Source organism: Giraffa tippelskirchi, chromosome Y, assembly GCF_054371585.1.
Source record: "Giraffa tippelskirchi isolate mGirTip1 chromosome Y, T2T-mGirTip1v1.2.pri, whole genome shotgun sequence".
Taxonomy (NCBI): Eukaryota; Metazoa; Chordata; class Mammalia; order Artiodactyla; family Giraffidae; genus Giraffa; species Giraffa tippelskirchi.
Window position 1 is genome coordinate 21036189 of NC_137290.1, and position 62126 is coordinate 21098314.

The 62126-nt window shown below is 43.9% G+C and overlaps 1 pseudogene; it reads right to left on the minus strand.

Moving 5' to 3' along the window:
• Positions 1-40927: 40927 nt before the first annotated feature.
• On the minus strand, positions 40928-57706 carry LOC145537725 (MYND-type zinc finger-containing chromatin reader ZMYND8-like; annotated as a pseudogene).
• Positions 57707-62126: the final 4420 nt, after the last annotated feature.

Sequence of the window (62126 nt, forward strand, 5' to 3'; positions counted from 1 at the left end):
CAGCCCCACGTCTTGTTTGTGCTGACCTATACAGCTTCTCCCTCTCTGGCTGCAAAGCACATAATCAATCTGATTTCAGTATTGACCCTCTGGTGATGCCCATGTGTAGAGTCTTCTCTTGTGTTCCTGGAAGAGGGTGTCTGCTGAGACTGGTGCAATCTTTTGCCAAAACTCACTTAGCCTTTGTCCTGCTTCATTCTGTGCTATAAGGCCAACGTTGCCTGTTACTCCGGGTCCTTCCTGGCTTCCTACTTTTGCATTCCAGGCCCCTATAATGAAAAAGACATCTTCTGGGGGTGTTAACTCTAGAAGGCCGGGTAGATCTTCATAGAACCGTTCAACTTCAGCTTCTTCAGCATTACGTGTTGGGGCGTAGACTTGGATTATCATGATATTGAATAATTTGCCTTGGAAACGAACAGAGATCGTTCTGCCCTTTTGGAGATTGCATCCTAGTACTGCATTTCAGGCTCTGTTGTTGACCATCAAGGCTACTCCATTTCTTCTAAGGGATTCCTACCCACAGTAATAGATATAATGGTCACTTGAGTTAAATTCACCCATTCAGGTCCATTTTACTTTGCCGATTCCGGAAATGTCGATGGTCACTCTTGCCGTCTCCTGTTTGACCACTTCCTTTTTGCCTTGATTCAGGGACCTAACATTCCAGGTTCCTTTGCAATATTGCTGTTTACAACACCGGACTTTACTTCCATCACCAGTCTCATCCCCCACTGGGTGTTGTTTTTGCTTTGGCATCTTCCCTTCATTCTTTCTGAAGATATTTCTCCACTGATCTCTAGTAGCATTTTGGACACCTACTGACCTGGGGAGCTCATTGTTCAGTGTCCTGTTTTTATTTCTGTTCATGGGGTTCTGACAAGACGTGGTCCACTGGAGAAGGGAATGACAAACTACTTCAGTATTCTTGCCTTGAGAACCCCATGGACAGTATGGAAAAGTTCCGAGGTAGAATTGACCAGAAGAGTAACTTGAGAGAGGGTTTGAAAGTGGAAAGGGAGCAGCAGTCTCTCATCTTGCAAGGGTGCTGTGCTTTGATGTGGTGACAAGTAGGCGCAGACATGCCTGCAGGCTCTGGCGTGTCCTTGCTGTCGTCTGGGATGCATCCACAACTCCCTCCTGACTCCTGGGCATCAGCACCCGCCCTGTCACTGGACACTTGGCTGCAGAGGTAATGGTTTCCTCTCCATTTCTCTACTGTTGGCCCTCAGCAGCCTCACTTTGGTGACTAGACTCTATGGCCTCTCCGTTTGCCTGGTTGGTGGCTCCGGAAGTCCCTTTTCAGACCTCACTTCTCAACCTGCTCCCACAGCTGACATAGAAGGCTCATTAATAATTCTCAGAATAATTTGTGCATGCACATGTGTGTCCTAAATCGCTTCAGTCATGTCCGACTCTATGTGGCCCTGTGCACTGTAGCCCACCTCTGGCTTCCTCTGTCCATAGAATTCTCCAGGCAAAAATACTGCAATGGGTTACCATGTCCTCCTCCAGGGAATCTTCTCCACACAGAGAGAAGATTAACTCACATCTTTTGCATCTCCTGCACGTGGCTTCTTCATCACTAGTATTATACCCCAAACACATGGGCTGGATCTAGCTTCCCTTCTTGGGTGTGACTGATTGTTGTTCAGTCAGTAAGTCTTTGCAATTCTTTGCAATCCAGTGGACTGCAGCATCTCAGGCTCCTCTCTCCTCCACTTTCTCCGTGACTTTGTTCAAATTTCCTAGGGCATGAATGATAACGTTATGAGTATTTACAGACTCACAGGAAGGCTCAGGAAGACACACTGCAGGACTGGGCCCCAAGGGACCACTGCCACAGGATCACGAGGCCCTACTCCTCTCTCCAGCAATTTTCCCTTTCTTAACTTTGCATAAGTGCAGTTGTCTCATGGACACAGCTGATGAGTGGACCCTTAAAGGCTTCAGATCCCTGGCTGCAAGGGAGTCTGGGAAATGGAATTTTCATCGCTCCAGCCTCTTCAATTCAGGAGGGTGAGCAGCAAGAGGAATGCATGTTGAAAAGCCATTTCTCACACAGAGATATGCCTGGGGATCGAATCTTTGACGTTACCATCTGGCCCAGGGTTTCCTTGTCAGGCCATGATGGTAGTGGGAGATCTTTGCCTCCCCAGCCCTGCAGATAATCCAAGGCCAGGCTAACTGGTCACCAGACTCGTTAATATGAACCAGTACTCACCTTGGTTCACCTTGATGAAATGAAGGAGGAGAAGCGAACTTTATTTACCCAGCGTTATTCACATTCCTGGTCACTTATGTACATAGCGCCTCATCCCATGCATTTTGCAGCTGAGGACGCATCAGACCCAAAGAGACTGAGGAAACTACCTCAGGTCACACAGCTAGTTATGGCAGAAGCTGGACCTGAGCCATCCTGTGGACCAAAGAATGCCTGCTCCTCACCATTACTGTATGCCTGCTGATATTGGGAGAAGCTTTTGTATAAAAGCCGTTCATTCTAATTAGGCACTTTTTCTTGGCTGAGCAGTTTCAGGTGCTGGGGACATGATGGTGGGCAAAACAGGTGGCGGTAGATAAAGGGTATTGGTTGAGATGGGGTTTGTAAACGCTCAACAAGTCAGGGACTAGAAACAGATTTGGGGTTAAGTTGATATTGATGTGGTTTCTTTGTATTTAAATATGTGAGACAAGATTTGTGCATCTACTTTTTTTGTTTTGAAATGGAGGTCCCTTGGTTTAGCTTTTGCTTTTCCTCTTTTGGAAAATATATTTATTTCGGACTGTGCCAGATCTTCGTTGCCAAGAGAGAGCTTTCTCTAGTTGCGGAGCATGGGCCTCTCCTTGTGGTGGCTTCTCTTGTTCCAGGGTATGGGCTCTAGAATGCAAGTTCAGTAGTTTTCATGGGCTTAGTTGTCCCACAGCATGTGAAGTCTTCCAGATCAATGGTCGAACCTGTGTCCTCTATACTGGCAGGCAGATTCTTAACCACTCGACCACCAGGAAAGTCCTGTCTTTCCTTCTTGAAAAATATTTCTCCCGTCTGAAAAAAACACAGACTATGGCAATTGATGGTTTGTCTCAGTGTCTGGGACACAAAATGGCATAGTGATTGTTGTTTTTTAGTTGCTAAGTTGTGTCCGACTCTTTGAGATGCCATGGACTGAAACTTGCCAGGACCCTCTGTCCATGCACGGTGGGGACTGTGGCAAAGTAATGAACCTGGAGAGCAGCTGGAAGTGGCAGTTTGGGTGTGGCTCCTGCTGGTCACGTGCATACATAGGTCCACGTGTTGCCAGATTGCCCACTTTCAATGATAAGTTGAAAATTCATATTTTGAGTTATGTCTTCCAATGATACATTTTATATAGTTGTAACAAAACTTGCAAACCTATTGTGAAAATTAGGCCAACGTCTCTGTGGGTCAGATCTGGCCTGTGAGCTGTCAGTTTGCATCTTGTGTGGAAGAGCCTTAATTTAGGCATCAGAGATGCTGGGTTGCAGTCTGGGCTCTGCTGCCTTCCAGTAGCTGGTGTCAGAGGCAAGCCACAACACTTTCTGGACCTCAGTTTCCCATTCTGTAAAATGGGACTTCTGAGAACCACATGGTCTGCCGAACCCTTTACTAAACCAATATTTTCTAAACGGTGGGTCCTAGAGTCAATTTAGTAGATTGTTACTTGCATCTTTTAAATAGAAAACAGGACAGGATGGAAACTAAGTGGATATATCATGGTATTATAGCTTAGCATTGCCTTGTGGAACATATTTTAGCTTACACACATAATATGCACACACATGTATCTATATCATACTGGGTCTTGATGTAATATTCATTTCTTATGCAGAGGGACTGAAAGGGAAGCTTTCAAACAAAGTGTTGTTCATGTCTTAATGCGCTCAATGCTGGCAACATTTCTGTGAGGTGGGTTTTCACCTCAACCCCATTTTACAGGTGAGAACGCTGAAGTGCAGAGAGTGAAGTTCCCACAAACAGGAAAAGGAATAGCTGGGACTTGACCCCAGGCCACATCTGAACCATGTGCTATCTGACCTCTCCAGACAGCAACTGTGTGATCACGATGAAGGAGTTAACGCAAGTCAAGGGCTTAGCTGGGTGCCTGGGACAGAGCAGGTGTTGAATAAATGTAGAAGCCAGACTTGTGTGTGCAGCTCCTTATTCAGCCACACCATGTGGTGTATAGGAACCCATGGGCTATGAGAGAGAGGGGGGCTGGGCTTCTGCGGTCCTGATACCCGTCGGGCGGTGAAGAGGGTATAAGGGCAAAGAGACACCCCCACCCTGTAGTCCGAGTTCCCCCAATACACATTGTTGCCCAAATACTTGATGGTTACGTTCTAAAATCACTATTTGGTTGCAGCTGGCTTATCCGTCATCCTTGAATGAACTGCTACATAGTTTGCTATCTTGAATTTATGGATTAACCCCCCCACACACACACACCATTTTGTCAAACAATTTAAACTATCACGGCGACGGTGTTATTAAACATTAGAGCAGTTATCTTTTATAGTCGAGCTGAGTGTGGCAAGAAGTGCTTCCGGGGTCGTGGCTGCTGATGGCTCTTGAGGCACCACAGCAGGTCACTTAATCCTTAACTTTGGGGCCTGAACAGATCCTCGAAGGTGCTGCAATATCAGGGAAGCACTCCCGCAAAGCAGGGGCACAGCCCAAGAAGATACTTCTGGAATCCTTGCAGTGCTATTTCCATGCCTAACTTTGGGTGGCCCCTGCGGGCAGTTCGGGCCGATGGCGGGGTCGCACTGCCCTCTGGTGGTCACTGGCGAGCACAGCTTCACGGGTGCTGAGCCGGCCCCATCGTCGCTGCTGTGGGCGCTGCAGCAGAATGGCGGAGCGCTCTGAACTCAGATTTCCCTTTACCCAGAAAGAATTGTCTGTCTATCCCCATCCTAGGAGTTTCCCCAAATCCCTGTGAGTAAAAATGGCAGGCTGTATTGTCTATGGGTCCGTTTATAAGGGCTTGGAGATCTGGGGTGACAGAAATCAAAAGCAAGGTGGAAGGCACGGGAGAAGCTAGGAAGGACCACGAGGGGCCCTTTACGGGACCTGGGGACGTCGTCCGTCCTCATCTGCGTTGGGAGAGAATGGTTTCCAGCGGGAAGGATGGAAGCACGGTGTCTGGTCAAAAACAGCTGGTTATGGGCTGTCTCAGGAACGTGAAGGCATTTTCTCATTTGATACCCTACACACAGTGTACTGAACCAAGCTCAAGTGGTTATCATCATGATATTTTCTTACAGATGATTAAACTTGGGTACCCATCCCCCAGATCAGGATGATTCTTCAAAATAGAAGTCGGATTCTGCCCGTCTCCTCCTTTAAACTCTCTGGCGTCTTCTCACTGGATTTGGAAGAAGATCCAAACTCCAACCCAATAAAAAGTCCCACAGCCAATAAATATCAGTCCACTGCTGGTGGATATTCGGCTTGTTTTCATTCTTTGCTATTACAGACGGTGTTGTAGAAAAGAACTCTATACAGAATATGCATGCTCACTTAAATATATCTGTCGATAGATACTCAGAAGTGGAATTACTGAGTCGAACTTACAAATTGCATAGATATTGCCAACTTTTCTCCTTAGGAGTTGTACCAGTTTCAGCTTCCACAAGCAATGCACGAAGCCCCACAGCTCAACCAGCACTGTGAGTCATTAAACAGTCAAACGTTTGTCAATCCGATGCGAAAAGTTGTATCTCAGTATATTTGCATTTCTCTTACGATGAGCGAACTTGAACATCTGTATAAGTTTAAGGAACAGTTGCACTTTTAACAAATATATTAAAATGTGTGTACATGCCCTAGGATCATTTTTTTTTTTATTTGGGTTGCTGGTTTACTCTTTATTTGTAAGAGATTTTTATATATCAAGGGGGATTAACACTTGCTGTTGTCTGTGATTTGAATTTCAATTTGACTTTTGTCTCTTATTTTTATTTTTATAATAGTATCTATTTATGGCTGTGCTGGGTCTCATTGCTGCCAAGGCTTATCTCTAGTTGGGGAATGCGGGCCTCCTCTCTAGTTGTGGTGCACAGGCTTCTCATTGCAGTGGCTTCTCTTGTTGTGGAGCACAGGCTGTAGGGCAAGTGGGCTTCAGTAGCTGGGGCTCCTGGGCTCTGAGCACAGGATCAGTAAGTTGTAGTGCATGGGTCTAGTTGCCCCTGGACATGTAGTAACTTCCCAAACCTGATATCGAACTGGCATTTCCTGCATTGGCAGGTGGATTCTTTACCACTGAGGCACCAGGGAAGCCTTACTTATGTATTTTAGTAACTTTTTTAAGGTGGTCAAATGTCTCAACTTTGTTTTGTTTTGTTTGAAAGCACCATGTCTTATTCAAATATGCGTCTATTGTTCTTGGGACACTGCCAGTGCATTGTAGATGTTCAATTATTATCTGATGGAGTAAAAATATCCGCTCCACTTGAATGATTGGTGTTGTAAGTAGACATCTGAGTCCATGAGATATAATACTACTATTTATTATGTGTTATATATATTGGGATGCTTTTGGCTGCAAATAACTAAGGAAGAAGAAACTCAAAATATTTCAACCATAAGGACATTTTAATCTCACAGCATACATTTAACCTATCTTTCCTAAGCACTTGTCCTTCTAAGAATTAACCAATGTTCAATTAATAGAAATCTTTGTTTAATCATTTCTGCCACATCTTTTACCTCATGTAGATTATTGTCTACAAATGAAGCCAAGTTAGAGGAAACAGTGTCCAGGGATAGAGACAAAGAGACTGAATTTAAAAGAATTTAAAGATACTCCTTGAATTCTGCATTTGGGGTGTTGGTGGTCATGGGGTCTGAGATCACACATTCCTCAACCTTTCAGCCAAGTAGGCCAATTTCTTTTAAAGCCACTTTGATGGTACTTATGCTATTTGCCATTGAAAGCTGTGGTACATATACACAATGGAATATTACTCAGCCATTAAAAAAATACATTTGAAGCGGTTCTACTGAGATGGATGAAACTGGAGCCCATTATAGAGAGTGAAGTAAGCCAGAAAGAAAAACAACAATACAGTATACTAATGCATATATATGGAATCTGAAAGATGGTAACGATAACCCTATATGCGAGAAAGAATAAGAGACACAGATGCATGGACTCTGAGGGAGAAGGTGAGGGTGGGACGTTCTGGGAGAATGGCATTGAGACATGTGTATTTTCATATGTGAAACAGAGCACCATTCCATGTTCGATGCATGTGACAAGGGCTCAGGGCCGGGGCAATGGGATGATCCAGAAGGATGAGAGGGGGAGGGAGGTGGGTGGGGGGTCCGGGAAGGGGAACACATGTAAACCCATGGCTGATTCTTGTCAATATATGGCAAAAACTATTACAATATTGTAAAGTAATTAGCCCCCAACTAAAATAAATAAATTTATAAAAAATAAAAAATAAAAAATAAAATAAAATCTTTAAAAAAAAAAAAAAGAAAAAAAAAAAAGAAAAATTCCCATGTTAGCTCTCTGACTTCTAACTCCCTTGTGAAACAAACACCTTCATCCCTGGAGTTTGACCTGAAAACTTCTTTGATTTTCTGTCCTTCTGCTGAGCTAGCCAGGAAGTTCTGGTGTCGTGCTCACACTTCTAGAAAGCCAAGGGTTTTTGTTTGGGAGTTTTGCATAGTGCAGCTACTCTACTTCTAAGAGGATTCCAGAGGCCTGCAAGATACTGTTGGATAAAGAGTGAAGGCAAGAAGCCTGGGACCACTGAATCTTAGCTACCCATCCATCCATCCATCCATCCATCCATCCATCCATCCTTCCATCCATCCATCCATCTACCCAACACCCTCCAATCCATCCATCATCCATTCATCAATCCATCTATCATCCAACATTCATTAATTGCTATCTCTCTTATACATTGAGAAAGATAGTGTCTTTGTCCACTGAGAGCTCTGAGTCATCCCAGAATTCAGAATGAAACATTTACAGACTGTGGACTCTCAGCACCAGCCTTTAACATTCAATCATCACAATAGAAAAGTAGGTGACCACATAGGCAGTTAATTTCAGAAATAAAGAACAGGTCTGTTTCACCCCAAACCTCTCTCTGTGTGGACAGCTTCAAGAGTCTACTATTCGTGACACTAATGGAAGCCTTTTAAAATACAATTTCTTTTTTTATTAAGTGATTTAATCTTTGTTAATTCTCAACAGAATTTTTCTTGAAAGCATTTGTTTCTTTTTTTTGTTTCTCTTTTATCAGTAGGGCTGAAAAAAGGTAGGAGAACTTTATTCTTGGTTTGTTTTTTTTTTTCAATTTGCTAAAATATACTTGATTTACAGTGCCATGTCAGTCTGCAAATCAGCAAAGTGTCTCAGTTATACACATGCACACATTCCTTTTTTACATTCTTTTCCATTATGGTTTATCACAGGATACTGAATATTGTCCCCTGTGCTATCCATTAGGACCTTGTTGTGTATCCACTGTAAACGTAGTAGTTTGCATCTACCAACCCCAGATTCCCAGCCCATCCCTATCCCCTCCATCCTTGGCAACTACAACTCTGTTCTCTATCTGACAGCAGGTGTGATGGTGGCTGGAAGGGACGAGTGGATAGCACGTGGTTAAAAGTGGGTACCGAGGTGCCTAGGTTATCAAACAATGAGAAAACAGGGAGGATCCAGGAGCACATGACTGATTCCCTGGATGGTTCTGCTGCAGTCTCTTTCTTCTTGAGCCAGAAGTCAATTCATTCAGTACAACATTTACACTCATTAGAAGAAACTAATTCAGCAGATTACAGTGAGGTTGATCCGTGTTTTTGCCAGCTAACTCGAGGGATTCTTTACCTTCATTTAACTATCTGTCTATCTAACCATTATACCATTCTTGCAACTACATATCCAACCATCACAGTATTATTATCAATCACCCATCAACCATTAGTCATTCTATCCACCTACCCATTCCATTACTCATCCATCCATTTAGCCACTCATTCATCCACTTAAGCATCTATCCAACTTTCCAACTCACCATACAACCACTCACACATCCAGACAAGCATCCATCCGTCCACCTCACCATATCACCATTTAGTCATCAATACACTTCAGTCACTCTGTGTTATATGACGAATTAAGACACTGTGAACCACAGCACACCAGGTCTCCCTGTCCATCACCAACTCCCGGAGTCCACCCAAGCCAATGTCCATAGAGTCAGTAATGCCATCCAACCAGGTCATCCTCTGTCGACCCCTTCTCCTCCCGCCCTCAATCTTTCTCAGCATCAGGGTCTTTTCTAGTGAATCAGCTCTTCGCCTGAGGTGGCCAAAGTATTGGAGTTTCAGCTTCAACATCCGTCCTTCCAGTGAACACCCAGGACTGATCTCCTTTAGGATGGACTGGTTGGATTTCCTTGCAGACCAAGGGACTCTCAAGAGGCTTCTCCAACACCACAGTTCAAAAGCATCAATTCTTCTGCGCTCGGCCCTCTTTATACTCCAACTCTCACTTGTTCACACGACCCCTGGAAAAGCCATAGCCTTGACTGAACAGAACTTTGTTGGCAAAATAACTTCACTGCTTTTTAATATGCTGTCTAGGTTGGTCATAACTTTCCTTCCAAGGAGGAAGCGTTTTTAATCTCATGGCTGCGGTCACCATCTTCAGTGATTTTGGAGTCCAGAAAAAGAAAGTCAGCCAATGTTTCTACTGTTTCCACATCTGTTTACCATAAAGTGATAGGACCAGATGCCATGATCTAAGGCTTCTGAATGTTGAGCTTTAAGCCAACTGTTTCACTCTCCTCTTTCACTTTCATCAAGAAGCCCTTAGGTTCTTCTTCAGGTTCTGCCATATAGGGGGTGTCATCTGCGTATCTGAGGCTATTGATATTTCTCCCGGTAATTTTGATTCCATCTTGTGCTTCCTTCAGCCCAGCGTTTCTCTTGATGTACTCTGCATACAAGTTAAATAAGTAGGGGGACAAATTAAAGCCTTGACATACTCCTTTTCCTATTTGGAACCAGGCTGATATTCCATGTCCATTTCTAACTGTTGCTTCCTGACCTGTATACAGATTTCTCAAGAGGCAGGACAGGAGGTCTGGCGGATAGGGATGCTTGATGAATTTTTGGACCAACTGAAACAACACTGCAGATGGTGATGGCAGCCATGAAATTAAAAAACACTTAGTCCTGGGAAGGAGTGTTATGAGCAGCCTAGGCAGCATATTAAAAGACAGAGATGTTACTTTGTCAAGAAACGTCCGTCTGGTCTGCTGCTGCTGCTGCTCAGTCGCATCGGGCATGCCCGACTCTGTGCGACCCCATAGACGGCAGCCGACCAGGCTCTGCCGTCCCTGGGATTCTGCAGGCAAGCACACTGTAGTGGATTGCCATTACTTTCTCCAGTGCATGGGAGTGAAAAGTAAGAGTTCGCTCATCCGTGTCTAACTCTTTGCAACCCTGTGGACCGAAGCCTACCAGGCTCCTCCATCTGTGGGATTTTCCAGGCAGGAGTACTGGAGTAGGGTGCCACCTCCTTCTCCACCATCTAGTCAAGGCTATGGTTTTTCCAGTGGTCATGCATGGATGTGGATGGCATCACTGACTCTTTGTACCTGGGTTTGGGTGGACTCTGGGAGCTGGTGATGGGCAGGGAGGCCTGGTGTGCTGTGCTTCATTGGGTTGCAAAGAATCGGATATGACTGAGCGACTGAATGGAACTGAACTCAACTGAATCAACCGAAGGTACACCTAGGTCTAATCTTGTTAGGTGAGCAAGTGTTTACGTCTTCATTACAGCTAAAAGATACTCGAGGCCAGCTCAAGATAGTCACTGGCCTTCAATTTTTTACTGAGTGAATAGAGGGTGCTTGATGAATATACATGAATGCCCCCAGTTCCGTGCACTGTGAGGTTGTATGCCCAGGGTAGAAACTATACAAGTGTCCTTTTGGTTCCAGGAGCACCATACACCCTTTCCTGCCTCTGGGGGCTCTACACTTTTGATAGCTGGGTCAGGACAGCCTCTCTGGAGGGGTGACATTTAAGTAAGTGCCAGAGAAGGGGAAGGCTGGGGCCATGCAAATAGAAGGGTAGGTAGTCAAAGCTGGAAGAAGCACAAGCTGGAGTCAAGATTGCCGGGAGAAATATCAATAACCTCAGATATGCATACGACACAACCCTCATGGCAGGAAGTGAAGAAGAACTAAAGAGCCTCTTGACGAAAGTGAAAGAAGAGAGTGAAAAAGTTGGCTTAAAGCTCTCCAAGTTTAGAAAACTAAGATCATGGCATCTGGTCCCATCACTTCATGGGGAAAAATGGGGAAACAGCGGAAATTGTGTCATACTTTGGGGGTGGGGGAGCTTCAAAATCACTGCTGATGGTGATGACAGCCATGCAATTAAAAGAAGCTTACTCCTTGGAAGGAAGGTGATGACCAAACTAGTTAAAACATAGTTAAAAGCAGAGACATTACTTTGCCAACAAAGGTGCATCTAGTCAAGGCTATGGTTTCTCCAGTGGTCATGTAAGGACGTGAGAGTTGGATGGGGAAGAAAGGTGAGCTCCGAAGACTTGATGCTTTTAAACTGTGGTGCTGGACAAGTCTCTTGAGAGTCCCTTGGACTGCAAGGTGATCCAACCAGTCCATCCTAAAGGAGATCAGTCCTGAGTGTTCATTGGAAGGACTGATGTTGAAGCTGAAACTCCAATACTTTGGCCACCTAATGTGAAGGGTTGACTCATTGGAAAAGACAATCGTGCTGGAAATGAAGCAAAAAGTGATCCATCATGGGCAACAGATGCCCTCTCTTTAATGCCTTTCAGCTCCCCCACTCTCCTCCCCTCAGCCTGGCTGAGCCTTTCATTCTCTGCAAAGATGGATGTTGGTGGCTGCATGGCCAATCCAGTCCCTGTTTAAACTATGTAATTTATTTTTCCTGGAGGAAATGAGCAAAGGGGAAGAGACTATCTCAGCAGCCTCCCTGCCAGGCCTGGTGGCTGCAGAACCCAGGTGGATTTGCAACTGGTGGAGAGGTGGAGACAAATAACCTGCTAAAATGGAGATATTAACAATACCGTCAGCCGGAACAGCCAAAGCCCCCTGTCCTGTCACCGTGTTTCACACTGCTCAGGTGCCCATGGCCTGGGCTAATGAGGCCCATCCATCAGGCTGGGAGAGCTGCTGGCACACAGACTTTCTCATCAGCGGGCAGAAGCTGCTGCTTGAGACACTGGTGGGAATTTTCAGGGGAGCTTGTCATATGGGGGTGCTGTATCCTAGTTTTCTTTGGTGGACTCCACTCTCTTCTAACCAGCTCAGGGGTGCAGAACAACAGTGTTTGATATTCCTAAGTCCACCTCCTTCCTACCAGGTGTATGGAGCAAAACACATGGCAGTTTACCTGTACCAGCTGTGTCACTTTAAAGAAATTAATTAATCTTTCTGAATCTCAAACATGTCCTTTATAAAATGAAGTGGGATGGTGCCCACTTTGTCAGGGGAGGGATTGGAGGATTAAATAAATGAATATTTATTCGTAAATAAAGAGTAATGGGTAAGGCCTGGGATTAGGTAGGGTGGCAATTACAGCCCCCCCCCCACCTGCTGGCTGTGATGGAGCCTACAGGCTGGCTCCCTACATTCGTTCTCCCCTTCTCTCTCAGAAAATGCTCCCGTATTTGTTTGTTTCCTCGCTAGGCAGGAGTGGCTGAGAATAAAGGCTACATCTTCCAGCTCCTTTTGTGGTAAGGTGTGATTTTCTGATGCACAAATCTGGCCATTGGGATTTGAGCAACAGCGATGTTGAACTGTGTCAGCTGTGCTCTTAAAGGGAAGAAGAGTCCGTCCCTCTCCCCTCCCCCTTTACTTTCCTGGTGCAGGGGGAGTGCAGAACTTGAGGGCTGAGAAGCCACCTTGGACTGTGTGGTAAGAACAGTACTTGGATTGGCAGAGCATCAAGACAGAGGGTGCCTGTTTCCCTGGTGCTGTTCCAGCTCTATAGGCAGCTAATGAGACAAAGAGACAGCTCTCGATTTTTTCAGCTGCTGGCTTGCATCTCTGGCAACACAAAGTCAATTTGACAGAAACTGGCCCTGTTGGGGACTACCTCATCCACTCCCTCAGCCTGCATTCAGTGACACACTGCTCCTGTGGACTTTGCACAAACAAGACGTTGAGGTGAGTTTTCGTTATGAGGGCAGAATTTTTTTTCGTCTTATTTAATTATTCAGTTCAGTTCAGTCGCTCAGTCGTGTCCAACTCTTTGCAACCCCATGAATTGCAGCACGCCAGGCCTCCCTGTTCATCACCAACTCCTGGAGTCCACCCAAACCCATGTTCATTGAGTCAGTGATGCCATCCAACCATGTCATCCTCTGTGGTCCCCTTCTCCTCCCCCCCCCAACCCTACCCAGCATTAGGGTCTTTTCCAATGAGTCAACCCTTCGCATGAGGTGCCAAAAGTATTGGAGTTTCAGCTTCAACATCAGACCTTCAAATGAACACCCAGGGTTGATCTCTTTTAGGATGGATTGATTGGATCTCCTTGCAGTCCAAGGGACTCTCAAGAGTCTTCTCCAACACCACAGTTCAAAAGCATCAATTCTGTGGTGCTCAGCTTTCTTCACCGTGCAACTCTCACATTCATACATGACCAGTGGAAAAACTATAGCCTTGACTAGATGGATTTTTGTTGGCCAAGTAATGTCTCTGCTTTTAAATATGCTTTCTAGGTTGGCCATAACCTTCCTTCCAAGGAGTAAGCATCTTTTAACTTCAGTCACCATCAGCAGTGATTCTGGAGCCCAAAAAATAAAGTCTGACACTGTTTCTTTCCACTGTTTCCCCATCTATTTCCCATGAAGTGATGGGACCAGATGCCATGATCTTAGTTTTCTGAACGTTGAGCCTTAAGCCAACTTTTTCACTCTCCTCCTTCACCTTCATCAAGAGGCTCTTTAGTTCTTCTTCACTCTCTGCCATAGGGTGGTGTCATCCGCATATCTGAGGTTATTAATATTTCTCCTGGAAATCTTGATTCCAGCTTGCGTTTCTTGCAGCCCATCATTTCTCATGATCTACTCTGCATATAAGTTAAATAAGCAGGGGGACAATATACAGCCTTGATGTACTCCTTTTCCTATTTGGAATCAGTCTGTTGTTCCATGTCCAGTTCTAACTGTTGCTTCCTGACCTGCATACAGGTTTCTCAAGAGACACGTCAGATGGTCTGGTACTCCCATCTCTTTCAGAATTTTCCACAGTTTATTGTAATCCACACAGTCAAAGGCTTTGGCATAGTCAATAAAGCAGCAATATATGTTTTTCTGGAACTCTCTTGCTTTTTCGATGATCCAGCGGATATTGGCAATTTGATCTCTGGTTCATCTGCCTTTTCTAAAACCAGCTTGAACATCTGGAATTTCACGGTTCACGTATTGCTGAAGCCTGGCTTGGAGAATTTTGAGCATTTCTTTACTAGCATGTGAGATAAGTGCAATTGTGCTGTAGTTTGAGCATTCTTTGACATTGCCTTTCTTTGGGATTGGAACGAAAACTGACCTTTTCCAGTCCTATGGCCACTGCTGAGTTTTCCAAATGTGCTGGCATATCGAGTGCAGCACTTTCACAGCATCACCTTTGAGGATTTGAAATAGCTCAACTGGAATTCCATCACCTCCACTAGCTTTGTTCATAGTGATGCTTTCTAAGGCCCACTTGATTTCACATTCCAGGATGTCTGGCTCTAGGTGAGTGATCACACCATCGTGATTATCTGGGTCGTGAAGATCTTTTTTGTACAGTTTTTCTGTGTATTCTTGCCACCTCTTCTAAATATCTTATTCCTCTGTTAGGTCCATACCATTGCTGTCCTTTATCGAACCTATCTTTGCATGAAATGTTCCTTTGGTATCTCTAATTTTCTTGAAGATATCTCTAGTCTTTCCCAATCTGTTGTTTTCCTCTATTTCTTTGCACTGATCGCTTTCTTATCTCTCCTTGCTATTCTTTGGAACTCTGCATTGAGATGGGAATATCCTTCCTTTTCTCCTTTGCTTTTTGCTTCTCTTCTCTTCCCAGCTACCTGTAAGGCCTCCTCAAGCAGACATTTTGCTTTTTTGTATTTCTTTTCCATGGGGATTTTCTTGATCCCTGTCTCCTGTACAATGTCATGAACCTGTGTCCGTAGTTCATCAGGCACTCTGTCTATCAGGCCTAGTCCCTTAAATCTATTTGTCACTTCCACTGTATACTCATAAGGGATTTGATCTAGGTCATACCTGAATGGTCTAGTGGTTTTCCCTACTTTCTTTAATTTAAGTCTGAATTTGGCAATAAGCAGTTCATGATCTGAGCCACAGTCTGCTCCCGGTCTTGTTTTTGCTAACTGTATAGGTACTTGCAAATTTAGCTCAAATGAATCCTTTTATACTTCTAAATTTTAATAATGCTTTTTCACCTTAAAATCCATTTGCTTGACAGTAATAAACTGGGGGAAATTCTGAAAGAGATGGGAATACCAGACCATCTGGCCTGTCTCTTGAGAAACCTGTATGCATGTCAGGAAGCAACAGTTAGAACTGGACATGGAACAACAGACTGGTTCCAAATAGCAAAAGGTGTACGTCAAGGCTGCCTATTGTCACCCTGTATATTTAAGTTATATGCAGAGTAGATCATGAGAAACGCTGGGCTGGAAGAAACACAAGCTGGAATCAAGATTGCCAGGAGAAATATCAATGACCTCAGATATGCAGATGTCACCACCCTTATGGCAGAAAGTGAAGAAGAGCTAAAGAGGCTCTTGATGAAAGTGAAAGAGGAGAGTGAAAAAGTTGGCTTAAAACTCAACATTCAGAAAATCAAGATCATGGCATCTGGTCCCATCACTTCATGGGAAATAGATGGGGAAACAGTGGAAACAGTGTCAGACTTTATTTGGGGGGGGGGGCTCAAATATTACTGCTGATGGTGATGGCCCCCATGAAATTAAAAGACGCTTCCTCCTTGGAAGGAAGCTTATGTCCAATTTAGATAGCATATTTAAAAGCAGAAACATTTCTTTGCCAACAAAGTTCCGTCTAGTCAAGGCTATGGTTTTCCCAGTGGTCATGTATGGATTGAGAGTTGGACGGTGAAGAAAGCTGAGAGCGGAAGAATTGATGCCTTTGTACAGTGGTGCTGGAGAAGACTCTTGAGAGTCCCTTGGACTGCAAGGAGATCCAACCAGTCCATCCTAAAAGAAATCAGTCCTAAGTGTTCATTGAAAGATCTGATGTTGAAGGTGAAACTCCAATACTTTGGCCTCCTCATGTGAGAGTTGACTCATTGGAAAAGACCCTAATGCTGCATAGGATTTGGGACAGGATGAGAAGACGAAGACAGATGATGAGATGTTTGGATGGCATCACCGACTCGATGGAGATGTGTTTCGGTAAACTCCGAGAGTTGGTGATGGACAGGGAGGCCTGGCGTGCTGCGATTCATGGGGTCACAAAGAGTCGGACATGATTGAGCAACTAAACGATACTGAGTACAGCTGCATTGGCTTTCATTGTCAGTATATATATATATATATATTATATATATATATTCTTATTCTGTATTTTTCAACTGTTGCATATATTAGGAATCTTTCATATTTAGCCAGCTTTAAACAAACGAAAAAAGAAACTGTCAGAAAATCTCTTGAGTTGAAACTTTGCCTTATTCCCATTTATTGTGATGAAATTTGGCTTTTTTGGATATCATTTTACTTTGTGTCTTCTATTTGTCAGACTTCCCTTGTTTTCTTGTATCACTTCTTTGCCATATTTTAAAAATGTGTTTATCTTTGCATGTGTTGGTTTTCATTTCCATGAGGGCTTTCTCTAGCTTAAGGTGGCAGGGGCTACTCTTTAGTTGTGGCGTTGAGGCTTCTCATTGCAGTGGCTTCTGTTGTTGTCCAGCATTGGCTCAGGTCAAGTGGACTCAGTAATTAAGCCTCCCGTGCTCTAGAACACAGACTCAGTAGTTGGAATGCATGAGCTCAGCTGCTCCATGGCATATGGGATTCTCCTGGATCAGGGATGGAACCAGTGATTCCTGCATTGGCAGGTGGATTTTTTACCACTGAGCCCCCAAGGAATTCCCCTCTTCTTTGCTTTATTTTTAATTACATTCTTTGCTCATTCAGTCTTTCTCCTTTGTTATGTGCAAAGTCAGGTTCCTGTTTTCTTTCTCTGCTGACTCCCCTGGAGAGAGACCCTCCTCTGAGTTTCTACAGATGGATTTAGCTTTCTCCCCCACCCCCACAGGCCCAGGGAGTATTAATGACACCCTCTTTGGGTTCCTGAGGGCTAACTCTGCACAGGTCCTCTGCTGGCCCCCTTGGCATCTCTTCTCTGTAGGTGTGACAGAGAAAAAGGCAGTTCAGAGAGGGTTGCCACTGGCTGAAGGCCACACAGCTAACAATGGCAGAGCAGGGATTCAGGGCAAAATGTGCTCTCCTTGTCACCTGTTTCTGTGAGAGGCAGGTGGCTGTAGGGTGAAGCGAGGGAGAGACCTGGGACACAGAATTGAAAGAGGCACCTCCAGGACTTCCCTGGGTGTCCAGTGGTTCATACTCTGTGCTTTCACTGCAGGGGGCATGGGTTCAAGCTCTGCTTGCAGAACTAAGATCTCAAAAAAAAAAGGAACTATTTTATTCAGCTTTCCTCATAACTCTGTTGGTAAAGAATCTGCCTGCAATGCAGGAGACCCCAGTTCCTGGGTTGGGAAGATCCCCCGGAGAAAGGGATAGGCTACCTTATCCAGGATTCTTGGGCTTCCCTGGTGGCTCAGCTCGTAAGGAAACTGCCTGCCATGCAGAAGACCTGGGTTTGGTCCCTGGGTCAGGAAATCCCCTGGAGAAGAGAAAGGACACCCCCTCTAGTATTCCGGCCTGGAGAATTCCATGAACAATATAGCCTAAGGGGTCACAAAGAGTTCGATATGACTGAGCGAATCCACTTCACTTCACTTCAGTTTATAAAGCGGCATCTCTGTCAGCTCTACCTCTTCGTGGCTCACTAAGGGAGGGCGGCCTTAGACCAGCAGTTCTTGAAGAAGAAGGAGTGACTGTGACAAATTCTAGGGGTGTGGTTTTTGACTGTTGTCATGATATGGGGGGCCACTACACATGGGGGCAGGTGCCTGCTTCATGGCATACACGTTAGATGTGAATGATTCTCAAATGTCCTGCCAGATATTTAGGTAAGTCCAAACCCATTCATAATACCCCGAGTGGAGGCCCTTATCTGCACTTTGTCCCATAAGTTTAATAAAAGATTTCCAGGGCTGCAATTATGGTGCAAACTGGAGAAGTCAATATTTTGTTTTATTCAGAGCCTAACCATGGGTTGCTTTGCAGTTTGTGGCAATCACATGATGGCCACAGTACCTCGATGGCTTTGTGAATGGCCGAGACTGCACACTTGTGTCCTCCTGCATTTGCCAGGCTGAATCCTCAGTGAGGGCACATTTGGGTGCAAGTGTGAGTGCTCAAACATTTACCTACGGGAGCATGCATTGTTGTGAGTATAAATACATGTGTGTGCTCAGTTGTGTTCAACTCTTCGTGATGCTATAGACCCCAGGCTCTTTTGTCCTGGGATTCTCCAGGCAAGAATACTGGAGTGGGTTGCCATGGCCTCCTTCAGGGGACCTTCCTAACCCAGGGATCAAACCTGTGTCTCTTATGTCTGCTACATAAGTTCTGCCTAAGTAGACCTTATGTCTACTGCATATGGGGGAATCTTTACCACTACCGCCACCTGAGGAACTGAATCCTTGAGTATAAATGACCTACTCTTAGTTCTTTAAAAAAAAAATTATGTGGACCATTTTTAAGCTCTGTATTTAATTTGTTATCATCACTTCCTTTATGTTTATGATAACATAAACACTTGTTTTATGTTTTGGTCTTGAGACACGTGGGATCTTAGCTCCATGTGGATAGAAGCTGCACCCGCTGCGTTGGAAGGTCAAGTCTTATGCACTGGACCACCAGGCAGTTCACTCCCTATTTCACTTTGTGTTACTGGATGTTGATCTCCAGGACAGTTTGTTTTTTTTTTTAATTTCCTGGGACAGAACATTTTGGTTTTAAGATGGTTTTATTATCCATCAGTATTTCATTTCAGGATAGTAAATGATCATTTCAAAACATCTGCTACACCACCCTAGGAAACCCCCTTTAATGTGAGAAGGCAAGTGAATAGCAGTGACAGCTCTATGGACTTCTCTGTCATTCTCCAGCTAAGAATGAGAGGGCAGGTAGTGGGGTGTCCACCACCAGGAGCCTAAGCAGGTCCTCAATCTAACTGATAGAAGCAAAGTTTCTTTTGATCACTCTCACATGCTCAGGGTAGAGTTTCTTCTCAATTAGATCTGTACTTGGAAAACGGGCTCTAGACTCCCCCTCCTACCCCAGCAGAGGGCTTCACATAGGCTCACCTGAGACCAGCTCTCGACCCGGTACACCCGTTCTGGAACCATGTGGTGATTCATTAGGTTCGCACCACTGATTTGTTCAGACCCTGGTATATCACCCTTATCAGTCAGTTCACTCTCTTAGTCATCTCTGATTCTCTGCGACCCCATGGAATGCATTACGCCCTTCCATACACTTCCCTGTCCATCACCAACTCCCAGAGGTTGCTGAAACGCCTGTCCATTGAGTCAGTGACGCCATCCCACCAGCTCATCCTCTGTCGTCCCCTTCTCCTCCTGCCTTCAATCTTTCCCAGCATCAGAGTCCTTTCCAATCAGTCACTACTTCCCATCACGTGGCCTAGGTATTGGAGCTTCAGCATCAGTCCTTCCAATGAATATTCCAAATGGATTACCTTTAAAATGGACTGGTTGGATCACATTGCAGTCCAAGGGGGTCTCAACAGTCTTCTCCAGCAACACAGTTCAAAAGCATCAATTGTTCGGTGCTCAGCTTTTCTCATGGTCATCCTTATAGCTATTATTAATATTGTCTCCTCCAAACTGAATATATGCCATGCCATATCAAGTGGCATGCAGAATCTCAGTTCCCCAAGCAGGCGTCAAACCTGTGCCCCTGCATTGGGGTCCCTGAACCACCAGTGTTAAGGACAGACAGGTAACAAAATTCCTCTATATCAATTCACTGTTAAAGTTAAAGAAATCTTCTTTAAAAAGAAGTGCTTGGACAAAAAGTTGAAGTGCCTCTGAAGGCCCCAGGCACCTCCATGACCCCACCATCCCCACCCCACCCCTTGCCTTTTGCTTGGTGCATCCTTGAGGGCACTCTGGCTCTCCACAGGAAGCTCCAGCCTTTGAACCTTTGAACTCCTTGCTTCCTCTCGGGAAATTCCGTCCTGCTTATGCTCACTGGGCTTACTTCCTCTCCTCCCACCTGTGTCCTGCTGTCACCTCGAAACCAGGCCGGCCTTGATCACCACCTACCCTCCCATCCTGACCACCCCTAGACACTCCTCTGTTCTCCATTCTTCACTTTATTTTTCTCCAAAGATCTGGTGGTCAATTGACACACTTGTTACACTTAGGTGTTACACTTAGGTGCTGACTGCTTGTAGCCAGGCTGTGAGCTTAGTGAAGAATGAGACGGCCTGTGTGTTCTGCTCACTGCCCATGCACAGTGACTGTGCATGAAAGGTCAGCACACAGTAGGTGCTCAGCTAATGGAACTTACATTCCACATGGAGGGTCGTTGATGAAACCATGTGTCACAAAGGTAAATGTTTCTTGACAAGAGAGGAGGAGAAATATTGGGAGCTGGTGGAGGGAATTGCAGGCAGGCCTGGCTGAGCTGGAGGGTGGGAGTGCGAGCTGGGAGGGAATGCTTCCTCTAGAGTGAGCCGGAGCTGGAAAAGGATGAGTCCAAAGAGCTGGGCAAGGGGAGGAGCCTTCCAGGAGGCTGGAACGGTATATGTATTTTTATCCCCATTTCACCGACTTAGAAACTAAGGCTTGGGGAGTAAGAAAGTGGCAGCATTGGGACTAGAAATGGGTTTTATCCAGTCAGAGGCCCGAAGTTCTTCCTGGGACTTCACTCTTTCTGAGAACGGGGTCAAGGTGTAGATGGCACATTTTATTATCCGCCTACTCAAATTGTATTCCCTTTACCAGCCAGTAGCTGCTTAGAGTCATCATGATAATCAAAAACATCCCCATGTGCCTCCTGGGGGAGAAGCAGCCTCACCTGTAAAGAGTCAAAGACTTAGAGAACTGCAGAAATAGTGATCAATTGTGAGCATCTCCGTATCTTTCTATAGGCATTCCTCATGTTAATTTTATCTTTTCAATTAGGCGGAGTCAGACTTCTCTGCTGGCCCAGTGGTTGGGAATCCAGTTGGCAATGCAGGGGGACACAGGTTCAATCCCTGGCCCCAGGAGATTTCACATGCTATAGAGTAGTTAAGCCCCCAGGCCACAACTACTGACAACATATTCTAGAGCCTTTGCTCCGCAACAGGAGAAGCTACCTCAATGAGAAGACTGCACTCTGCAATGAGGAGTAGCTCCTGCTTGCCCTAACTATAGAAAGCCTGTTCACAGTGTTGAGGCAAAAAAGAAAAAAAAGTAAGAATAATAATAACAATAATAATAATCAGGCAGAGTCAATTGCATACGTACAGAGTACTTTGCATAGAGTACCCTCCTTCAGCATGAAGCATGCCCTGGGAACACATCCGAGTGTCATGGGAAGTTAATGACAGGAGTGGCAGCTGAGAGCCAGAAAGGGAGTTGTGGGAAATTTGTCACCGATAGCAGCTAGAGTATGAAAATGAAAATCCCAGCTCTCATGGAACACCGGTGATTTTCTTTCCCTCCACCAGAAGCCTGGTATAGGTCTGCAAAATCACTAGACATCCCAAGGCAATGTGTAGACCAAAAACTTCAAAAAAACTTTTCAGAGAGTAAAAGCCTGAGTGGGGAGCAGTCAGCATGGTACACCAGGGCCTCTTAATGGGTGGATTTGGCTGACACTTTTCTTTTTCTCTTATTTTGCTGTTTCTGGATTTTCTGTGATGAGTTTAAGGGTAGAGATATGATGTACTAGGAATGAAAAAAATGCTTGGGAATTGTACCTAAGGTATTCCCAGATTAATGCCAGTGCTGCCACAGAGAAAACGAATTTGGAAATGGGAAGCACAGGATCATTCTCTCCTGTGCTTTAGGCTCAGCTTGAATATCAAACCGGAGACAACAAAATCCCTGCAGGATCCACAGAGATGCCTTGAGTGATACCTCAACTTTGAAAGCAAATTTCACCACTGGGGCAGGCAGACCAGAATAACGCTGACTTAATCTGAAAGGGCTCAGTGGCAGACTCTAGCGTTCTCTCCAGGAGAGGCTGGAAAGACAATCACAGAGATATCAACGGGCTGACAGAAGCTGTTCTTCAGATATCTTCAAATTCTTGCCAATATGCCCAGTAAACATACACTCAAGCACATACACTTTCACTTTAGTCATTTTTCACAGACATTTGTGAATGTGTACAAGATTAGAAGCAAGTAAGTGATAATGTCAGGAAGTGGTGTTTTGGAGATGGTGGGAATAGGGGTGATCACAGTCTCTGCTCTGCTCTTTACCGAATTACTCAGATTTAAAAAGATGAGGAATTCCCTGGTAATCCAGTGGTTAGGATTCCGTGCGTTCCCTGCTGAGGGTGTGGGTTCATTCTCTGGTCAGGGTACAGGGAGCCCATAAGCTCTGTAGAATGACAAAAAAAAAAAAAGAATAATCAAACAAAAATCGTGTGCAATTAACTTGATAGACCACTAGCTTGATATCATGGTATTGAACATCCTAACTTCTGAGATCTTGAGAAGATCACCAAAAAATGTTTTCTGCATGAAGATAAGTTGTGGCTGTTCTAATAACTTGCCGGTATGACTCTGTTCCCAGAGCTGACCGCCTGTGTCTCCCAGAGACACTTGGGTTAACACGCCCACTGCTGTTCTGTGTGCAGACTCTCCTCCCCACCATCCATGCACCACAAGGGAGCCTCCACAGTGGATCTGATGTAGTGGATGCTAGCCAGGAAGCCCTGCCTATGCTGGGACCATCTTCCTTGAGTACTAGAAAGTGAAATTATGAAATCCTTCTTCTTCTCCACGAAAGATACCAGTGGGTTTATTACACAGAGGTGTTGCTGTCACTTTTTTCTCATCCCCTCCCTTGGGTGGCAGTAATCTGGGGCTAAAGAGAAAGAAAATACCCCCAACTACTGAAAGGGAGCAGACAACATCTAATCAGAAAGACAGAGAGCCATTTAGTGAGGATTACTCACTGTGCTTGTCACTTTTTGAGCACATTCTTAACTTTATGAGGAAGGGGTTATGTGACTTTATCCCATCAGGGCTTCTCTTTTCCAGAACCTATGAGTTTTCTTTTCACCTGAGAATTTTGATTTATTGGATGTTTTGAAAAATATAAGGTTACTTCTCATTAGAGTGACCACCACTATGACTAACGTAAAATGGAAATCATCACCTAGCTTCTTGTATATAGACAACTACAAGGCCTCTTACTCTTTTTTTTTTCACTTTTAACTCATTATTTTATCAAGTAAAGGGAATTTTATGTTTTTGTATCCGTTGATACAGTAAGGGAAAGTTTTTGGATATTTCATGATGCTTTATAAAAATATTAAAACCCTTTTTCCTGAAATTTAATAGCTTCCGTTTTGAAATAGTATTTAAAACTATGGATATGACTAACCTAATGAGTGAGATTTGACTAGAATTTTTTGCATATGTTGTAAAAATTCATACTTTTTATGAAAGTCAGTGGATTTTGATAAATTACAATACAAGGACCATGTCCCTAGGAAGATACATTATAAGACGCCATGTTCCTAAGTTTTGAAATGCAAATGTCGTTACTAAGGACAATCCTATTCCCCAAAACCTATGCTTTTTGCCACATGCTCCTCCTTCTCTACTGTCAAGGTTCTCATCTTGCTACATGACTTTGTTTTTTTTTTTTTATAATTTCTTTCAACCTCTTTTCTGTGGATTTTTTTTTTTAAGAGGCTGTGGAAGAGTAGCTTCAGATCATTTCCCATCCAGTGGTCTGAGCACTGAAGTCTCTGGTAGGGAGCCACTGGGCAGGCATAGACGATATCTGTGTGCCTCTAGACCACAAGATATTAAGAAGAGGTGGCAAGAATACACAGAAAAACTGTACAAAAAGATGTTCACGATGCAGATAATCACAATGGTGTGATCACTCTCCTAGAACCAGACATTCTGGAATATGAATTCAAGTGGGCCTTACAAAGCATTACTAGGAACAAAGCTAGTGGAGGTGCTGGAATTCTAGTAGAGCTATTTTGAAATCCTGAAAGATGATGCTATGAACGTGCTGAACTCAATATGCCAACAAATCAGGAGAACTCCGCAGTGGCCACAGGATTGGAAAAGTTCAGTTTTCATTCCAATCCCAAAGAAAGGCAGTTGCAAAGAATGCTCAAACTACCGCACAATTGCACTCATCTCCCACACGAGTAAATTAATGCTCAAAATTATCCAAGCCATGCTCCAGCAATATGTGAGCCATGAACTTCCAGATGTTCAAGCTGGTTTTACAAAACCATAGTCGAAGCTATGGTTTTTCCAGTAGTCATGTATGGATGTCAGAGCTGGAGTAGTAAGAAAGTTGAGAACCAAAAGAATTCATGCTGTGAAACTGTGGTATTGGAGAAGACTCTCGAGAATCCCTTGGACTGCAAGGAGATTCAACCAGTTCACCCTAAAAGACATCAGTCCTGAATATTCATTGGAAGGACTGATGCTGAGCTGAAACTCCAATAGTTTGGCCATCTGACATGAAGGACTGACTGATTCGAAAGACCCTGATGCTGGGAAAGATCGAAGGTGGGAGGAGAAGGGGACAACAGAAGACGAGTTGGTTGGATGGCATCACCAACTCAATGGACACGAGTTTGAGTAAACTGCGGGGTGTTGATGATGGACAGGGAGGCCTGACTTGAAGCAGTCCATTGGCTCGCAAAGAAATGGACACAACTACGCCACTGAACAGACTGACTGAACTCAAAATCAAAGAAAGGGATTCTAGGAAATGTAGAACTAGCCTAGACAAATTAACACAGCAGAGCACAGACCACTTGACTTACTAAACCCTTCTGCTTTACTTAGTAGGATGAATTGAGCTTTGAAAAGCTGACCTGACTGATAAAGAGACTGTGGACAAGTCTGCAGGGAGGAGACTTTTTAGTCAATGCTTTAATTGTCCATCTTACAAATCTGCACTAGAAACAGTCAGAATCTCATTTTTGCCACCTCCTTTGCAGTCAGAATGTAACCATGTGATATAGGCTCAATCAATTAGATGCACCTAGATGGTACCCAGGCTCAGCCAATCAAATACATCCAGATGGCACCTAAGACTCAATTACTACAGCCACATGGAATGCAGGCTTAACCAATGGATACACCTACAGGTGAAAGCAATGCAAGTGGATTCTGACGCATAGAATTCAATCTAGCAGAGGTGCAAGAGACATAAGCCATCTCACTAGTGACAGCCGCTGTGTCTGAAGCCAGTGGTAGTGACAGTTCAGTTCAGTTCAGTCACTCAGTCGAGTCTGACTCTCTGCGACCCCATGAACTGCAGCATGCCAGGCCTCCCTGTCCATCACCAACTCCCAAAGTCCACCCAAACCCATGTCCATTGAGTTGACGATGCCAACCCACCTTCTTATCGTCTGCCATGCCCTTCTTCTCCTGCCCTCAATCTTTCCCAACGTCAGGGTCTTTTCCAATGAGTGACAGAAGATCCTGCAATTAATTTCTATATTGACATGGCTGCCTCTCCAGCCTTCCCTCCCAGAAATCTGTGTCACTTAATATTCTTAATAAGTTTCTTTCCTGCTCAAAGTTACCTGTAATGGATTTTATTATTTTCAAGTAGAAAGCTGACACCCCTCTAACTTCATTTAACCATCAAGCCTCTTTGCAAAACTAGACTAAGTAAGGAACAATGTCCAACCCCATGGGCAGTGGAGTCAGGGAGAGGCATTTTGTCAAATTATTATAGTGCCACAGACTCTGGGCCAGTGTCCCTCTGAGGGGGTCACTGACCTGGGTTGTGAGTCGGGTAGACCCATTTGAATCCAGGCTGTGGTGCTGACTGACCTGTTGTGTGACATGGAGCATATCACTTTCCTCATCTTGACAGTGGACTATGATTAGTACTTGCCTCCTCGGGTTGTCATGGAGACCAAAAGATTCCTGTAGGGAGCAATCTCTCAACCACACAGCTCAGCACGTGGGATACACCCACACCAGTGATGCTAGAAGGAATGAGAGTCACCTTTCTTTTGCTGGATTAAAAAAAAATCAGTAATAATAGAGGTGGTGTCCTCATGTAGTCCAAGATGAAGATGGTCTGTGAACACTGCAGTTTAGAAAACAGTTACATGTTTTTCGTTTTGAATTTTTTAGTTTTCTTTCTTTTTTTAATTTATTTATTTTAATTGGAGGCTAATTAGTCTACAATATTGTAGTGGTTTTGCCACACATTGACATGAATCAGCCACGGTTGTGCATGTGTTTCCCATCCTGAACCCCTCACCCGTCCAATCCTATCCCTCTGGGTCACCCCAGTGCCACAGCCCTGAACACTCTATCTCATGCATCGGACTTGGACTGGAGGTCTGTTTCATATATGGAAATATACATGTTTCAACACTATTCTCCGAATCCACCCCACACTTGCCTTCTCTCACAGAGTCCAAAAGACTGTTCTATACATCTGTGTCTCTTTTCCTGTCTTGCATATAGGGTTATCATTACCATCTTTCTGAAGCCCATATATATATATATATACATATGGCATAGGTATGTGTGTGTGTGTGTGTGTGTGTGTGTGTGTGTTATTGGTGCTTTTCTTTCTGGCTTACTTCACTCTGTATAATAGGGTCCAGTTTCATCCACCTCGTTAACACTGATTCAAATGCATTCTTTTGGATATATGAGTAATATTCCATTGTGTATATGTACCACAGCTTTCTTATCCATTCTTCTGCTGATGGACATCTGGGTTGCTTCCGTGTCCTGGCTATTATAAACAGTGCTGCGATGAACATTGGGGCACATGTGTCTCTTTCAGTTCTGGTTCCCTTGGGGCTTACGTCCAGGAGTAGGACTGCTGTTACATATGGCTGTTCCATTTCCAGTTTTTTTTTTAAGGAATCTCCACACTGTTCTCCATAGTAGCTCTACTAGTTTGTATTCCCAACAACAGTGTAAGAGGTTTCCCTTTTCTCCACACCCTCTCCGGGATTTATTGTTTGTAGACGTTTGGATAGCAGCCTTTCTGCCTGGTGTGAGATGGTACCTCATTATGGTTTTGATTTGCATTTCCCTGATAATGAGTGATTTGAGCATCTTTTCATGTGTTTGTTAGCCATCTGTATGTCTTCTTTGGAGAAATGTCTGTTTAGTTCTTTAGCCCATTTTTTGAATGGCTCGCTTATTTTTCTGGAATTGAGCTGCAGGCGTTGCTTGTATAGTTTTGAGATTTATTCATTGTCAGTTGCTTCGTTTGCTATTATTTTCGCCCATTGTGAAAGCCATCTTTTTCCCTTGCTTAGAGTTTCCTTCTTTGTGCAAAAGCTTTTAAGTTTAATGAGGTCCCATTTGTGTATTTTTGCTTCTATTTCCATTACTCTGGGATATGGGTCATAGAGGATCCTGCTGTGATTTCTGTCAGAAAGTATTTTGCCTGTGTTTTCCTCTAGGAGTTTTATAGTTTGTGGTCTTACGTTTAGATCTTTAATCTATTTTGAATTTATTTTTGAGTACGGTGTTAGAAAGTGTTCTAGTTTCATTCTTTTACAAGTGGTTGACCAGTTTTCCCGGCATGCTTGTTAAAGAGATTGTCTTGTCTTCATTGTACATTCTTGCCTCCTCTGTCAAGGATAAAGTATTCATAGGTGCGTGGATTTATCTCTGGGCTTGCTATTTTGATTCATTTATCTATATATCTTTTTTGTGTGTGTGCCAGGACCACACTGTCTCGATGACTGTAGCTTTGTAGTATAGCCTGAAATCAGGCAGGGCATTTCCTCCAGGTCCATTCTTCTTTCTCAAGATTGCTTTGACTATTAGAGGTTTTTTGTAATTCCATACAAATTGTGAAATTATTTCTTCTAGTTCCCTGAAAAATACCGTCGGTAGCTTGATAGGGATTGCATTGAATCTATAGTTTGCTTTGGGTAGTATACCTATTTTCAGTATATTGATTCTTTCAATGCATGTACATGGTCTATTTCTCCATCTCTTTGTGTCCAGTTTGATTTCTTTCACCAGTGTTTTCTAGTTTTCTATATGCAGGACTTTTGTTTCTCTAGGTAAATATAGTCCTCACTATTTTATTCTTTTCGGTGCAATGGTGAATGGAATTGTTTCTTTAATATTTCTTTCAGTTTTCTCCTTGTTAGTGTACAGGAATGCAAGGGATTTCTGCGTGTTCATTTTGTATCCTGCAACTTTACTATATTCGTTGATTAGCTCTAGTAATTTTCTGGTGGAGTGTTTCGGGTTTTCTATGTAGAGGATCATGGCATCTGCAAACGGTGAGAGTTTTACTTTTTCTTTTCCAATCCAGATTCCTTGTATTTGTTTTTCTGCTCTGATCCCTCTTGGCCAAAACTTCCAAAACTATGTTGAATAGTAGTGGTGAGAGTGCACATCCTTATCTTGATCCTGACTTTCGGGGCAATGCTTTCAATTTTTCATCATTGAGGATAATGTTTGCTGTGCGTTTGCCATATATAGCTTTAATTATGTTTAGGTATGTTCTTTCTATGCCTGCTTTCTGGAGTGTTTTGATGATAAATGGATGTTGAATTTCGTTCAAGACTTTCTCTGCAGCTATTGTGATAACCATATGTTTTTTTTATCTTTCAATTTGCTAATGTGGTGTATTATGTTGATTGATTTGTAGATATGGAAGAACCCTTGTATCCCTGGGATAAAGCCCACTTGGTCATGATATATGATCGTTTTAATATGCTGTTGGATTCTGCTTGCTAGAATTTTGTTAAGGATTTTGCATCTATGTTCATCAGTGATATTGGCCTGTAGTTATCTTTTTGTGTGTGGCACCTTTGTCTGGTGTCGGTAGTAGGGTAATGGTGGCTTCATAGAATGAGTTTGGAAGTCTGCATTCCTCTGCAACTGGAAGAGTTTGAGTACTATAGATATTAGCTCTTCTCTCAATTTTTGGTATAATCCAGCTGTGAAGCCGTCTGGTCCTGGGCTTCTGTTTGCTGGAAGATTACTGATTACACTTTCCATTTCCGTGCTTGTGGTGGGTCTGTAAAGATTTTCTGTTTCTTCCTGACTCCGTTTTCGAAAGTTGTACTTTTCTAAGAATTTGTCCACTTCTTCCAAGTTGTCCATTTTATTGGCATATAGTTACTGATAGTAGTCTCTTATAATCATTTGTATTTCTGTGTTGTCTGTTGTGATCTCTCCATTTTCATTTTTAATTTGTTGATTAGATTCTTCTCCCTTTGCCTCTTGATGAGTCCGGCTAATGGTTTGTCAATTTTATTTATCTTCTCAAAGAATCAGCTTTTAGCTTTGTTGATTTTTGCTCTAGTCTTTTTTGTTTCTTTTACATTTATTTGTGCCCTATTTTATGATTTCTTTGCTTCTATTAACCCTGGGGTTCTTCATTTCTTACTTTTCTAGTTGCTTTAGGCAGAGGGTTAGGTTATTTGTTTAACTTTTTTCTTGTTTCTTGAGGTAAGGCTGTTTTTCTCTGAACCTTCGCCTTAGCAGTGATTTTACAATGCCCCATAGGTTTTGGCTTGTTGTGTTTTCATTTTCAATTGCTTCTATGCGTATTTTGATGTCTTTTTAATTTCCTCTGTGATTTGTTGGTTATTTACCAGCGTGACATTCAGCCTCCATATGTTTGAATTTTTAACAGTTTTTCTCCTGCAGTTGACATCTAGTCTTACTGCATTGTGATCAGAAAATATGCCTGGAATGATTTCAAGGTTTTTTGAATTTATCAAGGCTGGACTTATGGCCAAGGATGTGATCTCTTCTGGAGAAGTTTCCATGTGTACTTGAGAAAAAATGTGAAATTCATTATTCGGTGTAAAATTAGTATAGATATCAATTGGGTTTCTCTGTTCTAATGTATCATTTAAAGTTTTTGTTTCCTTGTTGATTTTCTGTTTACTTGATCCATCCATAGGTGTGAGTGTGGTATTAAAATCTTCCACTATTATTGTGTGATTGTTAATCTTCCCTTTCATGCTTGTTAGCATTTTCCTTACATATTGCTGTTCTCTTATGTTGGGTGTTTATGTATTTTTAATCATTACATTTTCTTCTCGGTTTGATGTTTTGATCATTATATAGTGTACTTCTTTGTCTCTTCCACAGGCTTTATTTTAAAGTGTATTTTATATGATATGAGTATTGCTACCCCTGCTTTCTTCTGTTTTTTTTTCCCCCCAACCCTTCTCTTTCAGTCTGTATGTGTCCCTTGTTTTGAGGTGGGCCTTTTGTAGACAACATAAGTAGCGGTCTTGTTTTTGTATCCATTCAGCTAGTCTCTGTCTTTTGATTGCGGCATTCAACCCATTTACATGTAAGGTAATTATTGACAGGTATGATCCTGTTGCCATTTGCTTTACTATTTTCGGTTCAGGTTTATGCAACCTTTCTGTTTTTCCTGCCTAGAGAAGATCTTTAGTATTTGTTGAAGAGCTAGTTTGGTGGTGCTGAATTCTCTCCGCTTTTACTTGTCTGTAAAGCTTTTGATTTCTCCTTCATATTTGACTATGATCCTTGCAGGGTACAGTAATCTGGGTTGAAAGTTTTTCTCTTTCATCACTGGAAGCATGTCCTGCAATTCCCTTCTGGCCTGAAGTGTTTCTGTTGAAAGATCAGCTGTTATTCTTATGAGAATCCTTTTGTGTGTAATGTGTTGTTTTTCCCTGGCTGCTTTTAATATTTGTTCTTTGTGTTTGATCTTTGTTAATTTGATTAATATGTGTCTTGGGGTGTTTCACTTTATGTTTATCCAGCCTGGGACTTTCTAGGTTTCTTGCATGTGGGTGACTATTTCCTCTCCCTTTTTAGGGAATTTTTCAACTATTATCTTCTCAAGTATTTTCTCATGGCATTTCTTTTTCTCTTCTCCTTCTGGGACTCCTCTGATTCAAATGTTGGGGCCTTTAACATTGTCCCAGAGGTTTCTGAGGTTGTTCTCTATTCTTTTAATTCTTTTTTTTTCTATTTTCCTCTCTGCTTCATTTATTTCTACCATTCAATTCTACCTCAGTTATCCTATCTTCTGCCTCTGTTATTCTACTTTTCTTTCCCTCCAGAGAGTTTTTGATCTCATATATTCCATTATCCATTATTGATTGGCTCTTTTTTTTTTCCATCTAGGTCCCTGTTCAATGATTCACCATCATCTCAATCCTTGTCTGCAGGCTATTTATCTGTAACTCCATTTTGTCTTCCAGATTTTGGATCTTTTTTAACCTCCTTATTCTGAATTCTTTTTCTGGAAGACTCTCTATCTCCTCCTCTTTTGCTTGGTTTGGTGCACATTTATCATGTTCCTTTCCTGCTGATTTAGATGTTTAAACCCCAACCTTGACTAACACACTTAAAAAATGATGAAAAGGACAAATTTTGTTACATCTCATTTACCATATTAAAAAAAAAAATGTGAAATACCCAAAGCAATTATACACTTTAAATGCTATCTCAATAAATCCTTTTTAAAATGTCAACCAACCTGGCTTCCGAGTTCCTTCTGATCATAATTCAGCCCCCATACCCCTTGATTTCTTTTCATTCTCTGATCTCATCAGCTCCATCTCCAATGCTGAATCCCTCATTCTGGCCCCCTCATCTTTCTCCTATTCTGAGAAGATCCAGAAGCCCCCTCAGGTTTTTTTAGTTGCTCTCCCTTCTACCTTGGGTGTTCTTCCAATAAAGGTACAGGCTCTGAGATCTAGCTGCCCAGCAGAATCACCTGAAGAACTTATGAATACCCCAACCCCACCTGAGAGAGTCAGATATCGTTACTTGGGGGAAAGAGGGTGGCACCTGAACATTTATTGTTGTTTTAATACTTGCCAGGCACTTCTAACATTCAGCCGGCACTACTAAATCACTGCTGAAGACATCATGCTCAGTTCCCACATAAAGGTTTCAGTTCAAAGGCCAGTTCTACAAGAGGCCGTCCCCAATCACACCAACTACTTCCCTTCCATATGCTACATATTTGATACTGTCCCACCTAAGATTCTATCATATACAGATCTGCTTCCCAGTGAGAATGTCAGATGGATGAAGGCAGAGCCTGTGTCCTCAGTGCTTGGTTCCCCACAGATGCTCAGCACACAGCTGTTTCATGAATGACCCTCCACCGGTGCCCTCCTGGGTCTAGCTTCCGCTCTAAGGGCTGCAGTTCTCCATGACGACCATTAGGTGGCGATAGTGCCTGGCTGCATTAAAGGTCATCTCTAGACCCACCAATGGAGAAGGCAATGGCAACCCAATCCAGTGCTCTTGTCTGGAAGATCCCATGGATGGAGGAGCCTGGTAGGCTGCAGTCCATGGTGTCGTGAAGAGTCAGACACGACTGGGAAACTTCATGTTCACTTTTCGCTTTCATGCATTGGAGAAGGAAATGGCAACCCACTTCAGTGTTCTTGTCTGGAGATTTCCAGGGACAGGGGAGCCTGGTGGGCTGCCATGGATGGGGTCCCACAGACTCGGGCACAACTGAAGGGACTTAGCAGCAGCAGGAGACCTACCAGGCCAACTGTGCAGGTCGGGGCAGTGGTAGAAAGGGGTAGGTGGTGGGGCCCATCCTGCCCTGTGCTTAGCCATTGCTCAGAGAAAGGAGAAAGGACCACTGCAGACAGTTGGTGGCCTCCCTCTCCTCCTCATTTCTAGACTCTGAGCCACTGAGCCCTGAAAACAGCCCACTCAGACTAAAGTCAGAGGCAGAAGGTCCTGCTTCCCTGTCTGGAACCTCCAAGTCCTGGCCAGTCCCTGAGCCCTGGATGTAACCTCCTGAGATGAATTCCATAGGTCCCTCACCTAGCTGATGACTGGCACACAAGGCTGGTCTGCTGGCCATGGCTGGTATCAGCAGACAACCTGAATATCCATCAACTGGGAGTTGTGACACACACTGCCACCTTCCACGTGGCAGGCTCCCATACCCCGAGAGAAGAATAAGGAAGCTCTTGTAAGGTCTTCTCTAAACCAGTTCCATTCCATTCCTTTCACAACACCAGCCAGGGATGGCTTGAGGGGCCAAACATGCCCTGCTTTTGTCTAGCCATGGAGCTGAGGAGTGTTCCCATGTTTAATGATGGAAAAAAAAAATACTTATGTGACCCATGAAGATGAAATGACCAGGATGTGCCTGGGCAGAGTCAAGGTCACACGTTGCCCACAGAGCTCCTTGTAGCTCAGGTTGCCATCTTGGCTACTGAAAGACAAATTCATTCCCTGCCAGTGTTCCTCTGAGACTGACCCCAGATTTCCCTTCTGTCTCCATCTCTGTCAGTAAATTCTCTAGAACTGAACTTCCCAGGAAAGCTGCAAGTGGGGACATTTATTTATAATGTGGAGAGAAACCTTCCTGACCTCATGTGACCCCGTCTCCGTCTTTGGCCCAAACCTGATACATCCATCCTGACCAAATGGAAAACTGTCAGTTCGAGGAAGAGCAAGGCATATTTTTTCCAAAACAGCTTCATTTAAAAAAGGTGAAGATTCTGAAAAAATTAGGGGGTGGGGAGAACCCATAAGAACATACCTCGTGAATCTACTGGTTCAGTCACAAAGAAACACCCTCATCAGAGAAGATATTTAAGTTTCATACAAATGTTATACAAAGAAATTGTGAAAAAAATACTTCCGTATGCGAAAAGCAATTATGCTTCACAAATAAGGCTAGGTTTTTGTTTCTTTTGACAACTGCAATTGACAAATGTTCTTTCTTGTTTTCCTCTAGTACCCTCTTTTTTATTTCTTTTTATTATGAGTAACTAGCTGGAAACTATACAGTTCACATCCTCTTATCAATAATGAAGAGAAAGGAAACAAGATTAAAGTGTACAACAAAATGTACTGAAATGGTATCGTACAATTAATTTTTATCCTATACATACATCACCTTTTTGCTTTGTTCAATGCTTCTTGAACATACATACAAAATGGTACTATAGCATACAGAGTGTAACGGCAGAGTGGTGTCCTGCTTCCCCTCAAACTGCTTTTGTTTCATATTGACATATAAACCTAAAATTCCATCGTATAAATATTACATACATGCTTCATCTCAGGCTCAAATGTCCTCCGAGTGTGTCTCGCCTTTGACTTTTCACTTCTATGAAGCATGGCCATCTCTTACCAAGAAGGTGTGAGTGTCTTTAAAGGAACCACAAAGCAAAGAAAATCTCTGTTTTGGAGCTTCGGACTTGAATGCTTTCTACGGTCTTCTCTTCTGCAAACTGCGGTGAGCGGGGTTGTTTCTAGTTAATCATCTGTAAACAAAGATATGGGTTTTTCCTTTTTTTCTTTTGTCCCTTTTATTGGAGTAGAGTCATCATGGAAATCACATCAGATTAATGAGCACATCTATGTGCTCTTCTGGTCCAGAGAGCTTCCCTTTTAAAACATGGTAACATAGCACTTGAAATGGGCCAGTGGGTGCATGTGATGTGTCCATAGCAGCACTAAACTCCGTGCTGGAAATTCCTGATCCCAATGTGTTGTGTACAGACATAAAATGGAAACAGCTCACAGGGTGTCACAGAGAAGGAGCTGTGCACCGTAAAGCAACCCCTGTCCCCTCTCTGTACCCCTGTGTCAGACTGGCTGGGTGACCATCCTTTCTCCAGCATCCAAACATTCTTTTTGTTGTTGTGTGTGTCTTTTGTTTTGTTTTGTTTTGCTTTTGCTTTTCTCTCTCTCTCTCTCTCTCTCTCTCTCTCTCTCTCTCTCTTTTAAAGAAGTTAAAGTTAGTACAAGTGTGAAAAGGGGAAGCTACTCTAGGCTTGATGACAGTCACAAATTGTATATTATTTACATCTAAAGCAAAGATTTCATGTGGGTGGAACATTCCACAGTGAAGGGTAATGCCAGACATGATATAATGTGCCCTGCCCTCCATGCCAGTTGCAGAGGCCAAGTCAGAAGGTGGCAGTCCTCCTGTCTCATGTTTCTTTGCCATTTCTGGTTTCCCTGGTGTCTGGATTTTTTCCCTCTATGGAGTGGGTGGTGTGTGTCCTAGCATGTCCCTAGGCACAGAAGGTGTCCAGGTGGGACTCTTTCAGGATGAGGCTCCTTGAACTGGTACCAGTGTTCTGCTCAGAGCGGGCTGAGCCTCGCTTCTCCTCACTGCCGCTCCAGTAAGTGGATTTACTGCTCTGGGAATGGTCTGGGAGGGGGAAAGCCAAGGGGAAAGGGAGATTTAGCTTTCCTGCTCATCCCTGGCCATTCCTGCCCACCCCCTTCTACTTGATCTGCACCTGCTTCCCCAGGAAGCCACCTTCCCCTCCCAACTCTCCAACACACAGGGGGGAAATCCTGCCACTGTTTACTGATCTGGATTTTTGGGTCTTTAAGGATTTAACAAGAGCTGGTTGGAAAAACAGAAGGGCTTTGTGCTCAGAAAAAATAAAGATGAGGGGGGAAACGTACTAACGTATCGAGAAAGGGGTTTCTTATGCAGTAATTGGGACCAGGCACTCTTACTGCATGTGTAGACACAAAGAACCCCAAGCTCTTGTTATATTTAACCTTGGGCACCAAGAAAGGCACTGAGATTTGGTGTTCAGTCTACTTAATCCTGTTAACGGAGTTTCTTTCATCACTGTATAGACAACTTGAAAGCAGACTTATACCTCAACCAGCCAAAGGAAAAAGAGTGAAGACCAGAATGGTTAAGCCCACCTGGGCTTAACGGTTAACCCCAACTGGCTCCGAGTATGGACAAGCTAATGGGTCAACAGAGGATGAAAGAACCACAGTAAGGGCTAAGGGAGTTTCAAGGACACGTGCACCATAAGGAGCTACATCGTGGATGAGTAAGACGTGAGGACACTGAAGGAAGAGCCAAATGAGGTGTCTGTCCAGCGGGGAGACACCCAGCCTGCAGGCTCAGTGGGATGGCCGACTCTGAGAGACCCACCAGCACATCACTGAGATCTCATCATATATTAGATCGTTTACCAAGTTCAGACAGATTGGGACAAAACTTTTTTTTTTTTTAACTTCTTGAGGTGGGATGATAATATATGAACACAAGAGGTCGACTCTCAAGCTTAGAGACAGAATCAGAGTGGGGGAGCAAGGGACCAGATCATCACCTAGAAGGGTAAGTACTCTTATCATCGCCTAGTGATAGGCAGAATGTGTGTGGTTCTGAGCTCTGGTTCGAGAAGAGAAGCAGCAAAGACAGTGATAAGGATCTCCCAAGTCACATATTCACTCAGGAGAGAACACATCTCGTCACTTGTATCTATGACCCAAAGGGAGCGCTATTGTGGTGGGCAGAGCTGGGTTCCAGGGTGGAGCTATTTTAGGGTTCTTGAGTCCAAATCCACCCCTTCTTAGACATTCTTCCCTACTCGTGACACCTACATTGTTAGTCCTCTGGAAAGTCGGTGATTGAGCTGGTCATCACGACACGGAAACTCTGACAACAATGTACTCAAGTCACATCGAATCTCCCCAGCTCTGACAAAGATGTACTCAAGTCACATCGAATCTCCCCAGCTCTGCTGAAGGCAGAGAACAGCTAGGCAGTGGGGCTTAGCTTACTTAGCACAGGAGCCACATCCCAGAGCCAGGCCACCTGAGTAAGTGCAGAGCCTGACCTCTCCCATGGACAGGACAGGGCACGCTGGCTGATTCAGCCAATCACTGCAGAGGAAATGGGTGTTACTTCAGCACTCACCATGAAAATAGCAAGGATGAAGCCCCTTCAAGAAGCCAGATCGGGAATTCCCTGGCAGTTCAGTGGTTAGGACCTCGTGCTTTCACTGCCAAGGGTACAGGTTCAATCTCTGCTTGGGGAACTAAGATCTCATGAGCTGGTTAGCATGGTCAAAAAATAAATAAATAAATAAAATAAAATAAAAGCAGGAGAGAGAGAGAAGCCAGACCATCCATCCTCTCTCTCTCTCATATCCTCCTGCTGTTTCCAATGGCCATCAGGAGCACAGTGAGGAAGAAACCAGGCAAAGCCAAGACCCATCACTCAGAAACATACATGCTCACAAAGAAAACACACACACACACACATTCACTCAGGAGACGAGCACACTGCCTGCTGGGAAAAGATCTGAAAAAGTCTTTTCTGAAAAGTCTGAAAATGACAGTGGAGGAGAGGTGAGGGAATAAATGTGCACCAAGAGAGGGGTCCAGAGAGAGTTTCCTCCAGCTGGGAGAACAAGGACTAAGGAATAAGTGTTGTACTGGAGCAAGGAAGCCTATAGAGCACGTCAAACAGTGACAGAGTGGTCTTGGAGAGAGGGGAGAAGAGAGGTGATAAGTGACCCCAATTCTCATCTTCAAAAGTCACAAGTCAACACACAACGTCTAGATAAAGTCAAGAAACAGCAATATGAGGAAATAAGTTATCTATAAATAAGTACAGGATGCAAAAAATAGCCATGAAGACTGGGGCAAGGAATTGTTTTTCCCTGTGTGATTTTACTTTCTCTGACTACACACATCCCGTCGTATCAGGGATGGTACAGGGGATTCATCCCACGACCCACCATGGACACCAGATTGCATGGAAACTTAATCTCATGGCCAGCCCTCCATATCCACATCCACAGATTCAACCAGCTACAGATTGTGTAGAAATTCATTCATTACAGGAACATAATTCCGCTCAGATTTGGACTGCATAATCCAAACCCATGTTGTTCAAGGGTCAACTCGATATGCATGCATCACTTTAAAATCTTAAGATGAAGAGACAAGTGAACAGGAGAGTGATATGGACACCCAAAGGAAGTTCCTAACTCCTGTTTAACCTTTCTTTCTCTCAACTAGACCCTCATCTTAACCAGCCTGGTTCCAGAGGTTGATAAAGAGCACAGGAACCTCCATGTGTGTAACGCTCAGCTTTCCTCCAGCTTCCACCCACACTGTCAGCAAGCAGTGAGCACATACAGAAGTCGTCAGGCATATGAGGAATGAGAAAATGAGCTGGTCTGCCTGCTTTGACACAAGCCTTCAGCCAGAAGGCTGTGGAGTGCAAACAGGGGGAAATGAACAGGCGTGAGCTCACAGTCCTGATCAGGCATCCAGGAACCTCCAGCTCAGCTCACACTCTAGAATAATCCTGAAACACTCCCTAATAAATGCTGACAATTGAGGCTCCTTCCCTCTGTCCCCTCTAGTCATCAGGCTCCCTGAGATGTTCTTCTCCTACTCCAGCCTCTGCACCAACTCACCAGCATCTCTAGACCCTTACCTCTTCTCTCCACCCTCCCTTTTCATCCCCTCACACACTAGGGTGCTTCAGGTCGGGTGGTCAACCAATGATGGTCCACAGGCAAAATCCAGCCCAATGCCTGCTTTCCCAAGTGCAAGTTCACTGCAGCACAGGAACGTCTCTTTATGTGCCATCTCTGGCTGCTTTCATCTGACAACAGCAGTTCTGATAAAAACTGGTGGTCCACCAACCCCTAGGCCAGGAAACACCTCATTCACCTCACAACTGCCAGATGCTGTATCTCCCAACCACGTTTGTACATGCAAGCCTCCTTGTCACACCAGATTCTGTACCCCACAGCATCACCAATCCTCCTTTTCCCATGTGGATGACACCACTGTGCTGCTCCAAATCCCCAACAGGGCTCCCTGCCTGCAGCAGTGTTTTCCCAACTTGAACCCTTCCACCGACCAACCACCTCCACGGCTTTGACACATCCAAAGTCCCCCTACTTATGGCTCAGCTAATGTTTCTAAACTCACTTTCCACTTAAGTCAAACAAAAACTCTTCCATCAACACCAAAAGCAGGAAATCAGAATACCTGCCCTACACAGATGGCAACTCTACAAATCAACATAATGAAAACCCAACTGTAGCAGAAAACTCGAGGTGGGTGCTGTGCTGCTGTTGAAGTCTCAAGTCTCCTCTGCCATTGTTAAAAAGAGAAGCTAGAAGAAGGGATAAGGAAGACACCTCAGCTCCAAACTCAACGTGTCCTCCAGATGCAGTCACAAGACCCGAGTGAGAGTGAGAAGGGAATTGACAGGCGGTTCAGTCATACTTCCATGCCTATTCATCTCCATATTCCCCCTAAAATCAGCTCATGCCACTCTCTCATCATGTCTCCTGGATCTAAACCCCGCTTCCAGTGCCACTGGGAAACCTCCAGCCACTCTAACAAGATACATCATTTCTGCTCTAAGTACTCAATATGCAGAAACTAACTAACAAACAAAAGTTTGGTTTTCAGCTGAAGAAAATAATCTGGGAGAGAGAAAGACCCTGGAGCTGAAGGACCCTGAAAGAAGCAGAACTGTTCTCAATGAGGATGAACCATTTTAGAATGCCCTAAAACTTACTTGAGGGGTTGCAGGGGAAAGCCTAAAGAACACAGCTCAAACTCCACAGAAGAGAACTAGAAAAGTTAGTGCCAGATAATCTACCCAAAACAGCCTGCCAGGTTATTCCTCGATAAGAGATATTTCTACAGAAAGATCACTTCCGTAGAAATGCTTTTCTCCTCTGAAGGACTCCACGGAATGTGGATGCTGGGACCTCAGGGACAAGTTCACACAGTTTAATTTACTATGGTCATTTCTGAGGGCAGAAGAACTGTCCAAACCAAATGTATCTTCTGCCCCACCTCAGTTCAGCAATAGAAACTCTCTCTGTCTTTGATTCAGAACTGAAAAAAACAAAACAAAACACAGCAAAAAAAAAAAAAAAAACTAACACAAATAAGGTAAATTCTCAACTTGGAGAAATGCCTCAAAGCTGCTTGCTAAGCCATCCTTCACCTCTACTGACCAGCCCAGGGTTCCCTCAAAGATCCCTAAGGAACCACAGTTTGCAAACCACTTCCCTGAACCCTTCAGACTCCTCTGGAGGAGATGGCTTCCCTGCCCCTGCGAACATGAGAGTACATACAACCATCACGGGGCCATGTACCAGAGTCTAGCTTGGAGCATAAGAGAAAGGAGAGGTTATTTCCTTGGACCCAGAGAGGTCAAGGATCTAGAAACACAGAAAAAGACAGATGGAGCCAAGGCACTGTTTTAAACAGGGCCTCCCCATTACCCCGCCCCAGGGAAGCCCGGGGATCCATAGGGGTGCTCATCATGGCCCCGACAACACCTTAAGGCCCTCTGCCTGGCATGCTCAGGGAGGGAAGGCCAAGCCAGTCAGTGTGGCCTAAGCCCTGTGCCCTTTTCTGCTCCATCTCCCTGGACACAGAACTATCGAGGCCCCTTACTCAATGCTAGAGCCTCAGCTTCAAGAACACTGTTTGTCAACTCCCCCCTCTCTGACCTATTCTACTCTCTGGATTTCTATCCTATCCCCAAAGGATGTACAGCCATCCCCTAGTACCCAAGGTGGAATGGTTCCAGGACCCCCCAAGGATACTAAAATCCAAGGACGTGCAAGTTCCTTATATAAAATGGCCTAGAAGGATGAATACAACTGTGCCTTTGTATCCAACGGTTCCACATTCATGTATTCAACCAAACAGAGATGGAATTTTGGTTGTTTGCATGTACACATGAGAAATCCATGGATAGAGAAGGCTACCTATATACTAAATCATATTATATCAATTCACTTTTATTCCACAGTAACCTCTTCCTAGGCCATGATATCAATAAAGTCAAAGAGGTTTGACTTCTGGGATGAATTGATGTTTTTCCCTGATACACACGAATTAAAATCATAATGACTACAAATGTAAAAAATGACCAATGTGTCCTGTAAAATAACATCTGCATGCAATCAATATGGCACCCCCTGGGAAAATCAGAAATTTGATGTCTGTGTCCAATATGGCAATCACCAGCCACCCATGGCTATTGTATCTACATTCATTATCATTAAATTAACCTGAAATCCAGGTTTTGGTCACACTAGCCCCAGTTCAAGTGCTCATTGTTCAAGTGCCATATGAGGCTGGTCGCAGGTTTTCACAATGGGCAGAGGGGATGTAGAACATTCCCATCATCACAGGAGGTTCTACTAGACAACACTTGCCCTCTACATGCAGCCTGAAGACAGACAACTTCCCACATCACGGGAATCACCATGGTATTGGGAGGGGGCTGCTCTGAGATTCTGTTTGGCCCTAGGTGTGTGCGATGGATACTCACCAAGCCACTGTCCTTGCATTTCTCAGCTGGCGTCCCCTTCGCTTTCAAGGCGCTGGTTTACAGGGGGGCTGCCTGAGTTTCGGAGGAAGCGCCCTGGGATAACTTATTTAGTGTTTCCGTGTTCACATCGGGGTCTACTTCCTGCTGAGGGGTGGTAGTTGAGTGCAGAGGGGGACAGAAGTCACATATACGCTGAGCATAGTAGTTCCCAGGACTGCGGGGAACCCTGCTCTGTGCAAACCACCATGTGTTAAGACATGCCAACCAGCTCCACCCAGGTTACACTGTGGTCCCTGAATAGCTGGATCGAAGCCTTCCCAGACACAGGAATTCCAGACTGTGTTTGAAGATATGTTCATTTTTAAGAGTGAGAGAGAAGAGTGAAATGGTTGACTGAAAGCTCAACGTTCAGAAAATTAAGATCACGGCAACTGGTCCCATCACTTCATAGGAAATGGATGGGGAAACAGTGTCAGACTTTTTTTTTTTTTTTTGTGGAGCTCCAAAATTACTGAAGATGGTGATTGCAGCCATGAAATTAAAAGACACTTATTCCTTGGAAGGAAATTTAGGACCAACCTAGATAACATATTAAAAAGCAGAGACATTACTTTGCCAACCAAAGTCCATCTAGTCAAGGCTATGGTTTTTCCAGTAGTCATGAATGAATGGGAGAGTTGGACTGTGAAGAAACCTGAGCCCCGAAGAATTGATGCTTTAGAACTGTAGTGCTGGAGAAGACTCTTGAGAGTCCCTTGGACTGCAAGGAGATCCAACCAGTCCATCCTAAAAATCAGCCCTGGGTGTTCAACGAAATTATTGATGTTGTAGCTGAAACTCCAATTCTTTGGCCACCTGATACTAACGGTTGACTCACCAGAAAAGACCCTAACGCGGGAATAACTGGGAGCAGGAGGAGAAGGGGACAACAGGAGATGAGGATGGCATCACCGCTATCCAGCAGAGTTTGGGTAAACTCTGGGAGTTGCTGAACGACAGGGAGGCCTGGTGTGGTGCCATTCTAGGGGTGGCAAAGAGTGGGACATGACAGATTGACTGAACTGAAAGTCGCTCATTCGTGTCTGACTCTCTGCGACCCCGTGAATTGCAGCACGCCAGGCCTCCCCGTCCATCACCAACTCCCGGAGTCCACCCAAACCCATGTTTATCGAGTAGGTGATAACATCCAACCATCTCATCGTCTGTCGTCCCCTTCTCCTCCCGCCCGCAATCCTACACAGCATTAGAGTCTTTTCCAATGAGTCAACCCTTCGCATGAGGTGGCCAAAGTATTGGAGTTTCAGCTACAACATCAGACCTTCCAATGAACACCCAGGATTGATCTCTTTTAGGATGGATTGATTGGATCTCCTTGCAGTCCAAGGGACTCTCAAGAGTCTTCTCCAACACCACAGTTCAAAAGCATCAATTCTGTGGCACTCAGCTTTCTTCACCGTCCAACTCTCACATCCATACATGACCACTGCAAAAACCATAGCCTTGATTAGACGGACTTTTGTTGGCAAAGTAATGTCTCTGCTTTTAAATATGCTATCTAGGTTGACCATAACCTTCCTTCCAAAGAGTACGTGTCTTTTAATTTCATGGCTGCAGTCACCATCAGTTTTATTAAATCATTCTGGAGATATAAGCATGTTCGTGAAGCAAATAGTACGACTGTTCCAATTTCATAATTTCCTATTTTAGACGAGTGTGCACCCCCATGCACTTGCTATCACCCTGTTACAGCATAGTTGAAAGGTTTTCACAGACCACATGGACCACAAATCCTAAAACGTTTATTCTCTAGACCTTCTAAAAAAAGCTTACGAACCCCTGCCTAAGCGTCTCAAACTTGGGTCATTTATCTACCACCCTTGAAAAATTTAGCAATATACTGACACATTTCCTTGTCACATTATTTATGTTATTTCTGTTTAAATATATTCTTTGAAGTGGAGACTTCTTCTAAACACAGAACTCTAGTATTGGCCATAAATGAGCACTAAGTATAAAATATTACTAATACATATTATTAATCAAGTCTTACTAGGTGGTGTCTCCAGCTAGAGTTTCTTGGCCTGGGATCTGCTTGCTGTGTTTTGGAAAGAGATTTAAAAGGCAGATTAGTTCCAAAGCAGCACTTTGTCCTTCACATAAGCACTAGTGATTGTTATAGCCTTGAGTCCAAGATGGGCTCCATGGTGGGGGCTGTCTAGTATATTGTACATTGTGCATTGCAGAATGGGGTAGAAGATGTGTTTGATTTGTGTGTGTGTGTGTGTGTGTGTGTGTCTGCTTAGTCACTCACATTTCTGACGCTTTGCAACCCCATGAAATGTAGCCTGCCAGACTCCTCTGTCTGCGGCCTTCTCCAGGCAAGAATACTGGAGTGTGTTGCCATTTCGTTCTTCAAGGGATGTTCTCGACCCAGGGATCAAATCCAGGTCTCCTGCATTGCAGGCAGTTTCTTTACCACCTTAGCTACCAGGGATGACCACATTGCTTGGGGCAGAGACAAATATTGCCCCAAGCAGGGAACCACAGCAAACCACATGAAGGTAAAGTCATCTGGGCTGTCATTACAAGCTCCATTCACACAAGTGAATGCATCCAAGTAAACTGGAGGGTGGAGACAATGGTGCCTGGAGACTTGGCTATGTGTCTGCCTGCTACTCTCGTGTATGTAGGAGTCATATGTGGTGAGTGAACGTGGCAAGCGCCCTGTGATCCAGGAGGAGCCAAGGACCCGTCCACCACAGTCGGGTCCAGGGGACACTCTTAGTCCCACCTGACTGGGTGCAAGACTTCATGTGCTCGGGCCAGTGGGCCTTCTGCCAGGGGTATTTAGAGTAGCTGGTATTCCACAGCAGTAGAAAACATCCTCCTTCTTGCAGTTGGTACAACACAGCTTCCTCTTGGTCTCGGCCACTGCCTGCTGCTTCTCCAGCTCCAGTTGCTTCTTCACCTCAGCAATGAGCTGGTCCTGCTCCTGTTCTAGGCTCTGCCGCATCTCTGCCTTTTTCAACTCTGCCAGAGGACGGGAGGGGAGAGGATACTGACTTCATCGCCCATCCCAAGCCATGGGTTCATTCACACCAGGTCAGAAGGTGAATCCTAACAGGTGTGAAACCTTGGGTCGGGGATGCCCTGGTCATATGAGCCCGTGCAGAGAATCACCCACCTTCCCTGAGCTCCAATGTCTTCATCTGTAAAATGGGCATCCACCACGCTGACCACGAATGTAAGCATGATCATGAACGTCAGGTCCTGGGGATACTGAAAATGGGGCCCTGCGGTGATTCTGTAGGAAGTACTCACATAAAACCTCTGAAAAATGTCCACTCAATTCACTTTGAAATTTATCATTTGTATAAGATTTTTTCTCTATCAAATACAGAGTACCTATGATCTGTAGGCACTGTTGTAAACACTTTATAAATGTGAACTCTTTTAATCCTTACTCCAACCTTAAGGAGTGTATACTCCTATAATACCCATTTCACAGATGAGGAAACTGAAGCACACAGCTAAGATGAGCAGAGCTGGGGCTACAACTTGGATATATTTCTTTTCTGATGTGTTTAGTGGCAGCAGATCTAATCTTCCAGACAGGGCATCAGGACTGATCATTGGGCTGACAGGACAATGATCAAACTGCTCAGGCTACTGAGATTTCTCTCAGTTTTACAACAGGTCAGAGCTCACAAGCAGGAGAAGCTACCACAGTTGTTGTCATGAATTTGTTGCTGATGTTGGTATTTGGAAGAGAGGAAAACGGGTTTCTGCTAGCTCCTGCTTCATACCTGGTTTCTCCAGGTTAGACTCCCTAAGATGCCGTGTTCTCCCTAAGATTGGTAAGGCGGCCTGGACTACTTTTGACTGAGTGCACATTTGGGCCTAACTCTAGACATGCCAAGAAGTTCCTATCCAAACCTTTGTCAGTGGAGGCCAGGTCAGCAGCACTTACCCAAGTTGTATTTCATGTCCAAGAGCTCCTTTTGCTGCAGCCACTGGATATCCCCCCCCATGCAGTTATATAGTTATTCCTCATTCAAATTCTCCATTATTATATTTTTTAATTTTTTTAAATATAAATTTATTTATTTTATTTGGAGGCTAATAACTTTCCAATGTTGTAGTGGTTTTGACATACATAGAGATGAATCTGCCACGGGTGTACATGTGTTCCTCATCCTGAACCCACCCCACACCTCACTTCCCATCGCATCCCTCTGGGTCATCCCAGTGCACCAGCCCCGAGCACCCTGTCTCATGCATCAAAAATGGACTGGTGATTCATTTTGCATGCGATGATATACATGTTTCAATTCCATTCTCCCAAATCATCCCACACTTTCCCTCTCCCAAAGAGTCTAAAATACTGTTCTATACCTTTGTGTCTCTTTCCCTGTCTGTCTCGCATTTAGGGTTATCATTACCATCTTTCTGAAACATATATATATATATATATATATATATATATGTATATATGCATTAGTATGCTGTATTTGTGTTTTTATTTCTGGCTTACTTTACTCTGTATAATAGGCTCCAGTTTCATCCACCTCATGAGACCTGATTTAAATGTTTTTTTTGTTGTTGTTGTTTTTTAATAAATTTATTTATTTTAGTTGGGGGCTAATTACTTTACAATATTGTAATAGTTTTTGCCATACGTTGACATGAATCAGCCATGGGTTTACATGTGTTCCCCTTCCTGGACCCCCCACCCACCTCCCTCCCCATCCCATCCCTCTGGGTCATCCCATTGCCCCGGCCCTGAGCCCTTGTCTCATGCATCGAACATGGAATGGTGTTCTGTTTCACATATGATAATATACATGTTTCAATGCTATTCTCCCAGAACGTCCCACCCTCACCTTCTCCCTCAGAGTCCATACAATTGTTCTATGCATCTGTGTCTCTTATTCTGTCTCGCATATAGGGTTATCGTTACCATCTTTCAAATTCCATATATATGCATTAGTATACTGTGTTGTTGTTTTTCTTTCTGGCTTACTTCACTCTGTATAATGGGCTCCAGTTTCATCCATCTCAGTAGAACCGATTCAAATGTATTTTTTTAATGGCCGAGTAATATTCCATTGTGTATATGTACCACAGCTTCCTTATCCATTCGTCTGCTGATGTACATCTAGGTTGTTTCCATGTCCTGGCTATTGTAAACAGAGCTGCGATGAACATTGGGGTACACGCGTCTCTTTCAATTCTGGTTTCCTCGGTGTATATGCCCAGCAGTGGGATTGCTGGGTCATATGGCAGTTCTATTCCCAGTTTTTTAAGGAATCTCCACACTGTTCTCCATAGTGGCTGTACTAGTTTGCATTCCCACCAACAGTGTAAGAGGGTTCCCTTTTCTCCACACCCTCTCCAGCATTTATTGCTTGTAGACTTTTGGATAGCAGCCATTCTGACTGGTGTGAAATGATACCTCATTGTGGTCTTGATTTGCATTTCTCTAATAGTGAGTAATGTTGAGCATCTTTTCATGTGTTTGTTAGCCATCTGTATGTCTTCTTTGGAGAAATGTCTGTTTAGTTTTTTGGCCCATTTTTTGATTGGGTCGTTTACTCTTCTGGAATTCAGCTGCAGAAGTTGCTTGTATATTTTTGAGATTAATTGTTTGTCTCTTGCTTCATTTGCTATTATGTTCTCCCATTCTGAAGGCTGTCTTTTCACCTTGCTTATAGTTTCCTTTGTTGTGCAAAAGCTTTTCATTTTAATTAGGTCCCATTTGTTTATTTTTGCTTTTATTTCCAATATTCTGGGAGGTGGTTCATGGAGGATCCTGCTGTGATTTATGTCGGAGAGTGTTTTGCCTATGTTGTCCTCTAGGAGTTTTATAGTTTCTGGTCTTACATTTAGATCTTTAATCCATTTTGAGTTTATTTTTGTGTACGGTGTTAGGAAGTGTTCTAGTTTCATTCTTTTACAAGTGGTTGACCAGTTTTCCCAGCACCACTTGTTAAAGAGATTGTCTTTTCTCCATTGTATATTCTTGCCTCCTTTGTCGAAGATAAGGTGTCCATATGTGCGTGGGTTTATCTCTGGGCTTTCTATTTTGTTCCATTGATCTATATTTCTATCTTTGTGCCAGTACCATACTGTCTTGATGACTGTGGCTTTGTAGTACAGCCTGAAGTCAGGCAGGTTGATTCCTCCAGTTCCATTAAGCAAACATTATCCTCAATGGTGAAAAATTGAAAGCATTTCCCCTAAAGTCAGGAACAAGGCAAGGATGCCCACTTTCACCACTACTATTCAACATAGTTTTGGAAGTTTTGGCCACAGCAATCAGAGCAGAAAAAGAAATAAAAGGAATACAGATAGGAAAAGAAGAAGTAAAACTCTCACTGTTTGCAGATGACATGATCCTCTACACAGAAAACCCTAAAGACTCTACTAGAAAATTACTAGAGTTAATCATTGAATATAGTAAAGTTGCAGGATATAAAATTAACACACAGAAATCCTTTGCATTCCTGTACTCCAATAATGAGAAAACAGAAAGAGAAATTAAGGAAACAATACCATTCACCATTGCAACAAAAAGAATAAAATATTTAGGAATATATCTACCTAAAGAAACAAAAGACTTATATATATAGAAAACTATAAAACACTGATGAAAGAAATCAAAGAGGACACAAACAGATGGAGAAATATACCGTGGTCATGGATTGGAAGAATTAATACAGTGAAAATGAGTATACTACCCAAAGCAATCTATAGATTCAATGCAATCCCTATCAAGCTACCAATGGTATTGTTCACAGAACTAGAACAAATCATCTCACAATTTGTATGGAAATCTAAGAAACCTCGAATAGCCAAAGCAATCTTGAGGTAAATGTATTCTTTTTAATGGCTGAGTAATATTCCATTGTGTATATGTACCACAGCTTTCCTATCCATTTGTCTACTCATTGACATCTAGATTGCTTCCATATCCTGGCTATTATGAACAGGGCTGCAATGAACACTGGGGTATACATGTGTCTTTCAATTCTGGTTTCCCCTTTGTATCTCAATCCTCAGCCTGTGGATCTGTATGGAGACAGAAAGACTTATAAAGTGCATCTGGTCGTTTGCTGTCAATAGGGCTTTGAAGCTCCAGCTATCACGATAGGGTTAATGTCATGTGTTGAGTCAAAGAGCGGGAAGCCTGGTCTCTGCTCGCCTCCCCCAGATGGTTGTCAGTTGGTTAATTCAAATTCATGAGAAATTCTGCTTAAAAAAACAAACAAATAAAAAACAAATACCAGTGGTCAATCTTTTCTAAGAGATGCTCCAGTAAAAGCCATTTAAAGTCAAAAAGACCAGATTTTCAAAATAAATAGTACAGTGAGTGACCTACTTATGAACAGGTTCCATTCCTAGAGCATGTTCCTAAGTCCAATTTGTTTGTAGAAGTCCAACAAAGTTAGCCTAAGCAACCAACTAACACAATCAGCTAGATAGTACAATACCAGGTACATCACTGCTGCTTTTATGCTTTCTTATGGACATCCTGGGCTTGAAATAAAGATACTGTAATACTGCACTCTGTACAGTAAAGCACACAAAGCACAACGACTTGTAGAGGATGTGTGCGGGTGACAATGTACGCCAGGGAGGTGAACTAACTTACAGGATTAAACATGCAAACATTCACGTCTTTCAAAATTCCCAACTTGAAGGTTCACACATAAGACACTTCAGTTCCATTCAGCCCCTCAGTCATGTCCAGCGCTCTGCGACTCCGTGAACTGCAGCACGCCAGTCCTCCCTGTCCATCACCAACTCCCGAAGTCCACCCAAACCCATGTTCTTTGAGTCGGTGATGCCATCCAACCATCTCATCCTCTGCCGTCCCCTTCTCCTCCTTCCTTCAATCCTTCCCAGCACCAGGGTCTTTGCAAATGAGTCAGCTCTTTGCATCCAGTGGCCAAAGTATTGGACTTTCAGCTTCAGCATCAGTCCTTCCAATGTACGCCCAGGACTGATCTCTTTAGCATGGGCTGGTCGGATCTCCTGCAGTCCAAGGGCCTCTTAAGTGTCTTCTCCAACACTACAGCTCAAAAGCTTAAATTCTTCTGTTCTCAGCCCTCTTGTTATCCCAATTCTCACATCCACACACCCCCACTGAAGAAACCATAGCCTTAACTAGACTGACCTCTGTTGACAAAGTGATTTCTCTGTTTTTTAATATACTGTCAAGCTTGGTCATAACTTTCCTTTCAAGGTGCTGGGAAAGCTGGTCAACCACTTGTAAAAGAATGAAACTAGAACACTTCCTAACACCATACACAAAAATAAACTCAAAAAGGAGTAAGCATCTTTTAATTTCATGTCTGCAAACAGCATCTGCAGTGATTTTGGAGCCCAGAAAATTTAAGTCAGCCACTTTGCCAAGAAGTGATGCCAGCAGATGGCATGATCTTAGTTTTCTGAATGTTGAGCTTTAAGCCAACTTACAGAAAAATGCATATGCATACGTGAATTAGAAAAAGACCCTATGGTTAACAATACCTCTGAGAAAAGGTGGAGAATGAAATATGAATTCAATCAAGACTGTAGTTTTTGTGTGTCTAGGCATCCATTTCACTTCGTTCTAAGAAGACATGTATGCACTGTTTGTAAAATGAGAAAAGAAAAGTAAAACAGCAAGCTGCAAATTAATTTTTAAAAATAATGCCAAATGGAACGTGTCAGACCTCTAGGATACAGTGGCCAGGCAACCAAGGGGAAGTAAACAAATAAAACAAGGACTATTTTTCCCCTGTCCATGAGGCAAAAAAAGAGCTGGTGCCATGGAGTGCAGAGTAGGGAGGCTCGGTACATTTCACAGCCTGTCTGTTCTGATATGTCGTCCTCTTGGAAGACTGAGGCTGCTGCTGCTAGCTTTGCTGCTGCTTCTGCTGGTGCTGCATCTTCTGCATGTGCCTCTTTTGGGAGGACGTTTGAAACTTACTTGATGAGTTCCACACAACCTGCTGCATGGCCAGGGCAGTCTCCTTTGGTAAAACTGGCCTCTGCTTTTTCACTGGGTTTCTCATGCTGCTGCTGCTGGTGGTGGTGGTGGTGGTTGCTGGGCCGTGACTGTGCAGACGGTGCCGTTGGCGGCCGTGACCCCAGCTGTGGAAGTTTGGGAGGATGAGTGGGTGAGGACCAGCATTTCGGGGGGAGAGTGGCTGCCCACTGTTGTGGATGATGGAGCTTCACCTACGACGGAAGCCAACACATGAAAAAACAAAACAGAAAGTCGACGGGACTCAGGCTGACCTGCAGGGTCTCCAGGTCAGTGAGTTCTAGGTGACCATCCCAGGCTGTCATGCCAAGGGCCTCCCCATGAATGGGCATATTCTTGCTTTATATGCTTAGGCCACTTCTTCAGCATGTGCAACTTCAAGTATCAGACTCCTTGGGTTACTCAAATGTGGGCTTGCTCACATTTGAGAAACTTGTCAAGGCCTCTGAGGGACTGAGGCCAACATGACCCACCCCTTGGCCTGGAGTTGCCCACCTGTTAGTCGATGACCCACTGGCTAAACAGAATCGCTGCAAGTACCTTGTTTCACAGTTAGAGTTCAGTAAGCACTTTGAGAAAGACTTAGCCAAAGTCCGTCTGGTCATTAACAGGAATCCTTTGCTTGGACAGGAAACCTACAGAGCATGTACCCCAAGGAACCAGACAGCCTCCCAGTGGCCAAAGCACTGAATACCAATGAACCACCCAGAATGAAGAGTGTTCCCTTTCATCTCTTCTAATTCCTTCCCGAAGAGTCTCAGTGTGGTCCTGGCAGTCTTGACACCTACCACTCAAGGGAACTCCACACCAAGGACAGAACCATCCCCAGCCCAATGGTATTTATGGAGACTTTAGAAGCCTTGCTTTCGTTTTGACTGTAGTTCTCCATTTTGCATCTTTTATGCACAGCACAAAATACTGTTTTCCCTACTGTGTGCTAGTTAAGTTTAAGTTCCAAATTGAGTTCATTTTTTTTTAAACAGCTGCTGCTTCAGATAAAAAATATATACTAGGGCAATAAGTGAACAAGCAGGTTTTGGGAATGACAAAAATAATGACTACGAGTGGCTGAGTTTGAAAAATGCTGCCTTTTGGAGTGCATCTACTGGGAGAAAATGAGCTATGAGAGTGGAGGGCAGGATTTCAACAGACAGCAGGGAAAATTTGGAAGAGAACAGTTTTAGCCAAGACATGCCCAGGAATAGGCAGAATTTTGGAGGGTGAGGTCAGGCAGTGAGAAGGGCTGGCCCGGGGGTGACCACAGGAGTGTTCATCTGTAAGCGAAGGGATCCGTTACGACTGCAGGGGCCCCAGGCACTGGACAGATGAACATCCATCCCCAGAGAGGATTCCCTCGGGTTCACACAAAAAAACATGGATGCAAGTCAGCATCCTTGGTCTCAGACGATGTGCCTGGACATAAAACTAGGTTTAATAAGGACTGAAAGTGAGTTCGCTCCATCGTGTCCAACACTTTTGCAACCTCATGGACTGTAGCCCTCCAGGCTCCTCTGTCCATGGGATTTCCCAGGCAAGAATACTGGAGTGGGTTGTTATTTCTTTCCCCAGGGTATCTAACCAACCCAGGGAAAGAAACCTGGGCCTCCAGGATTGCATGCAGATTCTTTATTATCTGAGTCACCAAGCAAGCCCTTAATGACAACACCTTTTTTGGGGGGCTCAGCATGCTTCCACTGCATGACTCCATGCCTGTCATTTTTAGATTTCTGTCACCCAGAAAAGACGTGAGTTCTTGATTATTCTAGGGGAAATTTTCAGTTAACTGTTGTTCTGGGAAAACCAAGGAGTGTGAAAGGAGAAGAGTGCTGACAGGCTGACTTTTCCACCCGAGGGGGGAGGGGGTCTTGGTGGTTACACAACTGACTGGCCCTCTTGCTCCTCTGGGGAAGAATTCAGCCCAAGTCCTGAGCCAGAACACAGGGTGGGACTGAGAGAAGATCTCTACCTAGAGTGAGGTTGCCCCCACCCGTTCCCAGGACAACCTTTCAGATGTCGGTCACAGCCTCTGCCCCTTCCCCTTGCAGGGGCAGAAGTGGCTTTGAGCTTGCCCCTTTTAAAAGGCAGAGATCCCACAGGCAAGGCTTCTAACTTGCAAAAGCAACGTTAGTGCCTCTCTTTTCTGCCATGTGGTTAAGAAATATACTGTCCTTGTGGATAAGCTAGTCTGATACCATCTTGGGCAAAGGGCAACCACAAAAAGGCCCTTTCTCTCTCTCCTCTTGCAAAAGCAAACAACTGGCTTTGTAGAGTGGTAACTTCTCTGAAAGAGTCCCATTCGGGCTCTTTTTCAAATTAAAATAACCAACAAACAAACAACAACAACAAAGCAGGAGTATGCAATCTGAAAACTTTCCAGGCTTGACACACTTTGGGGGAGTTTTCATTTAGTCACTAAAACGCTTTAATTTCTAAAGGATATGGAAGGTTTACTGGGACGGTGGGGAGGAAGAGGAAAGGCCATGGAAAATTCCATTTGTCCTAAAAATTTTGGAGTATATACTCACCTGCACTCTCAAAAAGAAGTGACTTTCTTAAAAGTCAACACTCCAAAGGCGACCCCACCCAACTAGCCTACTTATATCAGACTTAGGTTACTGTCTTGTACATGAAAAAAGGACTTTTTCAGAGAAGGCTGGAAACGGCTGATATGACACATGTAAGTGGAGTCAAGGTCCTGAAGCGAGCTCCATTAGCCTCTGTTCTGGCATCTCTAGCTAGAAAAGCCATCTTTCAATCTGAGGATTCAGTTTCTCTGTATAAGCTGCACTTCTAACTGAAGATCACTTGGAGGTCACCAAGCACTCTTCAAAGCACCAGTCACTTAATAAACACATAAGTGAAATCACACCTTTGAAAAGATGCTCAACTGCAGAGTCTGACATGAAGCCAATTCTTCAAGACCGAAATCATCCTCAGGTGGCTCTGGATTTCAACTTCTGTGAAGTTCCTCTAACTGACCTATTGTTTCAGAATCATCCTCTACATAAAATTCCCACCACGTTCAGAGGATCCTAGAGAAACTTCCTTCCGACACCAGTGAGAGGAACAGCTCAGCTTCATTTTATCACCTGGAGTGCCTTGTATTTGGGGGGGGGGGCATGAGCTCTTTTAAAGCACTCATATGTTTTTTCCCTTTTCATTTCAACTGCAGGAAGCTCAGGGCCAAAAGGGAAGAGTGACTTTGCTAATTCTGAAGGCTGACATAGTTATTTCTGTATGTAAAATTTCCCTACATCTCTCACTATTTCATGTTCATTTTTCTCGGTGTCTTGATTTCCATTTTATCAGTATATCTGAAATCCTTTCTGGAAGCAGTGAAAAAATCCACAACTAAACAAACAGTCGACTTCAGAAAGAAAGGAATAGTTGCCATCTGGGACCCAACAATTCCACAAACTTCATGGAAAAAATGCTACTCCTGTTGCTTTCTGCAGCATCAGAAGTGGTCCCTCAAACCGCAGTCCACACAGAATTGGATGTTTCAGATGCCACTCATAATTTTAAGGGATGAGGTGTTGATCCATCCTTCCTGACCGACTCAACTGCTCTCTATCATCCTACCCTGCATCACTGAGAGATATTCCATCCTCTTTCAATGAATTCCAGGAACTGAGGTTCAGCAACAGTTCACAATGATACAAACACAGAGGATAAAAGCTCAAAACCCATCCCCCCTCCTGCTTTAAGCAGTGAGACTAAGAAAACCCCAGGGCACACAGAACTGAGAAGATGCGTCCTATCAGAAGCTGCCCGTTGTCTGTTTTGTCAGTAAGTCGTGCCCAGCTCTTTTGTGATCCCATGGACTATATAGACCACCAGACTCCTCTGTCCATGTAATTCTCCAGGGAAGACTACTGGAGTAGGTTGTCATTGCCTTCTGGGGATCTTCCCAATCCAAGGATCAAATTTGCGTCTCCTGCATTGGCAAGCAGATTCTTTACCACTGAGCTACATAATTAAAACTGGCTATCCGTGTATGTAACTCACAAAGTACAAGAGGTTTTATGGCTACAATCTCCAACTTGTTCCTAGGCCATGTTTCTCCTGGGCTCTTAATTAATTCTTATCTTTCTTGGGCATATCAACAGCCACTTGCCAAGCCAGCGGAGAAATTCACTGACTGCTTCACCAACGGGCCAAATATCTTTTAAATCATTCCTATGTTCCACTGGTATGGATCTAACAGAAGCAGAAGATATTAAGAAGAGGTGGCAAGAATACACAGAAGAACTGTACAAAAAAGATCTTCACGACCCAGATAATCATGATGGTGTGATCACTCACCTAGAGCCAGACATCCTGGAATGTGAAATCAAGTGGGCCTTAGAAAGCATCACTATGAACAAAGCTATTGGAGGTGATGGAATTTCAGTTGAGTTATTTCAAATCCTCAAAGGTGATGCTGTGAAAATGCTGCACTCGATATGCCAGAAAATTTGGAAAACTCAGCATTGGCCACAGAACTGGAGGAGGTCAGTTTTCGTTTCAATCCCAAAGAAAGGCAATGGCAAATAATGCTCAAACTACCGCACAATTGCACTCATCTCACAGGCTAGTAATATAATGCTCAAAATTCTCCAAGCCAGGCTTCAGCAATACGTGAACTGTGAACTTCCAGATGTTCCAGCTGCTTTTAGAAAAGGCAGAGGAACCAGAGATCAAATTGCCAATATCCGCTGGATCATTGAAAAAGCAAGAGAGTTCCAGACAAACATCTATTTCCGCTTTATTGACTATGCCAAAGCCTCTGGCTGTGTGGATCACAATAAACTGTGGAAAATTCTGAAAGAGATGGGAATACCAGACCATCTGGCCTGTCTCTTGAGAAACCTGTATGCAGGTCAGGAAGAAACAGTTAGAACTGGACATGGAACAACAGACTGGTTCCAAATAGGAAAAGGAGTACATCAAGGCTGTATATTGTCCCCCTGCTTATTTAACTTCTCTGCAGAGTACATCATGAGAAACGCTGGGCTGGAAGTAACACAAGCCGGAATCAAGATTGCTGGGAGAAATATCAATAAACTCAGATATGTGGATGACACCACCCTTATGGCAGAAAGTAAAGAAGAACTAAAGAGCCTCTTGATGAATTTGAAAGAGGACAGTGAAAAAGTTTGCTTAAGGCTCAACGTTCAGAAAACTAAGATCATGGCATCTGGTCCCATCACTTCATGGGAAATAGATGGGGAAACAGTGGAAAGAGTGTCAGACCATTTTTTGGGCTCCAAAATCACTGCTGCTGGTTATTGCAGCCATGAAATTAAAAGACACTTATTCCTTGGAAGGAAGGTTATGGCCAACCTAGATAGCATATTTAAAAGCAGAGACATTACTTTGCCAACAAAAGTCCGTCTAGTCAAGGCTATGGTTTTTCCAGTGGTCATGTATGGATGTGAGTGTTGGACGGTGAAGAAAGCTGAGCGCCGAAGAATTGATGCTTTTGAACTGTGGTGTTGGAGAAGACTCTTGAGAGTCCCTTGGACTGCAAGGAGATCCAATCAATCCATCCTAAAAGAGATGAATCCTGGGTGTTCATTGGAAGGTCTGATGTTGTAGCTGAAACTCCAATACTTTGGCCACCTCATGCGAAGTGTTGACTCATTGGAAAAGACCCTAATGCTGGGTAGGATTGGGGGGGGGAAGAGAAGGGGACGACAGAGGGTGAGATGGATGCATGGCATAACCGATTCGATGGACATGGGTTTGGGTAGACTCCGGGAGTTAGTGATGGACAGAGAGGCCTGGCATGCTGCAATTCATGGGGTCACAAAGAGTCAGACCCGAATGAGCAACTGAACTGAACTGGACTGATGTTCCACTGTAGGGTCTACCAACATGTCTGGGGTGTCTCAAGTTTGAAAGAAGCCACTGCTGGTTCAGTCCCTAACAGCAGTAAAGGGAGAACTGCTAAGACTCAGGCAGCAGTTGACAACTAGGTGAGATTTAGCTTTGTCAAGACACTTTTGAAGTCCTCCACTGGGTAGATGCTACTGACATCCAGTTGGTAAAGACCAGGGATATTGCTAAACATCCTTCAATAAACAGGACAAAAACTGTCCAGCATAAAATGTCAATAGTGCCAAGGTTGAGAGGCCTTGGGCCCATGTCAGCTAAATGCAAATATGGCAGAAAACAGGCTCTGGTGTGCATCATACAATGCCCCTTGGATTTCTACAGACCTGAAGAAGAACTCAGCAGTCTGGTGCCGCTCACCGGAAAACCTTATACTCTAGTAAGAAAATGTATTTTGAGATGCCTGGGCAGTGTGAGGGGAGGTAAGGGATAATAAACTCATCAAGGTCTTTGAACTGAACGCTTTTCTCAATTTCAGCCCTGTCCAACGTCTTAGCATTGATAACCACTTGAGGCATGTAAGTGAATATATTGGAAAGGAAACTGCTTAGGTTCAAAATGACCTGACTGCTGGAAGCACCTATTACTTTCTAAGAGACTTCTTCTCCTGTGCTCAAAATCAACCACATTGGGTACCAAGAAGGTTAAAGGTAGGCAGGCCCAGCTCAAGTCCTTGTCCTGCTCAGTAACTAGCTAGGTGACTTGGAGATACCCCAAGCTTTGTTGTGCACACTTCATGATGTCTGAGGGTGACATGACATGTGATAGTATAAATGGCAATGTGGCATTCTAAAACCAAATCAAGAAAGCAGAAACTGATACAGTCACTTACCCTCCTGCTTGGGAGATGTTTCTTTGGGTTCCTTCCTAGGTTTTCGACTCTCCAGTGCAGAAAGGTCTTCTCTTAAATCTCTGACAAATCCGCTCTATGAATCAGAATCCAGGCCCAAATGCACTCTTGGGGAGTCAGTCTCACCTTTTCCCTTCAGCTTATCCTTTGTGGGATGAGGAAAGAATTTTGCTTTGTCTGAAAAGTCCTTCTCAAGCTGGGGGCTCATCTTCTCCTTGACTGATCTTGCCTTTCTCACTGGCTGGTGACATGCTTTCAGCTCCTCTTCTATCTCTACTGGGGTTGCCAATTTGGACTTTCTTCTTTTCTTTTCTTTCTTTTTTTTTTTTGAAAGCAGATGGCTCTTTTCCCATCTGAGACAACTCTGTGTCTTCAGCAACTTCTGGCTCATTCTTGGACCTCTGCTCCTCATCACTGATAGGGTCACTTTCGCTACTATCTGACTTTTCTGTATTCCTGGAATCGCTGGGCTTGACAGTCATATAAACACCTTCTGAGATTTCATTTATGCCTACATTAAAAAAAAGAAAGTAAGAAAACAGGATGTAGCATGCTCACAGAAAAAGGAGCAGGACCAGAAAACCACAAATATTTAACATGCTCAATGCTGAAATTAAAAAAAAAAAAATCGCAATGCCTCACACTGGCCTGGTGGCGTTAGCAGTAGACTTAAGTTGCAGGTGAATACAAGTGACAAATGGAACTTGCCTGGAAAGTGTTTCAGTTACTGACATTCAAAAATGACATCGGACCAAACCACGTGCATTTCTAATTTATACAGAGCTCAATCTTGGCAGCATAGGTAAGTACTGGGAAACATAGAATGGGAGGGATGGAAGGGAACACTACACAGGATTTGTTAAAACTGATCAATTTTCAGTTCAGTTGAGTTCAGTTGCTCAGTCTCGTCTGACTCTTTGCGACCACATTAACAGCAGCACTCAAGGCCTCCCTGTCCACCACCATCTCCTGGAGTGCACCTAAACTCATGTCCATTGAGTCGGTGATGCCATCAAACCATCTCATTCTCTGTTGTCCCCTTCTCCTCCTGCCCTCAATCTTTCCCAGCATTAGGGTCTTTTCTAATGAGTCAGCTCTTCGCATCAGGTGGCCAAATATTGCAGTTTCAGCTACAACATCAGTCCTTCCAACGGACACTCAGGACTGATCTCCTTTAGCATGGACTGTTTGGATCTCCTTGCAGCCCAAGGGACTCTCAAGAGTCTTCTCCAACACCACAGTTCAAAAGCATCAATTCTTCAGCTCTCAGCTTTCTTTATAGTTCAACTCTAGCATTCACACATGACAACTGCAAAAGCCATAACCTTGACTAGACAGACCCTTGTTGACAAAGTAATGTCTCTGTTTTTAATATGCTGTCTAGCTTCATCATAACTTTCCTTCCAAGGAGTAAGTGTCTTTTAATGACATGGCTGCAATCAGCATCTGCAGTGATTTTGGAGCCCAGAAATATAAAGTCAGCCACTGTTTCCTCATTTATTTGCCATGAAGTGACGTGACCGGATGTCATGATCTTAGTTTTCTGAATGTTGAACTTTAAGCCAACATTTTCACTCTCCTCTTTCACTTTCATCAAGAGGCTTTTTAGTTCTTCTTCACTTTCTGGCATAAAGGTGGGGTCATCTGCCTATCTGAGGTTATTGATATTTCTCCCAGCCATCTTGATTCCAGCTTGTGCTTCTATTTTACAGATTAGAAATAAAAGAGGGCCTGAGAAATCCCTTGTCCTGGGACACAAAGAAAACCAAGACAGAGAGGCGAGGCTAGAGACATGGATTCTTGAGTCACCACTTGGGCTCTTCCCACATATTCCCAAAGCGTTAAGTCTTTTACTCTTTCTGTCCATGACTCAAAGAAATAAGCCAAGCCTTAAAGCAGGGATTGCAAACTCACAGCGCAAGAGCCACGTGGGGCAAGCAGACGTGTTATTTAGGAAGCAATGATTTGACCCAATGCTTTCCAATCTTTCGTTATTTGTCGCTTTTAACTTAGAATGTGCTGGCCAATTCAGAAACCCAGAAGTTTCACACAGAAATTAAGATTTTAGGCTTGCCTGAAAGAGCAGAAGACCTGGCCATTCTCAGTCACAGGGCTTCAAGCCTGGCTGGGGCTGAGAAGTACTGTCCCATTTCGGTTGGGGGAGCACTGTCTCCAGGTCACCCAGCTGCCCAGCCCCCATCTTGCTCCCTGCCCTGAAGCAGAGTCAACCATCATTGTGCTTCTACTGTTTTTCTACTGGTAACTGAGTCCAGAGGAAAGGCACCCATTTCCATGTCTCAAGCAAAAGGAAAAACGATAAAACAACAGGAGTTTCCTACATATACAAGCAAAAATTGGCAAAAGTCTATTTCTAACAATAACTTCATTTAACCTCTTTGTATTTCCTACTCCCAATAGTGAGCGTCATCCATCTGTAGGTAAATAATCCGTTACCCTACAAGCTTGAAAAGAGGAAATCCCCATCAACTCTGTATTGTCTTCATTCTAGAGCAATGGTTACCATTAGTGGGATCACGGAAGAGAAAATCGTAAAAGGGCAAGAGCCACAAACAGCCCAGCAGGATCAGGAGTGAACTATATCCACCTCCTCCAGGGCTCAAAGGGAAAGAATCAAAAAATCCAGTCTGGTTTGATTTCTGGATCTCAGGGCTGGTGCAGTTGGTAACTAATGTTCGGACCCAAGAATGACAAGCATGACCACATTTGCTTGGATACTGGAGCCCAAAGGAGGTGAATTCAGGTCCTGCTCCTCTGCTTCTATTAGTTGTGTGAGCCTGAACGGGTGAACTACCTCTCTGAGCCTCAGTTTCTTCCCCTGGACAATGGGTTTGATAACATTATCAACCTTCCAGGACAATCTTTGCACAGTGCCGGGGGGATAGGAAGTCCTCCGTAACTCCTTACTGAAAATAACAAATCGAGGAGCTAGACTAGCTGCCTGGAAGAACCCAAGAAAGATATGGACTGCATAGTTCATCCACGTCACTCAATGTCCTAACCAAATGGGCAATCCAGCAAGGAGTGCTTTGGTTAGACAGCCTAGGTGGCATCCAACGACAGCTCCTTTCTCACCCAAAGGTCCAGAGCACCCAGTGACAAAGAAATCTGAAGATTCCTTTAAAAACTGTAAATAGAATGGCCACACGACCCAGCAATCCCATTGCTGGACTTACACACCGAGGAAACCAGAACTGAAAGCGACTCGTGTACCCCAATGTTCATCGCAGCCGTGTTTACAATAACTAGCACATGGAAGCAACCTAGATGTCCATCGGCAGATGAATGGAGACGAAGGCTCTGACCCATACGCACAATGGAATTTTACTCAGCCATTAAAAAGAATGCATTGGAATCAGTTCTAATGAGGTGGATGAAACTGGAGCCTATTATACAGAGCGAAGTAAGCCAGAAAGATAAAACACCAATACAGTAAATTAACGCATATATATATGGAACTTAGAAAGATGGTAATGATGACCCTATATGTGAGACAGCAAAAGAGACACAGATGTAAAGAAGAGACTGCTGGACTCGGCGGGAAAAGGCGACGGTGGGATGATTTGCGAGAATAGCATTGAAACATGTATAGTATGTGAAATAGATCACCAGTTCAGGTTTGATGCGTGAGACAAGGTGCTCAGGGCTGGTGCACTGGGATGAATGACTCTGAGGGATGGGATGGGGAGGGAGATGGGAGGGTCGGGATGGGGAACGCATGTACACCCAGGGCTGTATCATGTGAATGTATGGCAAAAGCCACTACACTATTGTAAAGTAATTAGCCTCCAATTGCTATAAATTCTAAAAAAGAGGTAAAAAATAAAAAGAAAGATTAGAAAATATTTTAACTAAGTGATAATAAAAACACAGCGTATCAGAATTCATGAGATGCATGTCTAGAAGTGTTCACAATTTTAAATGCTTCTATTAAAAATGAATAAAAGCCTAAGGCAATGGAAAAGAGAAAAAACAAAAACAAAAACCTCCCTCAAAGCGTTCAGCAAAGGCTATGTATAGGAAAGGTGAGGGATAGGTGTGATTAGCTCTTGCAAATTTCTTGCTGTCAGATCTTATGTTCTTGAAGTAAGGTGGTGGTCAGCTAACTGTGTTCCTGTAATCCTTGAGGGAAGCAAATATTATTCCCTATTCCCTATTTCCTGAAAAGATAGGTCCCAAGCTTGACGTTCACCCTCCATGGTCCTGGTTGGGGGGAGGGGTCCCTGTGCAGGCTGGTTTTTCTAGTCATGGAGCATTCATCTAGCACCCACTCTTGTTACTTCCAGCAGTGCTCAGTCCTAGGTGGAAGAGGTAATTCTCAGTTCTCTGTGCCCTCCTCTTACCAAGGCCCCCATACACTGCCCAGCCACCTTCAATGAGGGAGCCAGGTACCCAGCATGTAGCTGACCCTCAGCCTCCTCAGTCTACCCAGTTGGAGAGCTGGGTCCTGTAGACTGTGACCCATGCAGATTGCCACAACCATTCGGTCATGGAGGTGGGGATGGAACATGTTGGCCATTGCTTTCAAACCTGGTCCAGACCAGTCAGTGGCTTCAGCAAGGGCTCTGGGACTCTGCAAGACACAGCCTGTTCCCAAGCTCCACAGTTCATTCCCCATCCCAAGGCCCAAGGGCCTAGAGGGCTCTATGGGAAGGCTGTAATATATCTCACTACACTCTGCTCAGAGGCTTTCTGTTGGTGGTATTGGGGTTTCTAACGCCACTGAAGGTCTTGGGCTGAGGTCTGCAGCACCGTTTTCCACCCTGCCTCTATTACAGTATCTTCCTTGATGAGCTTATTCAACCTGGGACTAAAAGTTGGTAACTTGGACCATCACGGACCATTTCCAGTAGCCCAAGGACCACATTCTACTCTGTTTCTATA